Source organism: Hydra vulgaris, chromosome 02 (genome assembly GCF_038396675.1).
Source record: "Hydra vulgaris chromosome 02, alternate assembly HydraT2T_AEP".
Lineage (NCBI taxonomy): Eukaryota > Metazoa > Cnidaria > Hydrozoa > Anthoathecata > Hydridae > Hydra > Hydra vulgaris.
The window spans coordinates 36,195,001-36,260,000 of NC_088921.1; the positions used below are offsets into that span (position 1 = coordinate 36,195,001).

Below are 65,000 nucleotides of genomic sequence, written 5' to 3' on the forward strand. Positions count from 1 at the left end.
TATATATATATATTTAATATTTAATTGTATATGTATTTATATAATTAACTATCAAAAAGTATATAAATGATTTTCACAATCTACAGATAAAGAGAGCTTTGAATTTGGGTTGGAGCGTAAATCTTGCAGCAGTTGTAGCATCTCTAAGAACAATTACGCTGTAAAAAGACATGAAAATATTTTAGAGAGGCGCATGAGTGATACAGCACTTTCTTGTGCAGAAAGACAAGGTTAGAAGTTTAACTTCAATTTTAGTTAAAAAATAGTCATACATTTTTTAAATATAAAAATTGTATGCGTTTTTTAAATGTAAATTTTGTTAATGACGGACCCAATTTGACTCAAAAACCTTTTAAGGGTTGTGGGGTTTTTTTTTTTTTTTATAACCCACACAACTCTTTAACTATAATATAGAAGCCTTGAAAAACAATCTTACTGTGCAGAAAAACAAAACAACATTTTGCACTGCTGTATAGTCTTTTTTATTGCATCTCTAAACACTTATTTAACTAAATTTTTAAATAAAATATTTACAATTGTAAACATTTTTTGTTAAGTTTAACAACTTGAAGGGAAAAAATGGTAGTAAATGGACCTGGTATAGAAGTTTTTATGGATTTAGGACTTTTTGATATGTGTGTCTATTTACATGTATTTATATTTATACCTATCTGTGTTTGTGTGTGTGTGTGTGTGTATATATATATATATATATATATATATATATATATATATATATATATATATATATATATATATATATATATATATATATATATATATATATATATATATATATATAAAGCAATTTTCTGTAAGCAGTAAGCGATTTCAGTTAAGTGACTTTTTATCATTTTTTAACTTTTAAATTATTCAACTAGCGGTAAGATAAAATAAGTAATTAATTTAAAAAAAAGCCACATTAACTTTTGAATGATGTTTATGTAAAAATATTTGTTACTAAAGTTTGAATGACAATTATGTTTGATATAAGTGCTATTTATTAATGAAAAAAACTCAAATAAAGTTAAAAGTTTATTTTTGTTTTTATTTTATTGTAATGATTGATTTTTTGAGCTTGAAGCAAAGATCATAAAAACATAGTTTAGTTCTGATAAAAAATGATTGAATTTTTAAAAAATTTAAATTGTATATTTTTAATAAAATTTAAAAATATATAATTAAATTTTGATTTAAAAAATATATTGAAATTAAAGTTAATCCTTGGGTTTAACTTAACTGTCAAGTTTATTTAAAAATATTACTAAATATTATTCAATATTGAAATTTTATTTGTTCTTAAAAAAAAATTAGCTCATTTTTATTGCAATTGTTTTTTTCGGTTTTCCTTTCTTAATATTTTTTTTTTACTCAAACTAAATTTTAGATAAAACAGCTGCATCAAAAATTCGCACAAAGATAAACTCTATTTTTTTATAACACAAATTAAATTGCAGAGATTATTATTTTAATAAAAGATATATACAGCGATATGAATAGTAAAATAATAAACTATTAATAAATAGTAAATAAATTAATGTAATTTTTTTTAAATAAAAAATCATTTGTAGTTGCAAAGCTGCAATTAAAAATTTTAGAAATAATCATTTTAAACATTCAATTTAAAAACAAAACAAAGTTTTAACATATTTTAATTCATTTATGCAAATGTCGAGAAAAGAAAGAAATTTGCTAATATCAAACATTTTTTTAAATGCAACATTAAATTTAATTATTTATTATTAAAAAAAAAATAAACTTTCCTTATAGTAATAATAAAAAAATCGTTAAATAACATTAAACTTGTTTTGTGGTAATTAATATTATTGCAGTAATTTAAAAAAGTTAATGTCTTTAAAAAATGAAAAAATAAAGAGAATTTTATATGTCGTCAAATATCGTGTGAATTTTATTTGACGTCAAAGCATTTTTATTTTAAACAAGGCCTGATATATATATATATATATATATATATATATATATATATATATATATATATATATATATATATATATATATATATATATATATATATATATATATCAGGCCTTGTTTATATATATATATATATATATATGTATATATATATATATATAAATATATATATATATATATTTGTTTATATATATATATGTGTATATATTTATACATTTATTGCACCATGAAAAAATTCTTTAGTCAAAGTCAAAAACTGTGCCTGTTTATTATGCAATGACTTAAATTTTTTTGACTTTACATTTTTCATTTTAGTTACAATGATAATTAAACTTTTGAGAGAAAAAAAAAACTTTTGCAAGAACTCTAAATTGCTCCTGTAAACTGTTTAAGGCGAGTGTAGGCAAGAGCGAGAGCTAAAGCTCTCGCTTCCTGCCGATGCCTGTTTGTATATATATATACACACACAGGCATCGGCATGAAGAATAAAACGCTTTTATATTAAATAAACTCATCAGAAAAGATTTTACTGATGAGTCTTTATTGATATATCATCAATAAAGACTTATCAGAAAAATCTTTTCTGATGAATCTTTGTTGATGAAACACAGTGTAAAATGAAAAAAAAAATTTTGTCAAGTGATTTTCTACTAGTATATAATTGCTCTGTTCTTTTTAAAACATTGAGTACTCTTTTTTTTAGAATACATTTTAAAGTTGTTTAAATATATATTTATATTTATATGTATGTATGTGTATATATATATATATATATATATATATATATATATATATATATATATATATATATATATATATATATATATATATATATATATATATATATATATAAAAAGTCTTCTCAGGAGATGCATGCTTATATGACCGCACATATAATATTTTGTTATAACAATTTTGCCATGGCTCCTTATAGTTTTAATTTAGCCCATTTAATGTGCTAAATAAAAAAATGCAAACTAAAACTAAAATTAAAAATAAACAGACTATAATCTGTAAAGAGAAATAAAATGAAAAATAAAAAACTGAACTAAAAAAATAAAAATCTTTAAGAATGATAAAATGAATAAAAAATAAAACCGAAAAAATAAAAGGATAAAATTAATGTTTTTTTATTTTAAGTTAAAAGTGTTTCACTACAAAGAATTTAGAAAAAATAAAAGTTACAAAGATATTTAATCCAAGCTTAATTACATAGAAACTTAATTAAAAATTTGAAATTTTGCTCTAATAAAAAAAAATATAAAACATTAAAAATTAAAAATTATCTGTTGGTAGGATTTAAACTCTCATCCAATGTGATATAACAGTCACGCGTCAGAAATGTCTCTATTAATCAACCTAAGTGCTACATCAATGTGGTGATTTAAGAAAATTAATTAGTTTTAAAATACTGAATAAAACACTTTTATATTAAATTAAGTTTGAGCTGTTAATTGAGACACTTTTAAACTAAAAAATATATTAGTTTTATGCTTTTATTTATTCTGGTTTATCCTTTATTTATTTTATCAATTATTAAGTTTGTTTGTCTTTTCAGTTTATGGTTTGTTTATTTTTATCTTTCACATAAAATTAGTTTGGTTTTTTCAGTTTTTTCAGCATTTTTTAAAAACACACTATTTATCAATATAATGCAAAAAGTATGTGGCTAATTATTCAGCATCTCCTGAGAAGGCTTCATATATATATTTATGTATACAGGCCTCAGCAGGAGTAAATGAGTGCTCAAGCGACTTGTTTGATATTTAGAAAAAAAAGCTCATATATCAAATGATATCAATAACTTTGTTTGATTATATCTTTGATAGCCTGATTTGCAGCAAAGTGCTGCTACATTGACTGAGGGTTTGGGATGAGGCAGCAATCTGTTTTTTAATTATTCTTCATTTTTTCTTCTTTTTCTGAAAAATTAAAGCGCAGATTTTTACGTAAAGAGCACAAAAATGATATTAGGAAATTTCGATCTATCATATGAATTGGACATAGTGTATATATATGTATATATTTATGTGTGTGTGTGTGTGTATATATATATATATATATATATATATATATATATATATATATATATATATATATATATATATATATATATATATATATATATATATATATATATATATATATATATATATATATATATATATATATATATATAGTGAAAACTAAATAATTATTAATATATATTTCAATTACATTACTAAAAGTTTCACGCAATAGCGATCATCAGATATAATGCTATTGCATGAAACTTTCAGGAATGTAATTGAAATATATATTAATAATTATTTAGTTTTCACTATATTTGCTCTGCTAATTATATATCACGCTGTATTGAGCACTCTTACTGGAAATATTAACACAATTCCTATATATATATATATATATATATATATATATATATACACATGTATATATATATACATATATATACATATATATATATATATATATATATATATATATATATATATATATATATATATATATGTATATGTATATACATGTATATACATACATATATATATACATATATATATACATATACATATATCTACATATACATATATATATACATATATATATATATATATATATATATATATATATATATATATATATATATATATATATATATATATATATATATATATACAGGTAATTCTCCTAGAAGAAAATTTGTTAAAAGGATACTTTCACCAGTTGTATGTGGTCTTCAGTTTCCTGATAGATATGAGGTTTTGGACTATTCTAACTCCAGTCTTACTAGCTGTGATTCTTTATCTATTGCGTCCGAAGGAGATGTAAACAATTTGTTGTTTGAGTTTGGATCCCAAGAACTGGCAGATGAGATAACTCTAATAGATAAAGAACTTTTGATTAGAATTCCTTGGCAAGAACTTGCTAACTGCAGTTGGATGACACAAGAAAAGGTTAGTTAAAACTAAATTTTGAAATAAATATTGTATAATCTAGTTTTAGTATAACTTATTGATCGTGTGCGTTTAATAAATGTTTTGTTTTTAAATTTTTTAACAAAGATTGTTGGCTAATTACCTTAATCTTAAGTAATTTTCAAAGGTATTTTTTTTTTACAAAATTGTAAACAATTTTATTTTGGTTCATGCATCATTGCTTTCCTTTTTTTTTTATTCTGCAATTGTTAATGGTCTAACTCAATGATTCCTATATTAAATTTTTTATTAACTGTCAAAAACTAATTTTTTTTATTGAAAATACCAACTACACAAAAAAAATTCACAGTTATATGAATATATTTTTGAACTCATTTATTTTTAATTTATACTACTAAATTGGTAAAAAAATTCTCTTTATTTGAACCAAAGTATCAATCTGAAATATGCACAATATTGCGTATGCCTCAGAAGGTTTGAGTCGTATCTATGTAAAAACATTGATTAAGCAAGGTACCCTTGTTTAGATACCTTGTAATTTTTTGTCAACTCATTTTTATTTATCTAGTTAAACTGTTGACATTTAATATTGGTTTATGTTTTGGCCATTGTTGATTACTGTAATATTATGTGATTTTTGTGTATTTTACTTTCAAATTTTAGTTTTTTTTGGCTCCAAACACAATGAAGATGGTGCAGTTTTTTAATCGTATTGCAATGATGGTAGCTACAAGTATTTTGTCTGAAGAAACTGCATATAGAAGAGCCAAAGTTATACGCAAAGCTATTAAGGTATATCTATTGCAGTTGTTTTTGAATTACTTAATTATATAAATTAATAATTTCAAAAGTATTTTAATTTATAATATTTTGTTATAAATTACAATGAATTGACTCGTTTAAAACTTTGTAGAAACTTGCTTATAAACTAGCAGTTAAGTAAACAATTAAATTTTAATTGTTAAGTAGTTAGCTATATAATAGTTACGCAGTAACCCAAAAGTAAAAAAATGGTAAAGGGTTTAAGAATTATTTTTTTTTGCTTGTTTCAAATTGATACTACTACTTGTCAAGTGCAATTTAAGTACAATAGGAGACAACTGTCTTATAGTTGATATAAACTCAAATCTTACAGTTTAACAGGAGGGGAAAGGGGGATTTGAATATAATGCTACACTTATAATATACTTTCGACATTTATTCGAAAATAAAATCATTATTTGAAAAATTATATTAAAAGTATGGTTACATTTTCTTTATATCTACTTATCTTTATAGCTATCTTGTCGCTGTCGTTACATGAAAAACTACAACTCTTTAAAAGCAGTTTTAAGTGGAATGCAGTGTACTCCTATATTTAGGCTGAAAGCAACGTGGAAGCAAGTTCCATCAAAGTACAGAAGGTACACATTTCAATTGAATTGTTTTGCCTCCATTTGAATATTTTAATCTTTTTAATTTGTTTTTAGATGTAGCAAATTTCTTAAATTAAAATTTGATTTTAAAACAACTCTATATTGAACTTTATTTTAATTTTGAAGTTGTGATGGTATCATGATAACAATACTGCAAGGAGAGTAGCAGCATTAAATTGAATTTTATTGTAACCTTTTTTTTTTCTTTTTTCTAGTGTTTTTAGTAATACTTTTTGTTGGCTTTCATTGTACTCATTTTCATTTAACACTTAAATTAGAAATCATTGCATATAGGGTAAAACCCTATATCCTTGGTAATCTTTATTGCGCTTTAAATTCTGGGTTCATGATTTGAGTGAGGTTTAATTTAGTATTTGTAATTTTTTTCTGTAAACTTTTAACTTTGATGTTATTTATTTTTGTTACATCAGAAAAGTAAAATAATTCAATTGAAAGGTCCATGAAGCTCTTGAATTACAGAGGCATCAAAAATTCCTTTTAAATTGTAAAGTAATTCTTGATAATCGGCAGTTTCTAAAAGCTAAATTTTAAACTCCATTTTTTACATTTTTGTGTAAAAAAGTGACATCATTTAACGTCAAACTGTTTATTTGATGCATAAAGTTTGTATAATTTTACAAGCTGATGATGCTACTGATAAAAATCCATCAAAAATTTCTTATCATATTTAAGAATTCTTATAATTTTATGTCTTTTTATTGATTTTGCATTCACAATGTACACAATCTTAACATTCAAGCTAAATATATATAATATAAATATATATATATATATATATATATATATATATATATATATATATATATATATATATATATATATATATATATATATATATATATATATATATATATTAGGGTGCATCCAACGCCCCATACATTCAAAAATTAATCTGTCCTTATTTTTAAAACTTTCTATTGGTTCTCACAAGACATTCTGTTAAATTTTTTCAAAATTGAATGAGATTTATGGGGGCCTCCTCAAGTGTGAAACTTGCAATGAGACCCTAAACAGAAGGAAAAAAAGTTTTTCAAATCTATGTCATGTTGGGTCTCAAAAGAAGCGAAATTTTATAAACATTTCAAAAAAAAATTTTTTTCAAAAGAATTATTATTTCTTGTTTTATTGCATAAAAATTATTTTTTTAACAAAAAATTAAAAAAAAAAAACTTTTTTTCATGTTTTTTGTCAAAAAAAATTTTTATGTTTTTTTAATAAAAAATGATGATTATTTTTTAAATTTTTATAAAGTTTCATTTCTTTTGAGACCCAACATGACGTACATTTGAAAAACTTTTTTTTCTTCTGTTTAGGGTCTCATTGCAAGTTTCAGACTTGAGGTGGCCCCCTAAATCTCATTCAATTTTGAAAAAATTTAACAGAGTGTTTTGTAAGAACCAATAAAAAGTTTTAAGAATAGGGACAAATCAATTTTTTAAAGTTTGAGGCGTTGGGAGCACCCTAATATATATATATATATATATATATATATATATATATATATATATATATATATATATATATATATATATATATATATTTTTTGTTGTTGTTGTTGTTGTTGTTGTATTTCACCTCTCCAAAGCCAAGAAGGCCACTACAGATGAGGAGGCTACTTGTGGTTAAAACCCTCTCCCAACTCTATAACTCCGAAACACGAACCTTGACGAACAAGGCCGCTGCGCGAAGAAACAAGTTGAGCGCTGTACTACCAGGGACGTGGTAGTACAGCGCTCAACTTGTTTTATGAAGCAAGCGCTCTACCACTCGCTTATGAAGCAAGCGCTCTACCACTACACCACTACCGCATATATATATACCCTAATATATATATATATATATATATATACATATATTAGGGTGCTCCCAACGCCCCAAAAAAAAAATCTTAGTTAAGTACAATAATTATATATTATTAAAATATAAAATATTATATTTTATTAAAATAATATATTTAATTTTTTATTTTTTTTATGAATATTAGTAAAATTAAAACTTTAATCATTTATAAAAAAAAGGATTTTCACTCCAGTAAAATAAAAGTATTCTAAATAAGTTAAGCCAAAAAATTAACAGCTATAGCTTATGTCATATATAATACTTGCTTAACGTAAACAATAAAACAATTTAAACCGCTTTTTAAAAATTTAAAGGATTTTATAAAATTGCAGTTCATGCATTTTCCAAATAACATTCTGGTAAATCTTGTTTTTCCAAAACTCTGCATAAGAATATGCAAGGGAGTTGCTGCTATATCAGTTGAGGGTTTGGGTTGGGACAACAATAAATTTTTTGTTATTCTTAGTTTTTGCCAAATAGTTGCATGGATCGGGACGACTGAATAAGCGCAAATTTCATAAGTGTGACCTGGCATAAGCGCTAATTGCGTAAATGGTACAAGTGTCAACTGGCATAAGTGTGCTTGAAGAATTTGTTAACATTAGTATAAGTGCGACCTGGTATAAGTGCGAAATGCCAATTCTCTCTTATGTTATTATTTGCAATTTTATTCGGGGCACTTATGCCAGTTTTTGTAACTGCTTCACACATACCAGTTCGCGCTTATGCCAATTTGCACTTATTCAACCTCCCGCATGGATTTAGGTGCAAATAAAGTGGTAAATTTATATCAACATGCTCTATAGTATATATATGTGTGTGTCTTCTTGCTCCTTAAAAAACCAAAACCTCCTTAAATAACCTTTAAAAAATTGAAAGTTTTAAGGTTATTTAAAATCTCAATCTTTTTAATGTCAAAGGACGAAAAGTCCTTAAATAGCCTTAAAAAGTTTCTCAAAATCAGCTTTCAGAAAACAGCTGTTTTCTGTTTTTCATTTTAAAAAAACAGCTGTTAGAACTGTTTCTGTTTTTCATTGAAATTACAACAAAATAGTTCAATTTCTAGCATTATTTTTTATTATAGTAAAATTTAAGGAACATGAGTTAATTTAGAGATTCGTCCATAGGTGTGTTTGAATCTTTTTGCAAAAGTTTGTTAAAATTTAAAAAAAATGCGCCTAACGTCTGTTGATGTTGGTTTTATTGTAAGGAGAGCCTCATACATTTTTTTCAAATTTTCTGTTTTTTTTTTTTTTTTTGCTGTGTTCCAAAAAACCAAAAATTTCTGTTTTAGTCATTTAACTTTTAAATTGTCTCAAATAGTCAAAGCTTCGTTTTAATCAATTTGATCAATCATTTTGGGGATAGAATATCAACATGTTAAACGTCAAGGTGCAATTTTTTTTTCAGCTTCAAATGCTTAAGTTACTTTTAACTAAAATATTTGGTTTCTAACAGTCAAATTTTGTGCATTTTTCAAAACATAATGAAAATCAATTTCTAAATAAATCTGCTTGCACAACCTCCATGTCATTATTTTCGAAATTGTCAACCTGATCTTCATCATCAAATCTTAAACGAATTCGGGCATACAAAATGTCAATTACTCCCAAGTAAATGTTATGATTAATACAATACTGGTAGATAATCAATTTTTAATTTTCTTAGAAACTTTTTGTTGATTGGTGCACCATCTTGTGTTGATCCTATCAAATTTTTTTCAAATTCATATGAAAAACTCTTTTAGTGATTTGATACTTTTTCAATCATTGCTTCAGCATCGCACAAAGATGCAAACTAATCCCAATTTGTATGTTTTGTTTTCTTCACTACAATGCAGATTTATTCCAAAAAAACGACGATGAACAGTTATATACTCGTCAACACTAGCATACTAGAATACTGAATTTCTATTCTTTCTTCATATAAATATTTTTAAGACCATATTAAGTTCGAAAATCAAACTGTTGTTTTTAATTTAAATTTTTTTTTTTTTTAATTTGAAATAAAAATTAAAAATAGGAAGCAGGTAGCAAAAGAAAAAAAACAGTTTCTTGTTTTCCAATTTGGCTAAAAATACAGCTGTTTTCCAATTTTTCTCAAGAGCTGTTACAAACCTTATTAAAAAGGTTGGAAGTTTAACTGTCATTTTTAATTTCTTATTTTCTTTTATTTTTTTTACATTTTACTGATTTTTCAAATTTATATCTGGATTGATGCAAAATAGTAACTTAATATTCTTTTCTTTTTATGTTAACTTATGGTAAGTTAATATGAAAATACGGATTGTATTAAAGAGTCACTGAAAATTCAAATAAACAGATACAAATAATTATTGGTTTGTATTTTTTTTGGAGAATAATGCAGGTATTGTAATTTTAACTAGCCACGTTTAACTATTTAAATATCTCTGGAAAGACAAAAATGTAAAAGTTTGGCTTTTTTTTTCAATGATATTTAAGTAACGCGGCACATGAATAAAACGGAGTTTTAAAATAAACCGGATAATAAAACGGATAGTTTTAAAAAAAGTTAACATTGAATAAAAAAACCATAGGTTGGAACATAAATAGAAACTACAATGAAGATACAAATTATATATATACAAAATAAAATTCTTTCAAGAATAATGTAAAAATCTATGTACATTATATATAGAAGATAACAAATATTGTTTTGGACGTTTTGTTATTTATTAAATAAAACTTTTTTATTTTAATAAAAAAAAATTTTTTTAATAAAATGTATGTATAAAATGTGTGTTTGCATACATAATAACTTTTTTTTCTTATCAAGTTTGCTTAATATTTAGAATGTTTCGTGAATTATCAGAGCTTATGTCAGAAAATAATAATTTCAGTTTGTATCAACAAGAACTTTCCACTTCTCTTCAGAATCCTCCAATTATTCCTTTTCTTGGAAACTTTCTTACTACTGTTGCTCACACTCATACATACATGGCTGTACAGACAAAATACAAAAACCAAACTTCAAGTGTTGCTCAAAATGCTTCACATGGTAGTTCAACTAGTGAATCACCTGAATTTCGTTTTTCTAATGAAGCGCCTGATTTAAGACAAAAGAGAACGAATTCATCAAATAAAAATCATTCTCGAAGCGATTCAGATGATAGTGGAGTAGTGTTATGTCGTCTAAGTCATGCATTAGATGGATTTGATATTAGCCCAAGAGAAAGTTGCCTAAGTTCTCCCGATGACGATGAAAATCGCTTGATGGAAGATATTTTTACAAAGCCTAATTCTGTTAAACATTTAACCCCAACACAAAAGCGAAAAAGTGCATCACATGATCTTATTTTTAATTCTACCGACATTAAACTATTCCATAAAAGTTATAGTGTAGATAATAGTTCTAGTAATAAGAAATTTTATGCAAATTTGAATAATATAATAAACAAAAGACCTATAGAACCACCTATTCGAGATCCGTTTTATGATTGCGAACTGATGTTTTGGAAATTTCAGATATCAGCAGTGCAGTACAAACTTGTTGTTCGACCATATATTCAAAGATTTTTAGTCAATTGTCCCTTTAATACTGAAGAAGAAAATTATAAACTCTCTTTGCTAAGAGAGCCTCCGTGTACAAAGTTTTAAATCTGTTTATTTAAACATCGCTAGAATAGAAATTATCTGGCTTATGTAAAAAGTCTTTCTGCGAATATATATTTTTCAGTATCATTAATTTTATTTGATACTGAAAAATGCTTATCAGAACCGTACATTTTTAGTTTAACTTCAATCCAGAAAAAAAGAAAATTTTTCTGTTTTATTTTTATTTGATTTTAAATCTTCAAGTTTTTACTCAGATTTATCTTTTGTGTAGGAAAAAATCTTTTTTTTACTATTTAAACTTAGGTTATATAATATTTAATACTGTTTTAATAATTATGTATATAGTGAAAAATATAGAGTAAAGCATATTTAAAGAAAAAAAATGAAGGAGTTGTATAAATTATTTTTTTATATTTAAAAACTCTGTTTTAACAAATCAACAGTTTCATGATGAATTTGAAGCAGTAGGTCTGGCTAATAATTAAAACAGTAATAAGTGGGCCACTATGAGAAACTAGTGATATTTGTGGATTCCTATGGCATAGGAATACCCAAGAACCAAAAACTTTTTGGTATTTTTCCAAGTGCGACATTTCACATTCTCTAAAACCGCACACAAAGATAAATACTTCCAGATAATCAGGAAAAGTGGTTGAAAATGTTTAGTAAAGCAACAAAAAAGCTTCCATTTTACGTTAGTTTAAGTTATTAGCCAACTTTCTTTTCTAAAAGACAAAGCTGTTCACTTTCAGACTAAAAAAACGCATATTATTTTTGAAACTACTCATACCGAAGTGAAGTGTTTCTCTGTATTAAAAACCTGGAGTTCAATGAGATTCCGGGTAGTTCAAAAGCTTCCTTGAAGCATAACAAAGTTCTTTATGCACATGTGAATTTCTAAAGAACGACTTTTGATGCAAAACAGATGGAGTAGGTTCTGCGCGTTGTCGTTGAATTAAAGAGCAAAAAAAATTGTATTAGAATCTTTCACCGATGCGTGCTAGTGAAATATGCTCACGTTTTATGCATTAAAAAAAAGGTGGAAATTTATTGTTTTTAAAGTATTTTCGTAGTTGTATCCTGAGCAAATTTAAAGCATGTGCTGTTGGAATTACAAAAGTATGAGCTCCTTGGTTTTGTTTGACAATTAATGATCTGGATCAATGTACTAGGATTTGGAAAACCCGTCTATAATAATTTTGGAAGAAAAAAACTTTGCCAGCAAACGTAAAAATGCTATTTTTTAGCTTCACATTAATTGTTTTACTGACTGATCAATGACTATCAATCAAAATGACTATTTTTTAAGTCGTAGAAAAAAATTCTCAAACCAATGCTTCTTTTTGTTTAACACAATTGAAACCCATATTGAATGTCCATGTGAATTGGAGGCCAAAAAAAAGAAATCCAAGTTACATGGTAAAGTGGTGAAAAAGCAGTTTTTATAATTTTCCAGTACCCCGTATTTTATAAGGCTTCCATCAACTGTAAAAATGTCTACTGGTTACTTAGTTCCAAATTTAACAAAAGGTTCAAAAATGAAAATCTATTTCGTGTGCAAGGACAGTTGAGTGCAAATGTTTGCGTGACCTAACTATAATATAACTTGACCTTGAATAGCCTGCAGCTATGGCTTTCCGATATTGTTTCTTTGAATGATAATCACTGATGGTGGAATCAATTCATGCCTGGCGGCTTTAACAAAGTAATGATCTGAAAGACCTACTTGGTAATCTAACTGCATCAAAAAAGAGATTGTTTGGTTGGTGCATTGTATGCGCCTTCGTATAAAGTTGGTTTGTTTGATGTGTCCAAATTATTCTCACTTAAATCTATTTCGTTTTGACAAATTTGTTTTGACTTTATAAAGCTTATGAATATTACTTTCTTCATAAGCTTTATAAAGAAGGACACATTAATACAGGGGCAATTCAAAGCAGCCGTGGCGCAGTGGTAGCGCACTTGCCTCATAAACAAAGGATCTGTGGTTCAAACTCCACCTCTGGGTAAGTTTTGCGACATCGGTTTGGAAGGAGGCGTGATCTTCCAATTAAATTCTCATCCGCGGTGCTCTGTGATAAGACCGTAAGGATTTCTTGGAGCACCTAAAAAAAGTTAAAAAAAAAAATTCTCCAGGTGTGAGTGTGTGGAGGGGAGGATGGGTCTCACAGCTTCCACGCACCCCCCTCAAAAATAGTTGATTTTTAAAATTCAAGAAGTAGATGAAGATGAGGAAAGAAGAAGGCTTGAAATTTCTGGTTAAATGCTCCCTCTCGGTACGATGTAATAATCATGAAAGAGTTTAATAGCTTAAAAAAAAAGTCAATATTACAATAAATAATCATTATTAAAATAAGTAGTCAATATTTAAAAAAATAAGAGTAAAGTAAATCATATCACCGCATCACGCTCTAAAAATAACTAATAAAAACAGTTATATATAACAGATGTAAAAAAAAAAAATGCAGCAGATTTAGTATAAGAATTTTTTTTTAAATTGTATCAATAAAAAAAATAACAACTTAAAAATCATTAATAACAAAACATCAAAGAGAAAATCGAAATGATGGCAACATACAATTATCCGACCGACTAGGCAAATAGAAAACACTAATTTAAAAAAAAAAACGCTTACTGTTGCAAAAAAAAATGCATAAACTGTTCATTTTAGCAAATTGATATAATTTAATGACTCACTAAAAAAAAATCATTGTTTATCACTTCAGTTTTGGAACTAACGCACTCAGTGTTCTTAGTGCTATTTTGGTTGTAAAAAAAAATGCTCATTTATTGATTTTGAAACGTTATTTGCCCCAATCTCCAAAAAGATTCAGTTATGCGCGGTTCAATATGAAAGAAAAGAAAATCGAAATGGACGGTAAGTTGTGTTGTGAGTTAATTATGCTATTATGATATTCGAGTAAACGCTGTAAAAAAGCTTTTTTTTTTCGCCCCGAATCATAACAGTAAAAGATTTTTATTTCGTAAATATTCGTAAATTTGTAGTAAATTATAAAAATAATATAAATTTTTTAACCTTAAACTATAAATAAATAATCATTAAAAGCTGGGCAATAAACTAAAATAGACTTGATTGTTGTTATAACCGTCAATATTTTAATGATAGAATGTCTATTAAAATTTAGTATAAGTTGATTCTACATAAAAGTCATTAATATTTTTGTTATCATTGTTCGGTTTTATTGCAATTAAGTGGAAAATTTTTAAATGAAAATTTTTGTAGAACTACACACTTGGCATGAAGTTCCTGCCATCTCTTATTACTTTCATGTATTTAAAGAATCATTTGACTTAATTGATTTTGAAATCGAGGTAAGGAATCTTTTCACTAAAGTAAATTTTAGTTAAGTTAGTAAAAGTTAGACTAATTTTGAACCATGTAATATATTGTTGTGTAATATGTAATATTGTTATGTATACATGTATACATTGTTATGTATACATGTTATGTAGACATGCATACAATTGTTATGTATACATGTAACCATGTAAAATGTTATTAATTATTATAATATATTTTCTTTGAGCTTAGCCAGCATGTTGCTAATTTCAATATGTATCAATAGTCTCTATTAGATAATTATTTTATTTTTGTTATTTACAAATCACAAAATAAGTAATTGTCAATTGTTAAAAATTTGAATAAAATTTGATTTACTTTAATGCTGTTATATTGTTATGTTCTATATTTCTAAGTGATTAAAATAGTTTATGAACTATCATTTTTGTGAAACATTTTTAAATTGTTACTTTTACTACTACTACTACTACTACCACTACTACTACTACTACTACTACTACTACTACTACTACTACTACTACTACTACTACTACTACTACTACTAATACTAATACTAATACTAATACTACTACTACTACTACTACTACTACTACTACTACTACTATTACTTCTACTACTACTACTACTACTACTACTACTACTACTACTACTACTATTACTACTACTACTACTACTACTACTACTACTTACTACTTACTACTTACTACTACTACTTACTACTTACTACTTTCTACTTATAACTTATTACTTCTAGTTACTACTTACTAGTTACTATTTGCTACTTAATACTTATTACTTACTACTTATTACTTATACTTTCTTACTACTTACTTAATACTTAGATACCTATTACTACTACTACTTCTACTACTACTACTACTACTACTACTACTACTACTACTACTACTACTACTACTACTACTACTACTACTACTACTACTAATATGGGGACTATTACTACTGCTACTACTACTACTACTACTACTACTACTACTACTACTACTATTACTACTACTACTACTACTACTACTACTATTACTACTACTACTACTACTACTACTACTACTACTACTACTACTACTACTACTACTACTACTACTACTACTAATACTACTATGGCAACTACTACTGCTGGTTTTCTTTGAGAAAAAATTAAAAAGTTTTTTTTTAATTTATTGCCTCTTAATGGTTTTGAATGGGCTTAAAAGAAAATGTTTTTAATTTTTCATACCAAGTTCAAGTTATTTTTAAATAGCAACAAAGCATAGCTATAGAAAATATAAAATTTTGTTAGGCTTTTTGAAAAGATTTAATAAAAAATATATAAAATCAACCCTCATTAAGTAAAATGAGGTCAGCAAATTATTGCTGACCTCAGTCATTTATAGGTTGGCAAAAAAAGTTGATACAAAGGCCATAAAGCATAGAAATGAGGTCAGCAATTTTTTGCTGACCTCAAACACTTTAAGGTCAACATTGCGCAATGCCGACCTTGGGCTATTTTAATTGTGGTTAGAATCCTCTCAACTCTTTAACTCCAAAACACAAACCTTGATGAATAAGGTTGATGTATGGAGAAACAAATTGAGCACAATACTACCAAGGGTGTTAAGGGGATTGAACTGGGAATCTCTCGCTTATTAGGCAAGCGCTCTATCACTATACCACTACTGTATAAAATTTTGTATTTAATGCAATTTTTGAAAAGATTTAGTTTAAAAAAAATATGTAATAAAAAAATAAAACAAGAATCTGAAAATAAAAATTAAAAAAAACAACAACAGTTTAAAAAGAATTTTTTAATTAACAACAAAAAATAATAATAAATAAGAACTTTTCTTAAGTATATTAAAAGCAACCATTGATTTTACAGTGTAAAAAAACTAAGGATTAACAAGAATTTGAAAAAAAGATATAGCTTATGTCTTATGCCTTTTAAAAATATTTCTCTTTAATGTTATGACATTTCAGTATTTGTATAATACAATCTGTTTGTTTGTAAATTTATTTTTTAAAACTCAAAAAATTTTATATTTATTTTAGGAGGTTAAAACAGCAATTTTGATCATTTTCGGCAGTCGTTGACTGCCGAAAATGATCAAAATAAGCAATTGCTTTTACTCAGTAATTGATCAGCTTTACGTGAATAAAAACTAAGGAGTTTTGCTTAATTTTTTATTCACGTAAAGTTAAGCAATTTACTCAGTAATTGTTCAGCTTTACGTGAATAAAAATTTAGTAAAAAAATAATAATAAAAAGTAAATTTTAATAATACAAAAAATTATGGGCCCTTTTGATTGATCAGGCTCAGGGAAAATGTATTTTCTTCTCACTGGCCCTGGTTACAGTATGACAAAGTACAGTAAAATAGTTCCAAGTCTGCTTTATGGTTAGGTTTTAATGTCTGCTTCTAATTAATTTAAAATTGTTTAAGAATAAAAATTTTAAGCACAGTTATAAAGGAATCAGACAATACCAAACTAACTGCTGACCTAAAAGTATTTGAGGCTAGTAAAGAATCGTCGACTTCATTTCTATGTTATATGGTAATCCATTTGTGTCAAATTTTTTTGCCAACCTCCAACAGTTTAAGATCGACAAGTTGTTGCTGACCTCATTTTTCTAATTCCAAGAGCTGTATATATATCAAGGATGTAGAGTCCTAAAAGGACTCCAGCTTTTTATCTCTGTTTTTTCTTGGTCTCTGCTGTTCAGAAGATCTAAATATGTTGGTAGACATGATCTGCAATGATAAAAAAATACATGAGGTTTAATGACTTGGAACATATTATTTTTTAGCCTAGAGTCCTGGAGTCATTGCTACCATTATACTTAAGAACTCCAGGTTTAAAAATTGATTGTTTCTCTAATCTAAAAGTCTTATCTTTTGAATATTTGATTAAAAAAAAATTAAGCGCATAAAAGTGCACTTTAATAATATTTTTTAGTTAATTTATACTTGATAAATTTTTGAAGTTATTTTTTTACATGACTAATTGTCATTATTAGTTATTTGTTAAGTTTTTAAGTAAAGTTTTTTATTTAAGTTGGCACATTAAAACACAAACATAATTGCATATACCACGTTATGTAAATAAACTTTCATATGTATATATGTATGCATGTATGTAATTTTTGTTATTCAGTATACAGTTAAAACAGAATAAAATTGAAATATTTGTTTTATAGTCATTGTTTCCTTTTTGTTTTTTGTTTTCTTTTGTTTGTATAAGTGCTTTATAAAATAAACTTTTATCCATTTTGTCACACAAAATTATGAATTGCATTCAAATTCCTTTTTGACTCTCAAGTTCTAATTATTCATGAGCACATTTTACTCCTCTGGTTAGAAATGTAAATTGTGCTCATAATTAAGTTTTATCAAATAGGTACCAAAAATTATTTAAATTTTTTTCCTTCAAGAAAGTGCAGATGTTTTGAAAATAAAAATGTCTGTTTTTGAAATATAAATAAAAAAGTTTCATGAGTTGAAATTCTTGCACAAGTATTCCTACAACTTTTCATATTTTCTTGCATAATAATGAAAATAATAAACAAAGTTGAGCAATGGAAAACAATACACAAACATTTTTTTTAGTCTAAAGTTAAAATAAAAAAATTTAAATCTGAGGCAGTAAATTCCTTAAAATATAGAAAATGCACTTCTTTGCTAACAAGTCCATCGTGTATAAATAACAATAGGCCAACAAAGAGTTTTCACTAAGTGTGTAGGACCAGTTTGCTCATGTAGGCCTGTATCATGTATTATATCTAAATTCTCCTGAACAATATTTGATATTTTATTCACAATCAGAAACCAGGTAGGAAGCAGAATAAACTGTTAAAACCCTTCAATGTATCTAAAGGAATAATCTAAAGGAAGTCTTAGAGTCATTCAACAGATTGTAAAAACATTCTTTAGAAAAGAGAAACGAGGCTAACTTAGGTTGAAAAATAATAGACTTCTGAACACCTAAAATCTTGCTAATACCTCTATGAGACTTCTAAATAATTGTTATATAGTTTAACTGTATATTCTGATTTGTATTGAATTATATATATATATATATATTTACAACTTTATTTAGGTTGTAGAATTAAATTAGATTTAAAAAAAAAAAAAATGTAAAATTATTGTTAATTATTAATATAGTAGTATAAATAATTGTAATTATATTATTTATATTTTTATTTTTTTTTGTTTAGGATTTTGAAGAGTCATTGTTAGCTGATGGCTCAGAAAATATTTCAAGTTTTATTCCGGATTTGGTTGTTCGATTGTTAAGGGGATTTTATAAAACAAAAGATGGTCTGCAAATTACGTAAGTAATATGAAATTTTCTTTTATTCTATATGCGTTTCTTCTAAAGGATTGTATTACAAAATAAAAATAATTACTTCTATCAGCATTTACTTATACTAATGATAGGTAAATGAAATTAAATATAAAAAAAATGAAAATATAAATGTGAAAATGTAGAAAAATAAATGGATTATTTTAATTGCATGACAGTTGTTTATTAAGACAACATTTTGTGGTAAAAAATATTTTTATAACTGAACAATAGATATTTCATGCATTGTAAATACTATATTGAATTAACAATCAATATATATATATATATATATATATATATATATATATATATATATATATATATATATATATATATTATATATATATATACCAAATTTTATTTAATTAAATAAAAATGATCCTAGTATTGTTTTAAGACTTTTAAAACAAGCTTCTCTTGAGCTGTTGCTAATATTCTGAAAAACATGCAATCATAAATTGAAAAATAAAAGCAAAAATGATGTCTTTTTACTATCAGATTATTTTTTTTTTGTCTTGTTTAAAATAGTTTTCATGCTTTTTACAACATGATAACTATAAATTTTGAATAAAAAAAACAAAACTTCAGTAAGTATTATTGAAATTTCCATGTTTCCATGAGGAACTATAAATTTAAATATTTAAATATCATAGATGGTAGAGATCATTTTGAATCTACTAAAGTATTAATAAGAATACAGCAAATGTATGGCAAAACCAAGTGTTTGGTTCAGCTAAATTTTGGCTAATGTTCAAGTGAAAATGCTGATTTGAAAAAATCTTAGATTAGCTTTTAAATATTTAAAGAATTAATTTACACTTTGTAATGTAATAGGTGAGAATGGGAGTCTCAATTGCACATAGAGGTATACATGAATAAATTAGAAAGTGTCTCAAATGTACATAGAAGTACACAAGAATAATTAGACTAAATGAAACAAAAGATATACCTAAGCTAGTACTTTACTGTGTTTGTGTGAGTTGAATATTACTTTAAATTATTATATAAACATACAAAATAAATAAACTTCTTTAAAAAAAATGACATCTGCTTAAATCTGCTTAAAATATATATATATATATATATATATATATATATATATATATATATATATATATATATATATATATATATATATATATACTATGTCAGGGTGGCCAGCAGTCCTTGAAAACCTGGTAATGTCCTTTAAATTTGATATGTCCTGGAAAAGTCATGGAAAAACACCCCTTTTAGCAATAAATCCTGGAAGTCCTGGAACTTTTTTTTGAATCAGTTCAATATTTTGTTATCATGTTTTTATCTTTTACATAAATATTATAAATATTGCGTAAATTTCTACTGAATTTATTATGTATTTTCTGAGGTACAAAAAATTTTTTTGTTAGCTGTTACTGTCAGTATTATTAAGATCTACTAATTATTTAAAAAATATAATATATAACTAATATAATGCCTAAGACAAAGAACTGTCATTTTCAAACAGAATAACTATATAACAAAAAATATTCTTTTGGGGTAAAATCTTGTACTTCAAATTTTAAAAAAGCAAGATGCAATTGGTGCAGAATGAATATAGATATTTCTAACATGGGAGTATCTGCCTTGTATTCTCAAGCAACTGGTAAGAAGCATAAATATAATGTAAAGACACATAATGCAGCAAATTCTTTACTGGTAGTTAGTTAGATTTTATTTTAGTTTAAGTTTTTTTTTATTTTTATTTAAATATATGTTTTCTTGAATTTTGGAAAGCTTATAGGAAATTTATTGACTGTATTCTTTACAGGATAGTTTTAACTTTTTTTTTTACATTTTTTATTCTTAAATTTTACTATAGAAAAATCATCTGGTAGGGAAGCAGCTATCAGTAACTTACATTAAAGTTCTCCTAATTCAAAAAAAATAAAAAAAATAAACTATAAATCAGCACAGCCTACTATTGAGGATCTTTAATCTCCAAGGCAGAAATAATATGGACCTTGAATGTAGTAATATCACATTTTTCTTTTAGATAGTGCTAAAATTTAAATTAAATATTCAAATTCATATTCTCCGACAGTACAATAGCATCAAAGTTTGCATTAAGCAAAACAACATGTTACTTTATTAATTTTGGATTAGCACCATACTACCGAGATCCGCATTTTTCTAATGTCAGGGCATCACCAATCTTTGTTTTGTCATATGATGAGAGTATGAATGTTATCTTCAAAAATGAAAAAATGGACTTTAGAGTTAGATACTAGGATTTAAGTTCTGGTGTTTATAAGACCAGCATTGAAACAGATGCTAAGCTCTCTTTATTGAAAACCAGTAGAGAAATTAGAATTTAAGAAAGAATGTAGACAGATTACCATAATGTTATTGCAAAAATTACAAGAAAGATGACTATTGAAGTATTCTTTAGTGAGGAATACTTCATCTTTGTCTCCCAACGAAACGGTTTAAAGTAAGGGAGTATCCCCTATGAAATTCAAGGGTCTTGCTGAGAGATTAAGTGCATTAAATTGGCTTTCAACTGACGATGCAGATGATGCAAAACAACAGTATGATGAATTAGTTGGTGTAGAATGTGTTCAATTAAAAAAAATTTGAGTCTTTTAATAAATTAACTGATTCTGTTGATAAATTTCTTGGTGTCTATTTGCACAAAACTCAAAAGTGTTCAACATTGTAGAAAGTCTGCACTATAATTTTTCTTTTATCTCATGACCAATCTGCAATCTTCAAAAAGAACAAAGATTCAGTGTTAACAAATTTGGATGGCATAACATTAGTTGTCAATGTTATGCCATCCAAATTTTATTTAAAAAATGTGGGGTCCCATCGTTAAGATTTTTGTTAAAACGGCTGGTAGCAAAAGAGTTAACCTTATGAAAGTTTAATTAGCAGCATTTATTTGCTAAACTTTTCATCGGGTACAAGTATTCTCAAAATTCTTATTTAATCATGCAAGAATATATTTAATGAAATTTGTTCTGTAAAACATGTATTGCTTATTTTATTTTATTTTTAAAGTTAAACAATTATTGGTCAAGAAAAGTGTAGCATTATCGAGTCAATTTTAAAGTTGAAGTTGTTTAATGAAAAACTTTTTATTGTCAATTTTGGTAGTTTTTTGATTTGTAATTTTAAGAGACAGGCTTTAATGTAAAATACTTGCCAAATACGACATAAGGTGGGAAGTATTAAATATGTTTTTTAATGCGCGCTGCAACACATTGACAATTTTAATCGCCATCTGTCTTGAATGATTACCATAAAACAATAATTATTGCTTTAATTAACAAAAAGCTGTCTTCAAATTTGTTCAGTGTAAAATCTATAACATTTTCTAGTTAAAAATTTAAGAATTCAACAATTATCTCTAATAAATGATGTCGTTTACCAAAATTCTTTATTAATTAAAATTTTAAGAATATGTAAAATGTCATTTCGATAGGAGAACAAAAACGTCATTTTGATAAACGGCTTAAATAACTTAGAAAAAAAGTTCACATTGTTTACATAAAAAGAAAAAAGATTCAGAATATATAATAAGATAATCAGCGTCTTTTTTAAAAATTTATTATATTTATTATATTTTAACATAAAAATCTTAAATTTATTTGGTTTTCTCGCTCTATAAAAAAATATTGTTTTATTTAGCTTGTTATAAAATTTATAGGAAAGTCGTACGATTGATAATAAATGCTTTTTTTAAAACAAAAACAAATAATATTGATTCGAAAGAAAAAAGTTCTACAATGACATCATTTACTAAAACTCTTTTGAATTAAATGCACTTGAATAAATTATAAAGTCTGTAGATTGCGCCGTATATTTTAAAGACTTTGTTTGATTGGCTAAGATGGAGACAGAAAGCTTCGAGTAAAACGACAAAGTTGTTTTTCTTGATATACATTTATTATTTTGATTTACTAAAAAAAATTCTGCCCAAACGTTTTTTTTTATCATTCTCTTTAAAATGAACACAACTTGTCTCGGCACTTTGGGATCCCATTAAAGGTAGACTAAGTAAGCAAGTAATGTAAATTGGTTGATAAAGAAATCCTTGAAAAGTCCTGGAATTTTAAATTAGCTTTTGGCTGGCTACCCTGTATGTATGCATATTATATGCCAGTAGATACAAGCAAACTATATGGCCCTAGGTACAAAACTTGGTAGCTTTATAAAAAAAGTAATTTATTAACAAATCTGGATTTGTGGTCTGATGTGAGGAAACTTATTGAACATCACATTTGGTACTTAAGTAACAAACACTAATATACAAGAACAAATTGAAAAGCATTTCTTTTAGGATTGTTAAACAATATAAGATACCATCAGCAAAACTTTAGACCATTAAAATTTACTTTAGACCATTAAAAAGCCTTTTCCAATTATATAGCTTGCCATTTTGATTCTCATAGAGTATTTCCATGGCAACACTGAGAATCAAAATAGGATTAAAAAATAAAGATTTTTATAACTAATCACCTGACTGAGAAGCATAACTTTGAACTTTATAGTTTTAAATAAAGTGGGGTGACCCTAGGTACATAAAAAATCCTCTACATAAGTATATAGTATAAAATGTATTATACATTATCATGTAATATATATCCTAGACATTGAAAATAACATTTGCTAATATTACTATTTAAACAGGATCATGGTCCTGGTCACTTACTATGTATAGTTAATTTCTTGAAAGCAATCTTTATTATATTACTCTTTATTCTTTGTTTTTTTTAGACTGGAAAACTATAATCACTACCTAAAAGATCTGTTAGATTTTCATTACAAGAAAAAACAAAACATTGATAATCCTGTTGAAAAGAAGGATTTCAAGTAAATTGTTTTTTAAATTTATAAATTTTTTGTTTGTCTTTTTATAATTATTTTTATCAAAATTGAAGTGTGTATTCTCTTTCTTTAGGAAGGTATTTTTGTAAAGTTGTTAATCAAACCTTATTATAAGATATTTTTAGCTTGCAACATAGACATTTATGATAATTGCTATAAATACATCATTAAAATGTGTTTAACTAAGTACCTTGATATTGGAGTCAGAAAATGAGTTTGCTGACCAGGTGGTTATTTGTATAAAAAAAGTGCATTAAATAACTTACCAGGAAACAATGAAACCAGTGAACAAACTATCAAAAACATTAATACTTGTTTGTTTTCTAACAAAGAGTGGTATCGTTCTCTGACAAAGATTCTTTTTTTAAAAAACATGTATATATTTAAAAACTCATGTTATATAAGCTTTCAAAAAAAAAAATCAGGTTTAATTTTTTTTTTTAAAGTTTTGTATAAGTGAGGATTTTTTTTCTATGTTCCGAGGCTGATATATATATTTTTTCTTATTCCAAGGGCTAATATATATATATATGTTTATTAAATCTGTTTTTCATTCTAGTTAATATAATTCACTACTATTCTCTTTTTTAAGTTATTATTTAGTTCTAGAATCTTTTTTTAAACAGATATCTGAATGCAAAAATCAAAGTTGAAGTTTTATTATCTATGTGTAATTGGCGATTAGAATTAGAGGATGTCATGGAGTTGACTAAGGTATTCCCTTTAAAATATCTACATTAAAGTTTGTTATAATATGGTAATGAAAAATAAAAGGTTTTATCCTGTATGGCATAAGGATTACCTTTTATTTTTAAATAAATATCAGCAAAAATCTTTAGTGATATTACTAATAAACTTTAATCTCAGTTTAATGTTACACTTATTTTATCCATTATATTATAGAACATTGATTCTGATCATATGAGAATCGATCCAGTTGGTACAGATGTTGATGGAAATGTATATTGGTATTTTTATGGAACTCGGTTATATAAAGAAAGTAATTTTTCCAAAATGGAATCAGAAAATGTTAAAACTAATCATACTATACCGACCAAAACAAAAAGTGGAAGACCAGTTCGAAAAAAAGCAAAAGTTGATGCAACTAAAAATTGTAAAAAGTAAAATTCTTCTTTAACTTTTGCTTAATAATTTTTTATTTATTAATTTCACCTTATAGCTCCAGCGGGGGCCACTACAGTGGAGGAGGCTACTCAATTTTCTTTTAACTTTGTTTGGAGCTCTATTGAACATAATTTATGAAACATGAACCTTGTTATATGAGGCTGTTGCACAGAGAAACATTTTGAGAAGGTACTTCAAGAAGATTTGAATTTGAACTCCAAACTTCTTGGTTGTGAGAAGTGTTGAGTGTTCTACAACTAGTCTACTTATTGTAGTTTAACAGAACTTTTAATACTATCTCATAAGTTCGGTCACTATATACATTCTAATCAACTCATTGCATTTTTACAAATTTAACTTACCAATAACATAATATCACAAATTTAACATCCAAATAACACATCACAGTAGCATACCACAATATCACAAATTTAACATCCAAATAACACATCACAATAGCATACCACAATATCACAAATTTAGCATCAAAAATTATGAAAACTAGTTTTTAAATGTTATTTTGAAAAACAACTTTAATAAAAAAAAAAATTATTAAAAAGCAAAAATCAAAAATTATTTTTAACAAACAAATTTATATAAATAACTCTTAAATACAATAACAATAAATAACTCTTAAATATGCTAATGTTAAATTTTATCATTATGTTTAGAGTTTGTTTATTTGAAGTGGCAATATTCATCATTTTGAAATTTTTATATGCAAACAAATTTAAAAGTGGTAACAAATATTATTAGAGAAAAAAAAGTTTATAAAAATTGAAATACGCATGTATTTTTCAATTTATTAAAAAAGCCATGTTTTTTTTAAACCCTTGTATATAATAAACATTAGTGATGAGTATATAAAGCACTAGAATGTGATTTTTATTGAGGAAATAAATTGCATGATGAAAATTTAAAAAGAATTGTTACTAACAAAATTAGAAGCAGTGTATTAATCAATAATATGCAGTTTGGTTTAGGCCAAAAATGAAACAACAGATTCAATATTTGACAGTTATCATGGCTATGTACGAAAGTGTCACAACAACAAAATAAAAGATAGGGAGAGAGTGATAAAGTAAAAGAAGTTCAAGTAAAGGCTGTTGTGCATCATGTTTCAGTGTTGAGTTCTTTTTATTATTGTTTCAAAGCTTTCTTTAAAGAGTTCAGTGCTGGCTTGCCTTTTTTCTAATGAAATGATTTATGCTTGATTGCAGAGGCTGAAGAAATTTTATTATTAAAGCTTCAGTGTTGGAAAGATGCAATGGAAGCAAATGGGCTTAGGATAAACTTAAGACAAAAATAAAGCATTGTAAAGTCAAGAATGAACAAGTAGAAAATACTGAAAAATGGCTACATGGATTGTGTAGGAATAAAGAAAACTATTGCTCATACAATTTCTATGCTATGTTCACAAAAGATGCTGTACAATACTTGCAAAAGGTGCTCTTAATATTGCTAGTTTTAAAGAAAATGTATTTTTTGGTGGAAAGGTCATGTATTGGTAAGGGTTCGTCCATAAATTACATCACGCAATTATCAACTGTTTTAGACCTTCACTCCCCCCCCCCCCCTCCTTGTCACAAAATCGTAACACTTAAGTAGCAAATTTTGTATGAATCGTCGCGACCCCCCCTCCCCTTCTTATAGCGTGGCATGATTTATGGATGACTCCTAAGTATTGTCATCTCAAAGATATAAGTGAATCAGCTAATGGAACAAAAGAGGTTCTAAGGGCAAGAATAAGGTAGGCCTGAGTCAATTTTAAAAAAGTTATCTCTAACTCTAACAGCAAGAGGTGCACATGTAATGCACTGCTTGCTGATGATGATGAGGAGGAGGAGGAAGGTGGTTGTGGATGAAAGTAAAACATATATTGACATACAAATCAAATTGGCTCTAGAAAGCGTTAAAATTAATCTTTTGTGTGTTGTCATTATTAAAATATGACAAAGATAGTTTTCACCATTTTCTCCTTTAAAATTGTTTATTGAATGTTTTGTTTACAATTTTATTTATATCTATTGCAATAGTTATTACATATGAAATTATAATTAAAGTTCATTATATTTAGCAAGCAATCTGATTTAAACAATGGTGTTGATACTGCAAGTTCAACAAACAAAACATGGTCTCTCCATTGTTCTACTCTACAGGATTGGGATGACTTCTTGAAAGAACTTCAAAGTAAAAAGAATAAGAAAGAGAAAGAATTGTTAGATGCGATCGTTGTCCTTGATGTCACCATAAAAAGACTATTTAAAGAAAAGGTTAGTTTTATGATCATTTGGTATTTGTTATTGAGTATTTTTTTAGTTTTAAAAGTATACAAATTATTTTTTGAGATGCATTTTTTTAAAGGAAGCTTTATATAATCGTAAGATGTTATTGATGGCTCCACGGAGATGTTCTGATAGAATTACAATGAAAATGAAGATTAGAGAGGAAGAAGAAAAAATGCAAGAAGAAGAAAGACTACTTAAAAATTTACAAAAAGCTAAAGAACTAGATGAAAAACACAAACAAGAAAAAGAAGAGAGACTGAAAGAACGCAACAGGCGAATATTAGAAAGAGAAAAGCTTCTTGAGGGTAGGTTTGCATTTATAAAGCTATTGAGAGTAGGTTTACATTCATAAAGCCTTTTGAGATTAGATTTACTATTCATAAAGCTTCTTATAAGGTTATGTTTACATTTTCCAATTTTATTTTAAATATCTTATTAAAATAAAATCAATACCACTACAATATAATTACTGCAAATATTAGATTAAAATATTGAAGGAAAATGTAAAATGCCTAATTATTTAGTTTTATAATTTATTAATTGTAGTATAAAATGTATTTTATGGATTTGTTGATATTTTGAAAGTATGAAATACCCATTGCAAAGCTTGTTTGCTCCTTATCATCAAAAAAAAAATTATCTTATTTTGTATCAATTACTTTTCATAGATGAGTTTTTTTCGGGAATTCCAAAAATTCGCTTAAAACTCTTTTAGGTTTTTGGAAATTTCAGGACGTTTTTTGCTATTGATTTGTGAAAAAATATATAAAATTTTAAATACAACAACATTTGCATTTAAGCAAATATGTTTTCTATAACTGAAATTTTCACGAGATTAATTTTCTCAATAATTTTTATTTGCTTTTTTTTTCTTTTTAGTATATTCAAATTAACTTTTTTGAATATTAGAAATTTCTTTTCATAAGAAGTTAATTGATCTAAATTCTAAAAGTTTAAAAGTTTACAAAAGTTTTTGTTGTCAATTATTACTATCAAAAAAAAAATTATAAAATGCAAGTTGAGAGTTTATCTGATATTTCTGTGATGAAAATATTAAAAACAAGTTTCACTGAATTGGCTTAAAGAGAAAAATAATAACGAAGAGTATTATTCAGTCTATATAAGAAAGTTAGATAAAGCTGGAGTGGTAAGTTTATTCCCTAACTGAACATAAAAATATATAATTTTGTCATAGATATTATTTGGTTTGATGTTTTAGATATGATGTACAAATTTGAAAATGTTCTGAACAACTGCTTTGTATAAGCTGCAAGAACGATAAGATGGAGCTTTTCATGCTGATCTTGTTTTTGATATGAAAATAAAAATGCTTTCGCTTAACATAGATGAGTGCTTCTTGGAAAAATATAAGATGGTTCTTAGTATACTCGGAGCATGTTTTTGCAACAAAACTAATAAAGTTGAATTAAAACACTATGCATCATTATCGCTTGTTATGGTAAATGCCAAAAGTCTTTTTAATGCTGTTATTCATTTATTTAACCAAAGTTCAATTCCATTAAGTAATCTAATTTCCAATTTATCAAATTCTACCGATCATATGAGGGGAAAAATTAGTGGGTTTGAAACAAGATTAAGAAAAGTGGTTTCTCACTTACTGGATATTGATGGTCATATTTGTCATCATGCGCACAATTTTATCAAAAAATTTATTTTTTTCTGCAAGGTAGTGGAAAATTTACTGGATGATATCTACATTGATCTTAAGTTTAGCCCCAGATCTTCATACATTTCTGAAAATACTTTGTCAACACACAGGTGTCACATGCAACACTCCAAAGCAAAGGGTTTTTTAACGGTGGTTTTCTGTTTTAGATTGTACTCTTCCTATGCTTGAGATGATGCCTGCTTTACCTTTATTTTGTTCTTCCTGGTTATCAAAACAGGACATCTCCCTGTATAAAGATGAAAGTGACAATGAGGCTATCAAATGAAAGTAAAAAACTAATAGAAAAAATAAAATATAAAATGCAGCAAAAAAAGCTAATAAAATAAGGTGGTGAAAGAAAAGCTACAATTGTTAAAAGTTTATTTTTTTAACATAATGAATCATTACTTTATATTAATTTGAACATTGAAATTCTTCCTATTTTTAAAACATTTTACCTTTTGAACAAAAAGAACTATTAGTTCATTGAATTTATGACGAGCAAATTGAATTTAATAAAATTGGCTTAATAAAACAATTTTAACTTAAGCCAAATTTTTATTAAGCCAAAGATGATAAAAAATATAACAGGAACAAACTTGAAATTCTTTAACCTAAAAGATAAAAAAATGTATCGTTGTTCGAATAACATATATCTTGAAAGTAATGCTGAAAAATATTTGTCAAGAATATTTATTCAAAATCCTGACTTCAAATCATCATTTTTTAAGACCTTGCTAAAAGCTTACCTTGAATCACCAGTTTACTTACTTAATAAATTTCCTTTTAACAACCCTTAATTAAAATGCCTCTCTGCATTGATCCAATGTCTCAAGGTTACTAAATTACAGAAAGAATGCTAAAAAAACTCCCAACTTTCTTCTTACTGTAGATTAAATAAAGTAGTTTTTCATCGAGAAGTTATGCAGCTTCAGATTGATATAGCCCTTCAGCTCATATTTGCTGATGGAAAGCCTGTATGTCTTGACTATTGGTGGGCAGAAATTTTTAAGTGTAAAAAATATTTAGAGCTTAGTAATATTATTAAGGCATGCCTAAGTATATTTAGTAATCCTCACATTGAGCAATCATACAGCACGATGAACACCATAGTTAACAAAAAGACAAATCATATTGATACTTTAATGTACTCTTTAGTTAAGTATCAATTATTAGCAAGCAAGACCATAGTGCTTGGGTACTTTAAAAGACAAGATATATTGCATGACCAAGTTAACAAAAACATCTGTGGTCATTTGCAAACTGCATGCAAATGCTATATTAAAAAAATGGAATTTTATCAGTAAAACGGAAAAGTTAAAGAACTTTTTTTATTATAAATTCTACGCAAAAAAAAGAATTGGCTCACATGAACGGTGCAAAATAGATAAAGAATCTATTATTGAAAAAAAGTGCATAAAAAAAAAGCTGATGAATATTTTGCAACAGAAAATTATAAGAATAAAAAGTATTGATTTCTGAACCATTGTCTGACATTTTATATTAAAAAAGGAGATAAATTATTACGCTTTGCAGGTTGTTTATGTAAAACTGAGATATATTTAATATTAGAGAATTTTAGAGAAACGTATTTATTCAGTAGTTTTTAGTTACTTTATTTATCCCTTTTCCAACAATCCAGAATTTACGCACATACCTTCCTCAATTTGTTGACTGTAAATTTTTCCGGGGTTTTCCTGAATTTTTATAAAATTAATTTTCTGGGATTTCAAAAATTCATCTATGCTTTTAGGAGACTGGAATTAGTTGTGTTTACACAGTTGTATTGACAGCAGTTGTTATATAAGCAGATAATCAAAAACAATAATTGTCAGCTCTATTACAGGTCAAGTTAGCACAGAAAAACAATAATAATTGTCAGCTCTATTACAGGTCAAGTTAGCACAGAAAAAAGAAAAATGTTAAAATAATACTTTACCTGGTTTGTAATTGTCCTCAAATGATATACTTTTATACAGTTCATGAAAAAATGCATGAAAATGCGCTAAGCTATTGTAGCTTTAAATACCCCTCTGTTGCAAGGTAAATTCATCAGTCATAAATTTTACACTAGTAAATTCAAGTTTTAAAAGTTTATTAAAACATCAAGAACTTTTCATTTAGTATAAGCTTCATTATAACAATATGAATATAATGTTGGAACAATTGAATAAATTTTTTTTTATGTTAACAATGAACAAGAGTTTATTAAATATTATGTGCATGTATATAATTATAAAATATAATAATACTATAAAAATATTATGTGCATATATATAATTATAAAATATAATAAAACTATTAAAATAAAATAACATAAAATTCTCATCATATTAAGAACAATCTTTTTAAACTTTAACAGTGTCTAATAAACAAAATTAAAAAAATATATATTATATTAACCTTTGAAGTATAATTGTTTTCTCCTGAAATACATAATTAAAAAGATAGTTAGATAGAGTTTTTATACAGTAAATTATGTATCGTTAGTTTCATTCTAGCTAGAGAAGCTATATCAAAGCATCTCTATATCCTACTGTTTGTTTATATATTTAGAGCGAGCATTGCGTGTTATATATTTATATATTTAGAGCGAGCATTACGTGTTATATATTTATATATTTAGAGCGAGCATTGCGTGTTAAACAACGGGAAGAACAAAAGTTGAATTTGGATCCTGATCTTTTACATTCTACCCGAATAACAGACAGTGTGTCAAGCAGTAATAAAAAAGTTGTGTATAGCGATGACTCTGACTCAGAGCAATATGAAATGCTTTATTCAATGGAGAGAGGTATGTTTTGTATTTTATTTATAAAATATCGGTTTTGTGTTACAAATTATTTTCTACTTGTTTTTTTACTTTTTTTTTTTTGACTATTTGAACTAGTTGTTCATGCAATGCTGGATCACAATGACTCTTGGCCATTTAAAGATCCTGTTGATGAGGAAGATGCTCCAAAATATTACACATATATTAAGGTAAATTTTACTATCAATATGTTTTAAGTTATGTTTTTTTAATAAATTTTTATAAAAAGTTTAAAAAAGTCTTACTATCAATATGTTTTATTAATAAATTTTACTATCAATATGTTTTAAGTTATTTTTTAAATAAGTTTTTATAAAAAGGGTGTTTAAAAAGATTGTGAGTATGCTCTTTTTAAAGCTTGGAATGTGCTAACAATTTTTTAAAACATACTTTTTTTGCCTGGTTTGGTAAAGTCTTGTGTTTATAAAGAGACTATTTCTGTATAATATAATAGAATATATTTAGACTATTTCTGGTTTCATTTAAGTTCTTTATTTCTTAGTTTCATTTAATGAGCAGTGGGGTGTCAAGAATTTTTTAGTGTTCAAGATAAGTCATTTATGGTCATAGGCGAATTCCAATATGTTTATACTGGTTTTAAATAACTTTCAAAAGGTCAAAGTGATTGGAGCTTTATTCTATCCAAACTCAAACTGCCCCTGACTTATGTTTGAAAATTTTTTATCAAAGATTTTATCGAAAAGTTTCTAATTTGTATTTTACAGTTTAAGCAAAATTAAGTTATTTTCTAATTTAGACCACTAAGAAAACATTTTTTTATAAAAACTTTATTTGCATGTGTCAGCATTTTGAAGAATAGTTATTTTTAAAAAGGTTAAAATTTTCCAATATCTTTATTTACAATGACTTAAGTATATTTTATTTTATTTATAAATGATTCATTAACAACAGTCTAGGTCAGGATTAAATTTACCTGTATGCGGCCATCACACATCTAATATATACAAAGATGTGCAGAAACTTTATGCGCATTGATATCTGATGGCATGCATTGCACACATATTCTTTTCTAGTAGTGCAGTGTGATTTTAGTCATTTTTAGATTTAGAATAACTTTTTTCAGGTATTTTGCACTGTGTTTTTCTTTATTTAAAGTTGGTTAAAACTGCAGTTAATTTCTTTAGCCAATTGATTTCTTTTGAAAATGTAAATTTTAAAATAAACAAGTTGCTTGGCGCAAGTCTTTATATATCTATTTTATTCCTTAAAAAAAAGTTCATTAATGTTTGTGGTATAATGTAAATCATCAGTAAAATATAATTTTATAATTCACAAATGAAAGATTATAAAAAAGAGAGTAGTCTTTTTCATAATCATTTGTTAATTAACAATCTAATTATACTTTTTCTTGCACTAGAGATTGCTTTTAAAGCCTTTTAAATGAAAAAATTTAGTTTTAAAATTTAAATTCTTTTTCATTATTAAAAAAAATGTTGAAAATAATAAAATTGTGTTAAAAAAAACTCTGTTTAATAATGATAGTTTTTACATGCAAATGATTATTTACTAGCATCCAATGGACCTAAATACAATAGCAGAAAAAATCAGAAAGAAGGTGTACCAACAAAAAAGCGAGGTATATTTTTTTATATTTAGGATTAAAAAAATCAACTTTTCATTAATCTTACTATTTGCTTATTTCAATTCTGGTTTGCTTTATGGTGACCTTTTAAATAAAAATCAGAATTAGCTGGTCAATTAGTTTTGTTTTTTTGTTTTCTCTTTCTTATACTCTTGTATCAATATCGCCTGTTTATTTTAATAACTGATAATTGCTACTTGCGCTTAATAATTCTATTTAAATATGTTGGGATTGGTTCTAGTTTGTATCTGATTTTTATGCTTTGTGCAGTTAAGTTTTATTTTTTTATTGAGATCTATTACATGATAAGATCTTACTATCATTGTTTACTTTTAAAACTGGTAGTTTCTAATCAAAGCAGATACTTTAATAAATTAAAGTTACTGTTAATTTATTAAAATAAGAAGTTGTATTTTTTAAAAGAAGACTTAAAAAAGACCAATATTGTAAACACAATGTTATAAACATAATGTTAGTTTACTATTATTACATAATAAGATGTTTTTTTTGTTCTTGTTGTTGCTAATAAAATTATATTTTTAACAACTTTTTCAATTTATATTAATTAGTTTTTGTTTTTAACATTGAATCATTCTAATATCCATATTATTTTAAAATAATTTATATTTATATTTTTATTTTGGGGCTCATTAACATCAGTTTCTAATGCTTTTGAAACAAGCAAAATTGTTAGAAGAAAAAGTTGAAAGCTTTATAAAATTCTAAACATTATTCTAAACTTTAAAAACGGGGCACCCAGATATAACAGATTAGGTTTCTAAAAAATGTGTACAACATCTAGTACCCAACTTTTTAAATTACAATTAAAAAAGTTGGGTACTTTTTTGGTTAACTTTTTAAATAACTCGAATGAAATTTAAAACATGCTTTATGCCTATTTTTATATATTTAATGTGAATTTTTGAATTTAAGTAATTATTTTAAATTTAGTTTGAAAACGATGTTCATCTTATCTTTGACAACTGTGAAATATATAATGGAACCACAAATTGTAAGTTATTAATACCAGTTTAGAAACAAGTTAATTTTTACCTCGAAATAATGATTAATTGCCTTGTTATGATTTTAAAACCTGTTCGAAAAATCTTTAATTATTTAAGCTTTCACTAAGATCTTTAATCAATTATTTCAGCATTCACTAAAATGGCAATGAAGCTAAAAAACGTTTTTCTTAAACATATGAAAAAGGAATTTCCTCCAGAATTAGATGATGATGACGAAAACTTTTTTATTAGTGATGAACGGACACCCAGGTCTAAAAGAACTAAAAACAGAAAAAGCATTAATAGCATGACTCAAGAGCAAAAAAAAGTAGTTACACCTGTTACTGCTATTAACTTATTGAATGCAGTAAGTACAGGTTTGTCATCTAAATCAGTTCAATCTGATTTAAAAACACCAACAATGTGTCAAGGTATGTTAACTGATGCTTTAGAGAAAAAAAATTTATTTGAATTATTACAATGCATGAAAATTTTTATAATTAAAAATTATGGAAAAATAATTATTTTTAATTTTTTATTTGTTTTATATTTAGTTTAAAATATTTTATGTTACATAGATAGTAAACCTTTCGCTAATGGTCAAAACAGTTCTACAAATGCAATGCATCAAGAAACTGGGGGAGTTACTCGCCACACTGTTTACTTAAATCAAAGTAATGATTCGTTATTAATGAACCCACTACACCAGTTGGCAGATACAGCTTTGGCTCCATTACAGGCAAATTCAAAAGTAGTGTCGATAAACACCCTTTTAAAAAGTAATTCACATCCCTATAATCTTGTTCCTGTGAAACAACAAATAAGTGACTTGACGCCACGTATTAGCACTGAATCAGCGACTGTTCGCGGCCGACCGCGAAAAGCTCTTGTTGTCACGACAACGACCACGCCAAAAAATAATTCTGTGTCCTTGCAATCTCCGCAGTCAGATTCAAACAACTTATCTAAATCGCACCCAACTACAATTACTTGGAATGATCTTAAAAGACAGCTTATGTTGCAAATGAAAAGTGCAGGAGTAAATATCGCAGCCGATTCTCCCAGATGGGAACAAGTGAAAGAGCAAATTATGACGCAAATGAATGGGCTCGGTGGTAACATCCCAAAAGTAATATTTACTCAACCTTCACAGCAACTTATAAAACCTAGTCCGATAATTAACAATATAACCACAAGTAAGCAATTATTTTTATTGTATTATTGTTTTATAATTTATTTTAAAATACTGCTGTTAACTTTAAAGTATATTTCATTTCAGCACCAAGTGGTCAAATGCTTTTGTTTTCCAACGTTGTAAAATCAAGAGAGGTAATTACGTCTGCGACAACACCGATCGATCGATCCACTTTTCCCATCCTAACGCAGATTGATCATGTTGCTCAGCCTAGTCATTCTAAAGTAGAAAGCTGGTTAAATTCTACTCGCGAGTTCATTGGAAAAGATTCGGAAAGTGCAACTAGCTCACCTCAATCATTTCACACTTCGTTGCCTATAATGAGCTCTATGTCAAATCCAGTTCGCTTACTTCCAGATTCGTCGATTTTTTTAAGAAATCCCTATGTTAATCCTGTAGATAATCTGCGACCCAATAATAACGGCCATTCTTTGCCTGCATCAATTAAGTCTATTAATGATCTTCAAAAGGCAGCGCAGCAGGTTGTTGCAATAAATCAGATTAGTTCCAAGCTTCAAGAACACCTTGGTAAACCTGTTGATTTGAAGTTTGCAACGTCGGGTGTCACATCGCGAGAACTTAGAATTTCTTCGCCTAGTTTTAACCAGACTTCCAATGAGTTGGCTTTAAAAAAGCAGTTGAAAAATATTGCAATCACAAAATCTGAAATAAATGTTTGGAATCCACAGGATATTTCTGTTGTAAATCAGCTTATCGAAAAAAAAGTAACAAAATCTTTACCCATCGTTTTCCATCCGCTTGGTCATCACTTAAGTACAACATCTTCGACTTTAGTTGGATCCTCGGCGTTAAGTAATGCATCTTTTATAGCGTCAACCACCAGACAGTTTGTTGTTTCTAAATCTCTATCAGTTTTTTCGTCGCATTTTAATACAAACGCTTTGGAAACTGCTAATGTTATGCCAGTTTCTCGAAACATTAGTTTATCTCAAGTGCAAGAAGCAAACAATTCGCATCATATTTTCACAAACAGTTCCCAACATTTCACTCCAAAGATAAATAAAGCACCTGTTTTAATCGCTCCTTTGTCGACTGGTCAACTACGTCTAAATATAAATGCCACAAATTTTATCAAGTCACCAAACAATGACCAGGTAGCTCTTCCTAGTACCAACAGTCATTCGTTTATGCCACGAGTTTCCTCTAATAACATAAACGGAACAAATAACAATCCTTTAAAAAAGTCTGAAGGGATACCACAAACAAATATTTTACTTACTACAAACTCTTCTGTTGGGGTGTTTCCCAGGTCGCAAACTGTATCAATAATTTCAAATACAAGCACTCTAAACGACTCACATCATCTTTTGAATGGTGTTTCTAAGTATGATAATTCAACCGCAAAAAATTTTATAAAGTTAGCACCAACATAATATATTGCAAATATTATTCGTTTTTGTTACGCTGTTGTTCGCATAAATAACCTTTTCTGTAGATGTATATTGACATTTTTATTGTATGTTAATGTTCGATAGATGTTTTTAAATTTTTTTGTTTGTTTGTTTTGTTTTACTTGTACAAAGTTTAAATATTTAATAAAATGATGTCATTTTTTAAAAAGTTATTTTCCAGGTAATGAAAATTCGCAATAGATCAGTAACGCACAATGCCTCAAATTTTATGAAAGTGGCCCAAAAATAATTTTAATAAAATAATAATAACTATTTAACTACTAATAATAACTATTCACTACTCAAGCGTTATATTAAACAAAAGAATAGGATAAAATGTATAGGATTTATTTATACTATTTACTCTCGAGTTCTTAATTAAAGAGGGAGGACGTTTATTAATTTTTGGAGAATTTTCCCACCCACTCCAAGTTTAAGACCTCTCCCCCCCCCCCCTCCCCCATATACATTTACAAATTTTTACTTGTTATCAACAACAATAACAAAAAAAAATCAGTGAAAATAGGCCTTAAAAATTAAGTAATAATTATTTCAGTCACTGACAAAATAAAAACTTTCAGTGTAAACAGGCTTTAAAAATCGCCGACCAAGTATATTTGTCAAATGCGCAAATCGCATTTAAATAATTGAAGACCTGAGATCAAGATCGTTTGAGGTCCAAAATAATCGAAAATTGAGATAATGTGCAATAATGTCGATAGACATGTTACGCATATTGTCTTATAATGACTTTTCATAAAATTAATGTTGGAAGCAGTGAAATTAGCACTTTAAGAACAATAACGTCCTGAGATCAAGAACTTCCTCAGTCCAAAATAATCGAAAATGGAGATAATGTGCAATAATGTTGATAGACAAGTTACGCATATTGCCTTATAATAGTTTATCATAAATAATAATTATTTAATTAGCACTAATGTTATTATTTTCCTGCCTAATAATTAATATTTATTATTAATGTTGGAAGCAGTGAAATTAGCACATTAAAAACAATAACGTGCACGAAACACTAACATAAACAAAACATCTACAAAACGCATTCATAGCTCAGATTAAAATATAACAAAGCGTTACACAAAACAATATAAAAGATGTATTAAAAGCTGGCAGAATATGAACACTTCTGTTGTTATATAAAGTAATGTGTATTTATTAATTAAATTTATTGAATTTTAAGTAAATAAGTATTATAGTGCCTACAAAGCTACAGCACAATAGCTATCGTTTACACAAATCATTCAAAGCAAATATTATTAACCAATCAGGTTTTAGTAATAATTACTAAAACCTGATTGGTTAATAATATTTGCGTTACAAACAACAGCTCAAAATTCATTATTATTTTTCTCATAGACTTTATAAACAACAGCTTTTTAATACCGTTATTTTTTGCAGCGTCGTTGTTTTTGGTTAATGAAAATGGATATTAAAAGCAGTGATTCTGATAGTAGTGTGTCTGCTGTTACTGGAAAACGGACAAGGAATGAACCGTTGTGGAAACGCAATGTAATCAAACGTGCTAAAGCAGAAGATAAGGAATTTATTTCTTGGAATAAAAGTTTGGTACCTATGAGGACTACAGGGGTTGACTGCCGTTGCCAACATATGTGCTTTTCTAAATTCAGCAATACGGAGAAGAAAGCTATTTTAACATCTTTTAATGCCATAGGTGAAAAAAATGGACAGGATAATTATCTAATTGCGCCTATAAAACCTGCTGAAATAAAGCGAAGACGACCTAGAACAGGCAATACGAGTGTCAAGCGGGCTACAAGTTACAAGTATACTGTTAAATGCGGAAATAAGGAAGCAGATGTTTGTCGCTCTGCTTTTATTGCCTTGCATGGAGTAACAGAACGTCGCGTTATAAGAATTTCTAATTTGCTAGTCACCTATTAGTTTCTAAAGATGGCAGGGGACGGCATGGAAATCAGCGAAAATTGCCACCAAATTCTATGGCAAATTTTCATTCCCACATATCTTCGTTTCCATATAAAGTAGTTCATTACAGTAACAAAAGTAAAAGACGTTAATTATTTTGCGAGCTAAACATAAGAAAGATGTACACCTTGTACCTCGAATCTTTTGAACCAGATGCTTATGTGTTAGTTAAAGATGGTATTAATGTTAAAAAAGGTAAATGCGCGCATAAAATATCATTTTTACTGGGACTATTTTAAAAAACATTTTAATTACGGTTTTGGTAGACCACAGACGGATGTATGCAGTCGGTGTTCTGAGCTAAAAGTCATCATTGCTAATGAAAAGAATGTGGCACTTTGTAACAATGCAAAACTCAGTCTTCTTGTTCACAAGCGGAAAGCCGGTTTTATTCTCGCATGAGAGAATGTAAAGATTCTTCATCATTAAGCGACAACATTGTTGTTATAACTTTTGACTTTGCACAAAATATTTAAGTTCCGCACTTACCTGTCAACGATATATTTTATTCCCGTCAACTTTGGACTTATACCTTTGCTGTTACTTTGTTAACCAGCATATCTCAAAAATCCACCATGTATATGTGGCCAGAAAATGTTGCTAAGAGAGGCGTTAATGAAGTTCTTAGCTGCTTGAATGATTATTTTTCGAAGCTTCCTGATTATGTTAATACGGTTTTCTTGTTTAGCGACGCTTGCCCTGGACAAAATCGCAATGTAACCATGGTTCAGTTTTTGTATACTTTGGTAAAGTTAGGGCGCTTTCAACGAATTGTGCATTATTTTCCAATTCGTGGGCACAGTTTTCTGCCCTGCGATAGACATTTTGCTATCATTGAAGGTATGAAACGGAGATTAGAAACAGTTGAACTCCCTTCGCAATGGATGGATGGACGTGGTCTCCCAAAAATTTCCTGTTGTCAGAATTTCTGGCGCTGTTATTAAGGATTATCAAAGTCATTTCCAACCTTTCTTTAAGAAGACGATTATGGCTAATAAAGAAAAATACAAATAAATTGGAATGTTCAATTTATTATTTTTCGTTCCCCCTTAACATATGAGATCAAGAACGTCCTAAGTACCACATTGTTTATTAGTCTTCACTGAACAAGTTTCAATGGTTTATCCTCTAAAAATACTTATCGTTTATCTCTCTAGACTCACTTAATTTAAATTAGTAATTTCCATTTGTATATTTTTTTGAATAACTTAAAAAAATAAATTATTTTTTGTTTTTTTAATCTCCTGAAAAATGTTTATTTTTTGACTTGGGACGTTCTTGATCTCAGGTTTTCAATTATATTATATAAATGCTATTTGCGCATTTGACCGTAAGCTACACTAAATTAAATAGTTTTATGTGTGTTTTGTAAAAAATATTTGTTTGGATTTATAAACTGAAGTTTTTTTATAAGAAATAATTATATTGTAACATAAAAATTTCCCACCCCTCTTCTATTAATCCCACCCCACCCCATCGTTTATTAGACTTGGACTAAAATTCCCACCCACCTTTTATTTCCTCTCCCCCCCCCCCTCTTTCCCTGCGCATTTATTAAGGACTCAATAGTAATAGAACATTATATATATATATATATATATATATATATATATATATATATATATATATATATATATATATATATATATATATATATATATAAATTTACAAACAAGGAAAGCACAACTTTTAATGGTACTAATAGTTTCATGTCTAAAAACAATCATCAGCCATTTGTTACTTTTGATTCAAAAATTGAAACCAAGTTTTTGAATCAAAAGAAACTATTTGAATCGTTTGATTTATTTTGAATTGTTTTACATTGATTTGTTTTGAATGGTTTTTATATTTATATTATACTTGATAACGAGGGTATCTATACTCCCTTGAAATATCGTAAAAATGTAGTAAAAATCGATTTAAAAATAAAGAGTTACTTCTATTGTAAAAGATTTTATTAATCATCAGCTATGTTATACAAAAAAACCCGTGTAAAACAAAGTTTCGGTGAAGTGTGCTCTGTCGTCAAATCAAAATACAAAAGATGAGAAAAAAATCTGAAAACGGCTGCCTAATTACCCTTAATTTATACTAAAAATTAGATTACAGGAAGTCTTAAATTGGCGTCCAATGCTAGAACCGAATTTGTGAAAATGTTCTTGAACCGAATTGTCTAAAAACTGCTTAGAATTCGAAAAGATTTAATTAATTTCTAGAATCGAATTTAATGAACATAGAATGAGATGATCGATTATCATTAAAAGTTTAACGAAACTAAAAACTTAATTACTTTTCTCAGCCGATTAATTTAGCATCGAATTTTTTTACAATCGAATTTGTAATTTTTAAACTTAATTACTTTTCATAGCCAATTAATTTTGTGTCGAATTTTTTTACATTTGTAATTTTAATGCATGTGCGATGTTGTTGCAATTGAAAAACGGCATGGTTTTTCCAAACTGGTTTTTGTTAAAGGTTAACGTGTACATGATCTTTCAAAAAAGATTTTTATTATTTTGGAAAATAATATATTTTATTTGTTGCAAAATTTTATGTAAACAAAAAATCCAACAAATGCATGTGAAAATATATCAAGTTTTGTTTAAAATAGAAAAATGGAATACAGAAAAATTGAAGGTGACAAACGAAAAACATTTGTGTATGTTGCACGGGACTTTGGCTTCATCAAAAATAAGGAAAACAATGGCTTTGTGTATCTCAAGTGTAAGCACCATCAACTTTGTGACGAAAGTGCAAAAATAGTTTTGTCAACTAACTTACTTGAGACAATACATGGTCACACTTGTGGAACTAGGCCCCAAAATTTTGATAATTTTCCAGCTCTTGAGTTAATGCGAGACATGGCTTCAACTGCAAAACTACCTTTGCTTAAAACCTACAATAATATCATCCAGCCCTCAATTGAAGGTGTCAAGGCTGCACTTACTTTCAGAAAGTGTGAACAAATTCTACAGAGTGCACGAAGTAGTCGCTACAGCACAAACCCTAAATCTCCAAATGAGGCAGTTCTAAACATGTTGCAACCCAATCCATTTTCTAACATCTATAAAGGTCTTGTAGAGTTTGAGGATCAACTAGCTTTGTTCTTTTATTCTTCAACACTGCTGACATATTTGTCAGGTAAATCATTTTTAATCTTTAATTCATTTCAATATCAAAATGGGGAAACCTAACCTAAAATAATTTTTATTAGTTTAGATCCCAGCTATTTTTAAATGTTAATAACTCGTCTTTTTCAAAAACCACTATCCTGTTTGTTGAAGCTACATTTCGTGTGGTTCCTGCCATTTTCCATGGTGGTCAGCTGTTCAATATTCCACTGGAGTTCGGAACAATGATCCTGCTTGTTCTGCATGACTTGATAACTCAGCAAAAAGAAGGTCTCTACCTACTTGTTTTTAAAAAGCTTCACGAACTTTATCCAACTTTAGTGCCGCAGATTGTGATGGCTGACTACGAAACTGAAATCGGAAACTCTATCAAAGCTGTTTTTCCAAACATAAGGGTAACCGGTTGCAGATTTCATTATGTCCACGCAATTCTCAAAAAAATTAAGGCCATTGGTCTGCAGGTGGATTACACCAGGAATAATAATCCAATTATCAGAAAATGGTGTTGTAAGTTTATTTCCATGTGCTTGCTACCACCCAATTTAGTAAAGCCTGTAGTCGACAAACTAAAAGCTGAAGCTAACCATCACAGTGTCATTGCTGTTAAAAAAAAAATGAACAAGTTCGTTCAGTATTACTAAAAGCATTGGATGCTCCAATAATCTTCTGAGATGTTTTCTGTTCATAGCCTGCGTTATCGTACTAACAATGTGTCTGAATCCTTACACTCCAAGATGAATCGTTTAATGACAGCACACCCTGAGTTTTGGTATTTCTTGGACGAGCTTCAACAAAATGTCAGTCTTTATATATTAGCACTTTAGTGTTCTGATCCAATAAATGCAGCAGTTGAGATCCTATTCTGTACGATTTTAAAATGGGAACTTTATATTTTGCATGCTCATGCACCTGTTAATGTTAGCATTAGTAAATTATATTTGTATCATGGAACAAAATAAAAATTTTGTTCCATGCTACTATGTGATTATTTAACCAACCAATAAAATAGTACAGATAAAATGCAATCAATCAAAAAAAATTATCTTTAAAATATCAATTTTAAATAGGTCGTCTATCCAACTGAAGTTGAGATGCTCCAGATTTAAAATGGTTCCTAAACTAGAAGATAACTCCGTCAAAATTGTCAAAGGCAACATGAGCGTCTTTGCGGGTATGAAGAAAAGCTTGCAAGTAGTGAATGGATTGCAACCAAATTTCTTGAAGCTGCATCATTCCTCTGCAACGATATGAAAATACCAAGTGATCAGGAAGTTCAAGAATTCATTGAACAGGTTAGATAATTAATTATAATTTTTAAAAATAAACAAAAAAGTATTTACTGCATTGTATTCATGTTAGAGGCTTGTTGTTGTTGTTGTTGACAGGTGGCGACCTCCCTTTGTTGGGACAGTGACCAGAAATTCTACTAGCTAGATGTTTTATATTTATGTTTTTTTTAGGAACAAACTGTTGATGAAGAATCTCAATCAAATGGACAAGCTGCTGTGGTGAACAGACCAATCAAAAATGTCTGCAAAGTTTGCCTCGTCAACAATCTTCAAGTTGTTGTTTTCCCATTTTCCTTTCCGCCATCTTTGTCTATGCCAGCGATGTGCTGAAGCCATTCAAAGTAGTGCTACTAATCACTGTCCAGTATGCAGAGGACCAACAGCAGATTTTATAAATGTGTTTATTTAATGTACTATTTAATATACTATTGCATAAATTAAAATTTTAATTTATTTAACTGATTCGATTCTAGAAGATTCTGCTCTAATTAGTGGTTCTATATTATTCGATTGAAACAAGTTTTAATGACTTAATTCGATCGATCCTAAAAAATTCGACTGTAAATGGTTACAGAGATAGTTCAAACCCGATTCTAGTTAGCTTTGATCAGTAAAAAATTCGATTGTCTCATTCTATTCTATTTAAATTCGGTTACAGTATGTGACGCGTCTAAAATGTCTTAGAAACTGTAAATTTTCACACATTTGAGAAATATGCTAACATTATTATAAAAAAATTCTTTAGAATCGCTTACTTTTGCTTTTTTTTTTTAAATATATTTTTAAAATTTAAAAATATATTTTTATGTATTGATTCAAACATAATCTCTCTCCAGAAAACTTTAATAACAAGTTTGAAATAAATAGAAATGAAAACTATTATCCAAGAGCAAATATAAGTAACAGATGTAAACTGCCTCAAAATGTTAACAAATATACTGAATATAGCATTGCATATCGAGGTCCAAATATATGGAATATCGATCAAAAAGGATTTAAATGTATGGCGAAGTCATTAAGTTCATTTAAGTTTCAAATCAAAAAAGAAATTTTTAATGTTTTAGATTTATTTGTGCTCGAGTAACTCTGAAGTTATTTGATTTTATTTTTTCAGTTTTTTATCTTTATTTGATTTACTGATCAGTACAGCAGCTTTAAGCCCGCTAGGGTTATTAATATAATATCTATATTCTATTTAAAGTATATATAGGGGCTCTATGAAAAGATTGCGAGACGTATTGTCACTTTTATCTTCTTTGAGCCCTTGTCTGTTTAATTCTTTATTTTATAAAGATCATTGTAAATACAAAAGTTTATATTGTATATACAAAAACGGTGTTTGTTGACAAGATTTTACTGTCGTTCTACGGATATATTTTTTCTTTTTTGTATAAATGTATGTAGATTATTTTTGTTAAACAGCAAAATAAATGTAATACAAAAAAAAAAAAAGTTGGGAGTTGGGGGAGGGGGATTTAATATAATTGTTTTTTGAGCTCACAATTTTTATGGTTTTTAGGAGAAACTCATTTTCATACCTGCATTTAGAAATCAATTCCGATTTTTTGTTTAATAAACATTCTTGGTTTTCGTGCGTATGTATTACAAATTTTTCTCGTAGGCATAATATGTATTTTTCGGAAATATTATTATTTGCAGGTGGTGTCTTATATGGAAAGAATTATAAACAATTTATTATTGCTCTGTTCTTTTAAGAGCATTGAGCACTCAACTTTGTAAATCTTTGTAAATTTTTAAAATCAGAAACTTTACCATCCAGAATCGAGGAAAATGGATTTGAGTATACAAATAAAGAAACTCCGAAAAATTTAATAATTTTTTTGTAAATATTGGCCCAAACCTGGCATCACAAATAATCAATTGGAATAAACTATTTAATAAATATGTTACTGATTCTAGCTTACTTCCTGAAAATGATCTAAAGTTCGAGGAATTCGAAGAAGCAAAAAAATCATTATAAAAAGCAAAGCTCCAGACATTGATGATATTTCCAGCAATGTAGTAAAAGATATCTTACCCTTTATAAAAGATTCTCTTTTTAATACTTTTTCAATTTTTTCAACATTTTCAATTTTTTCAATTCGAACAGGAGTTGTACCAGAAAAATTGAAAATAGCGAAAATTTTACCAATATTTAAAACTAGAGACCCGGCATCACCAACCAATAATCTCAATTCTTCCAGTATTTTCCGAGTTTCTGGAACAAATAATCTCAATAGACTCTATAAATATCTAACAGAAAATAAAATTTTAAGTGAATATCAGTACGGTTTACTAACGAATCATTCAACGGAACATGCAATCATAAACCTCATGAACAACATCAGCTCATCTTTTGATAAAGGGCAGTTTGTATTGGGAATCTTTGTTGATTTTACAAAAGCTTTCAATACGGTCAACCATAAAATTCTGATTAAAAAAATGAAAAAGTATGGTATAAAAAACAAAACTATTAAATGGTTCACCAGTTATTTAAATAATAGGCAACAATGTGTCATAATCGACAATATTTCTAATTTAAAGCTATTAATAATAAAATGGGTGTTCCTTATATAAATTAATGAGCTTCCTAAAGCCTCTTCAAATCTTGATTGCATAATGTTTGCAGATGATAAAAATCTGTTTTATTTATCTTCTTCTATCAATGACTTTTTTGATAGAGTCATTGATAGAATTTTGAGTTGTTGAAGCTTCAACAACTCAAAATATGGTTCAGTGCTAATAAGTTATCAATAAACGTGCAAAAAACTAAATATATTTTATTTCACTCAAAGCAACAAACAAAGGCACTTCTTTCCACCAATTCTTCCCTCTCTAATTATCGATTACAACAATATTGAAAGAACCCAAACAGTTAAATTTCTTGGAGTAGTTATAGACTAAAATACTTCATGGACACCCCACATAAATCATGGACACCCCACATAAATATCTAAATCAACATCAACACTTAAATATATAAAAGTTCTTGGTTTACTTTTCAAAGCTAGACCATTTTTATCAACAAAAAAATTGAAAATACTTTACTTTTTGTTTATACAAAGTCATCTTACATACGCTAACATTGCTTAAGGAAGCACACACAAGACAAAATTAATGTCTTTTTATTGACGGCAGAAACATGCTTCTAGAATAATAAATCATAAAAACAAACTTACACATTCTAAACCTTTATTTAAAAAAATGAAAGCGCTAAACATTTAACAAATTATATATCTACGCTAATATAATTAAAATCAAAACTTAAAAATCTTGTTCTTAATATAGATAATTACATTCTAGTTGACATGATAAAACTAAAACAACCTACAACGTGGAAAAAGTCGGATTTTTATATATATATATATCTAAAAAAGTATTTAAAAAAAAAGAAATACACAAATCATAATACAACTAGAAAAGACAAAACAAAACTTTATCACAATAACATTTAAAATATTTGTGCATAAGAATCACAATGTTTATGTGCATAAACATTGTGATTTTGCGTATTACCCCAAGGTTCTCGATGATAAGACTTCGATGATAAGATTCAGTCTTCTACCTGAATATAACAACATAACCAAGTTCAATCTTATCAAGTCCTTCATAATATATTCAACTAATGCTTTCTAAATTAAAATTTTTTTTTTCTTCTATCTTTAACTGAGTGTTATTTTTTATTTTCGTTTTTTGTAACATGTATTTGGAGAGTATTTGGTTTAATATGATCTTTTGAAACGAAAGTATATTTTGCTTATATTATGATGCGTAAAAAATTGTAATTAATGTGTAGTTGTGAATATATACATACATATACATATATATATATATATATATATATATATATATATATATATATATATATCAATGATACTATAAAACTATCTACATCAGCCCAAAACTGTTCAAACAAGCCATCAAATACTTTTTAAAGCCAAGAAGTCAATTCAAACATCCTCACGCAAATTAAATCAAAAAAAAATTGCCGATCAAATCACGAAAAAAACAAGATAACAGAGTTATTTAAAATGCTGGTACACAAACGCTACGTTGTTGAATAATAATTATAATGAGTTGTCAAAATTGTAAGTCAATCTTACGCTAAAAAATATATTTATCATAAAGGGAACTACAGTAAAATGAACAATTACTTTGATAAAATCAACTGGGATAACCGCAATCAAATATGAATAAAATCAAAAGAGCACATTGGCTTAATAAAACATTAGCAGCATTGATAAAGTTGAAAATAAAACTGTGGATCAAGTGCAGGAATTCCAATTTTAGAGACCAAAATTTGTTAACAGAATTCAAAAATATCAATAAAGTCTCAAAAAAACCTATAAAATCAACAATCAGAGAGTATGAGTATGAAATTGTTCAAAATTAATCCTAAACTGATATACCAATATATAAACAGTAAAACTAAAATCTATCAGAAAATAAGTGCTCTGGAAATGGAAGATGGAGCAATATCGATAATTGAATCAGATATTACTAAAGTACTGAATAATTTTTTTCATTCAGTTTTTCAAAAGAAAAACGACAATGTACCAATGGTTAATAAAGCATTAACTAAACCAATTGCAAGTCCGGATATAAATATTGACACCGTTATTAAAAAACTAAGTAAATAAAATGTTAATAAATTTACTGGAGAGAACAAAATGGACCCAAAAGTTTTAAAGGAATGTTCTAATAGTATTTCAACTCCATTGTCAACTATTTTTAATTGATCCTACCCAAGTGGCATGATTTCGAGATTATGGCAGAAAAGGAGACAAATTGAAAGCAACGAACTACCGGTCTGTTTCATTAACGTCTGTCGTATGCAAAGTACTGGAGAGTATAATAAGAGACGCTTTGATGGAACATCTTATTGAAAATAAATTAATAACTGATTCGCGACACGGCTTTGTCCGTAGTAAAAACTATTGCACAAATTTACTAATTTTTAGGTGTTTATCTTGATGAAAACATTACTTAAAATCATCGTATTGATTATATAAGCATAAAAATTTCTAAAAATATGGGGATCTTATATAAATCACGAATCTACCCCAATAAGAAAGTCCTAATCCAATTTTATTATACATTTATACCTAGTTATTTAAATTATGCTAATTAAATATTAAATTATGTACATAGTTATTTAAATTATGCTAATTAGATATTAAATTATGCTACTTAGGGAAGTACAGAAAAAAATAAGTTGCAACGTCTGTATCTCTGTCAGAAACGCGCAATCCGTATAATCAATTTTGCAAATCGCTTCTCTCATTCGAAGCATCATTTTATTGAAATGAGAAATCTAAATATATACGAGTTAAATGTATTTAATATTTTATGTTATATATATATATGTATTCTTAGCCGTTTTCAAAGATCTTTTTACTTTTAAATCAATCAGTAACTATATTTTGAAAAATAATACCTTTTTAAATGAACCTTTATGTCAGACAAACTTTAATCAATTTTGTATAACCTATCGAGCGCCACACCTTTGGAATAAAATTGTTTTGCCGAATATTAATTTTCAAGTACCTATTACTGTTTGCCTTTTTAAAAATAAACAAAAAAACCTCATTCTTTCATAAGACATATTGAGTTTTTATTTGTAGTAAAAGTTAAAAATATATTTTGGTTTAATCTATTATTGTTTACATACATGTCTATGTTTATAGTATTTATTTTATTTATTGTTCTTATACTTTTTACTTTTTAATTCATATGTTGGTTTACTCTTGCATAAAATTCTGATGAATTTTCTAAAGATCCTCTTGATCTTCCTTCAGATACATAGATTATTTACCTTGCAATTTTGTAAAAGTTTATTATTTTTTTGTTTATCTTATTCATGTTAAATGCTTATTTAAGGTTCTTACGACAAGACCCTCACGATCTTATTTCAGATACCTAGTTTATATTTGTTATATTTTCTATCATTGTAAGTTTATATTGTTATTTCTATTATTTGTTCTATAAAGTCGTACAACGACCAACAAATATAAACCAAAAAAAAAGAAAACGAGATAAATCAAAATTAGGTAGAACAATTTTGTTTCATAGATCAGATGCTTAATAGTTAATGCAAAGTAGACAATTTTTATGTTTTTCTATGTGAAAAGATTTTATTAAGATACTTAAAAAAAAAAAAAGTGTTGTTAAACACTTAAAAGCCATTATATTTAAGAATCAAACAGTTGCAAATACTAAAGGCCGCTAATGGAGTTCTTTTTCACATATTTGCTTTGTATTAAAGATGCAATGATAAACACAAAGTATTATGGTTTAAATATTTGTCGTTCGGCTGTGGCGGTACTTTGAAAATCGGACAAATTTTAGTCAGTTTGCATATTTGTGCAATGTTATACTCTAAGAATCTATAACTAGAGTATTATTTATTTTGATAAGTTTTGTCAACTTATTTATAACAACCGTCCACAAGTTTTACTAAAAAAACAAAGGATAACAAAGTTGCTTGTTGTCTAGAAATCATAGCAAGGCGATTTTTTTTGCCTTAAAAGTTCCCAAAGCTTTTTTTGAAGAAATACGAAACTTGGTCCAAAACGTCCGCAATTTTTTAATTTTTTATGAAAAGTTGCAAAAATTTACCATCTTTAGCATTGAATTAGGGCTATAGTTTATGTATATATTTTTTTAATTTTTATTAAAGTGTAAATACATATCATGCGTTTTTTTATAAAATCTGCTATTTATAGTTATATAGATATTGAAATTCAATTTACTACAAAAACTAGAAATAATCAGCTAGATAGACTAAATGACGGTTTACTTAACTATCAATGTTATTACTTATAAAGATAAAAATATCATTTGGATCTCGAATTCCAGTTTACTACTATGTCTAAATTGCAGTTAAATAATAGTTTTAAGCAAAATGGACATAAAAATCACTGTTTTTTAATGAAATACATATATATTCAGAGGCTGCCTTAGAACTTTGGAGGCCCTGGGCAAGATCAAAATGTGAGGCCCCCCTAAAATGAAAAAAAAAATTTTTTAATTGTTTTTATTAAATTATTATTATAGTCATGACTTCATTGAAACTTGACTTTATGAGTTTTAATATTAGCAAATGTTTCAACTAATGCACTAATATCTATGTTTTTTAACTCGTCAATTTCAATTGATATCTCAGCTAAGCCTGTAAGTCTGCACTGTGACATATTTGACCTGAAGTAGGTTTTAATTAATTTAAGTTTTGAGAAACTTCTTTCTGCGGAAGCAACAGTGAGTGACAATGTCAATATAATTGCTATAACTAAATTTTGAAAAGATTGTTCGTAGTGATTTTTAAAAATAAACTTGATCAGTGCCTAAGGGAGCGATTTTCCTGGAACCAAACTGTAAATTGCTTTGATTTCATCAAATAATTGATTTGAAATCACATCTGAATGTCTATCTTCAGTTAAGGCAACCTCTAAATCCTTGCTATGTTTCTTAAGTGCTTCAGTATTTTGGTTGATTTCTGGAATTTTATATAAGAAAAAAAGCTCAAAAAGTTCTTTCAGTTGATTAAATCGACTTGTTGAAGATGATAGCACTTGATCTACCAGTACATTAAAAACTTCCACCACATACTGTGTTTCTGGATTTAAAATTGGTTCATCTGCAGATTCATAGGAAAAAAGAGTTTTTTTCTTTTGGGGACAAACTGTGTTTTCAGCTTCAAACTGAGGACTTACTTCTAATTCTTCTAAAATTTCCATAGCAAAAAGTTTGGCATCATTAATTCGTTTATCACGAAAGTCATTAAAATACTTGAGTAGTTGGTCAATTTTGGTTTGTGCTGTTGATAGATCATAGTTTGGAGACTGCATTTTCTTGCTGACCAAATTTACTTGAAATAATATGTCATACCATACAATCAAGCTCACCATGAATGCAAATTTGGACATTTGCTTGACTAGATTATTTGCCTGAAATTCGGTAAATGTATCATACTCTGAACTGTTAGCAATTTCAACTAGAGCATCATAAACTTTGGAATATTCATATTTTAATGTCTTTAAACTTTCCACTCGAGACTCCCATCGAGTATCAGACAGTGGCTTCAAAGTCAAAGTTTGCACTGATTTCATTAAAATGGCTCATCTGATATTAGAACCTGAGAAAAAGTTATAAACTTCTTGTACCAAACCAAAAAGTGACACTGCTTTTGAAGAAGATTTTGCAGTATCACATACCACCAAATTCAAACTGTGGGCACTACATTGCACAAAAAAAGCTCTAGGGTTAATGTTTCTTATTCTTTTTTGCACTCCAGAACGAATCTCTTTCATGTTTACTTCATTATCATATGATTGACCTCGACAATTTAATATATCTAGACCTGCTTCTGTCAAATGTTTCAGGAAAGTTTTTTTTAAAACTTCACCGGTTGTCCTATTTGCATCAATAAATCCAATAAAATGCTCTTCAACTGCAAATAACTTGCAGTTGTAAAATCTAAGAACTAGGGTTAATTGTTCTTGGTGAGTTATGTCTGTAGTGCAATCCATAATTATGGAATAATATTTTGCATTCTGAAAATTTGAAAATTATAGATTTCTTTATCTCTGAACCCAAAAGTTAAATAATTTGGTTTTGAATGTTTTTTCCAAGATAGTGATCATTTACTTCGTGTGGTTTAATTTCTCTTAGATGCTCTTGAAGTATCAAATTCTGAAATCATTTCAATCAAGAACAAAAAATTTCCATTGCCTTTAGAAAATAATTTATCAGTGTGTCGTTGAAAATTTTATAACTGAAATTATTCTCTTCAAAATGTCTTGCCAATACTCCACTTCTAATTTGATTTTTTTAAGTTGCATTCATTGCCAGTCTCATTTTTCTTCATTCTTGCAGCCAAATCCATACACTATTTAAAGCATAACTTGTGGTTTACGGACTTCTCATGGTCCTTGAGATCTGATGTTATATGTTTCCAATCAGAATATCCATTTTCAGTTAATTTTGTGCTCTTTTTTCCGATAGAAAATATTTTGCAAGGAAAACAAAATATGCTTCGAATAAACTAACCATTTTCTTTCATAGGTTTCCCCATTTGGAAAATGCCCTTTATAATACATCACAGAGAATTTTTGTCAATGGTCAATCAATCTTTTGGAAAATCTTCCTGCTTCAGTTATATTGGACCTTGTGGAACCAGAATTTCTCTAAATGGATTCATTAAGATTTTGGGCCAAAGAGCAGGATCCTCAATTCTGAAATGCAACAATTAAGGAAATTAGAATAGGATCTTTCATAAGAGAAGAAAGATTTATACAGTAGAGTTTCGATTATCCGACTAATACGAGACCAAGGGGTGTCGGATAAGAGAAAAAATTTTCGGATAACAAGGATATGGAGAATGAAAAAAAACAAAAATTTATATGCATTAGTAGGTTACAGTTCTTAATGTGATTGTGTGTATTTATGTTATTTAAATAACGCAAAACAAGGCAAAAATATGCAAAGTATCAATAGAAACTATGAAAAGGAAAGGTAAATTAACAAATAAAAAATAAAAAAAATGGAAAAAAAAAATTCTTTTCGGATAACCGAGTGGCGGATAACAGGGACTGTACTGTTTTCAAACAAAAATAATTTCCTACTTACTGTGATATTGATGGAAACGTAATACTTTCTTCAACAAGATTATTTTCTGGAACATAGAGGGGCTGTTGATCATCTTCGGGTTGAGGGCCATAAATCCGATTATCATCTTCTTTAAGCTGTATTGGACTTGAATCGTCTTCTCCATGATGATGAGGTAGGGTATCTGGATCATCTTCAAGTGCAGGAAGATTGTCAAGATCATCTTGAGGTTGTGGATCTTCAAGATGAAGGATATCATCAGGATGAGGACGATGTGCAACTTTAGAAGTGGCGATCTCTTGAGTATTTGCATCACTCAGTGGCTTAAGGCGAAGCAAAATTGAATTCTTCTGAGTGGCAAGATATTTTTCTTCCTCGAGTTTTCTTTTTCCCTTATTATGACCAGATTCAAACTTTCTCCCAGTCATTGCTACATCAAAACTCATCAGACATACTGTCTGATGAGTTTTGATGTAGCAAGCAATTTCCTTGTGCGCCAACAAGGATGGAGAAACAAAACAGAACTGAATGAATGAAAGTAAAAAATCCAAAGTACTTTGGAAAAACGAGTATATCCATAGTTATAGTATATTTATTCCGGTTGGTATGCTTTTCTCATTCAAATTGTTCAAATGTTCAAAGTTCGCAAATCCAAAGAAAAAGATTTGACAGACATGTAAAAATATTAATATTTTTATTAAAAAATATATATTTAAATTTTAAAATTATGAGGCCCTAAAAATCCTCAGGCCCCGGCAAAATCCGGAATGTCAACCCCCCCCCCCCCAAAGGCAGCCTCTGTATATATTTACGACATTAGTCCTCAGAAGGTATATGTTGTAATTTGGAATCTTAGATATACACATTATAAACCCTTGTGTGAACTTTTAGATCATAAGATGCATCATGGATCGAGTCTATCCACGAGTTTGATAGTAGGTTACTTTATCTGTAAAAGATGGTTCAGAAACCATTTTGAATTTTTATTTAGAGAAAATTTATTTACGTGGCGCGTAAAAATAAAATAAACTGTTTTTGTTTCGAAAATCTCGTAAACCATAGCAAGTGGGAGAAAATCAATCAAAAAAAAATCGTCGTGTAGCCTAAAAGAACAAAAAGTGCGAAAAAGTACGAACTTTATGAAGCCGTAACTATTGAAGCTAACAGAGCCACGTAGATTTTTTTACACCAGATAATAGCTGTGGGTCTAATCTTCAATTAAAAAAATAAGGTTTTGCGTGATTACATTGGCATCTCAAAAAATCCGTAAAAAACACGTTTTGCAAAAAACTGTTCTAACTTTAGACCTCTATAAAAACTGAAGCCAAAAAGTTTGAAAAAATATTAACTGGAAATATGTTCAAAAAAGTATATACTGTCATATAGAAAAAATTTACGTGCAATCTTAACTTACTTTCTAGAAAAATCAATTCGAAAAATAAATAAGATATTAAAGATCGAAAAATTTCGAAAAGATACATGTTAAGGACATCATATTTTTATTTGTTTTTGATTGCTTTTAAAGAAGTATATTTCCTATGTACTCTAATAATATATGCTATTGAAAAAAGTTATTTTATAAATTAATTACCCTTAATTCAACATCCTTGGCATTATCGTATAGATTGAACCCCAAATTTACATGGTAATTGCTTTAATAAAAATTGATGAAAAGTTTATTTTTAATGCTTTCCAAATAATACATATCCTCGGTGTATTGTTGTTGAGGATATTATTCAAAAAATAAATTGCTAATTACAGTACTATGGACCTTCGTTGAGTAGTGAGAAACTGTATAAATGCTCAAGTTCATCAAAACACAATGTATTAGCTAGAAGAGTAACGAAGAAAAGAACCACATCGCTAAAATTTTGTCTGTTGCTTTTTTTTTTGTCTGTTGCATTTTTTTTTCCGGATAATTATTGTTAAGAAGGAATTTAGAATTGACATAAACTTTTTTTTAATATTTTTTTTATAATGGTTAGTTTCTAGAAGTAACGGATGTTTCATTTAAGATTGTTGTATTTATTTTAGAACTAATATAATAAGTTATGAAGAATGCACTTTAAATCAACAAGGTAGTTGCAATCGATACTAATGTCTGAGGAGTATTAAATTTTAATTCAACAAATTGTTAGAAACCTTTTTCCCATCCAGAATAAGCATTTGTTGAATTTCCGCCTAATTCTTGTACCATGATAAATCATCCATTTGACTAAATGATTGGTAACTATTTCATAACTGTTTTTCTTCTTCAGTTGATTTTTTTGTAGTAAAATGAAGAATTTTTTTGTAGTAAAATCTGTCACCTGGTTCTATGCATGTAAAGACTATATATCAATTTTTATTTTAACCCTATTTTTTTTCTCTAATTTCGAAAATTTTAGAGCGCATAATCCACAATATACTCTATAACTTTCTAGTTAATCATCACCTCTTAAATAATAATCAATCTGGATTTCAAAAACGACACTCAAGTAGTAGTCAAACTGCTGTAGTAGTAGTCAACGCTGTAGGCAAACTAATAAGTATTATTTGTGGGGTCCCGTAACGATCAGTTTTAGGGCCATTTCTATTCCTTGTTTATATTAATGATATCTTCTTATCTTCAATAAACTCATTTTTTTTTTGCTGACAATAGTCAAGCATTTTTTAGCCAAAAAAACATTACCCTATTTAAAACGGTTAATCAAGAACTAGAAAATCTAAACAAGTGGTTTAAAGCCAACAAATTCTAGCTAAAAGTAGAAAAAAGCAAATACAGTCTTTTTACAAAACACTTTCCCTTAAACACTTCCTGAAGTGCTTATTGACTAAAACTAAACTTAAAAGAGAATACTCGATCAACTTTTTGGGTATAATTCTTAATGAAACTGTTAGCGTAATCAAAAAAGTGGAAAAGAAAATATCTATAATAATAATATAAAATTATTGGAATTATGCATAAATCAAAGCATCTTCCTAAACCAACTTGTTTAAAAAGTATTTATTTCTCTTTTTTTCACAGCTGCATCAATTATTGTAACATAGTTTGGGCGAGTGCTTATCCTACAAAGTCAAATGCAATTTACAAAAAACAGAAACATGAATGTTGCTTAATATTAAACGCAAACTGATGCGCATGTGTCAAACCTCTACTAAGAGAGCTTAAAGTGCTTAATGTCTTCAAAATAAATATTCTTAGCAAACAACCTTTATGTTCAAGTTAAAGAATTTTATACTACCAAACACTTTCCAATGTTAATTTATATATGTTTATATATATATATATATATATATATATATATATATATATATATATATATATATATATATATATATATATATATATATATATATATATATATATATATATATATATATATATATATATATATATATATATATATATATATATATATATATATGTATATATATATATATATATATATATATATATATATATATATATATATATATATATATATATATATATATATATATACAGCATTGGGCAAAACATTTGCAACCAACATTGAACAATGCTAAAAAGTGTTCCTAGTTTTACATGTCTTAAAAACGAAACGAACTATACTACCACAGCAAACAGTTCAGGAGTCTGGAGTCATAGCATGCCATGACATGAGCAATCAGCTGACAGGTAACAGCACACAGGCAGAATTTCGTTGACAAGTGCCATTTTGCAAAATCGGACAAAACAAGTGCAACTTTTTTGGTTTGTTTCATTTTCTTAAGTTTGGTCGTGTCAACGTCACGGATTTTTTTTAATAATTAAAGGAAGTATCCAGAAGTTTCCAGAAACATTCAGAAGCATCCAGACGCATCCAGAAGCTTCCAGAAGCATCAAAAAGAAGCATCTAAAATCTTCCAGAACAGGTTCACACAGGTTCATTTTACTATATAAGAGACATGTAAATCGACATGTAATTCAGTCAGTATATGGAAGTCAATCAGTCAGTATTATCAAGACAGTTTATTGAAGTGAGTTTTATCAAAGTGTTTTATCGAAGAATATCAATACAAGAAGTGAAATACAACAAGTGTTTCATTACATCAATACAATCCACATCCAACCAAGACGTTGTGTTCCACAGAGCATCATTGTATCATCACAAGGTAAATGTAACACGGTAAGCCTTGAGAAGCGTGATTATTTATTTTTATTATTTTTATGACTTCAAGTGCAAAAATGGCTCCCGACAGTCTTGGATTGGAACTAAGAAAGAAAATTATTGGCGATTACGTAAGTGGAATGTCACAAAAAAGTATTTGTGATAAATATCGCGTAAAAAAATGGACCGTATCAAGACTATGTTCCAAATATCGTTCTACGGGGAAGTTGGCAGCAGGTAACAAAGGTGGAAGACCGCGTTCCACCACTTCTAGAGAGGATTATATGATCGTCAGATCCGTTAAGAAGGATTCCTGGATATCATCAGTCGAGATACAAAAGCAATTAGAGCTGCCTGTATTGGACCGAACAATCAGACGACGTGCTGTTGAAGCCGGATTGTTTTCTCGACGCCCTGCAAGAAACCGCTGATTTCACTAAAAAAACAGAAGAAAAGACTCCTGTTTGCTACATCTCATATTGACTAGAATGTGCAGAAATGGCAAATTGTCCTGTTCAGTGATGAATCGAAGTTCAACATCATTGGGAGCGATGGAATTTGCCGTGTACGTCGACCGGCCGGAAAACGCCTCGATTTACGTTACTGCCATAAGACCGTGAAGCATGGTGGAGGCAATGTAATGGTCTGGGGTGTTTTTCTGCTAACGGTCTCGGTTCAATACATCGAAACGATGGAATAATGGACCGTTTCATGTATAAAAATATCCTGAAAGATCTTATGTTACCTCATGCTGAATGGAATATGCCAATAAAATGGGTTTTTCAGCAAGACGACGATCCGAAACACACTGCAAAAGTAGTCAAGCAGTGGTTTCAAGACAACCACCTATTGGTGATGGATTGGCCGCCTCAATCTCCAAATCTCAACCCTATCGAGAACCTGTGGGAGATCGTCAACCGCAGAATTAGTTGTGAAGGTGTTCGTAATAAGGATCAACTGTTTGAACAAATCCAAAAGGCCTGGGCAGCGATTCCACAAAGTTTCATTGATCACCTGATCGAATCTATGCCTCGAAGATGCAAGGCTGTGGTCGACAACAAAAGATTCGCCACGAAATATTGATAGCGAAATACAGCTTGGTCAACATTTTGTCGAGTTGCACTTGTTTTGTCCAGAAGGAAATCAACTTTTTTTAATACTTTTGATTAATTTATTAATTTTCGTGTACAAATAATGAACTTTGTGATGAATAAAACTTGAAGAACTTTGTCTCTAAACAGTTACATAGTTATTTCTCTAAATTGAAAAAATGCAGCACTTTTATATAAAGAAACTAAATTAGCATTATTTGGTTGTACTCGTTTTGTTCGATTGTATATATATATATATATATATATATATATATATATATATATATATATATATATTATATATATATATATATATATATATATAAACCACAAATACCAAACTAATTACTCAGTTAACAACTTTGTCATACCTAAAAAATTTTTAAAATAAGCTAACTTCTTAATATGTTGCCGAGAGCCACGACTGTGAAGGTTTTAACGATTGTGGAGATTTTAACGGTTATGGAGATTATAGCGATTGTAGATTATATATATTAGGGTGCATTGAAAAACAGAATTTTTTTAAAATTGCCTTGTAATAGCTCTAAAAATATGCTATATAATAAAATATCACTGAATTAACAAAAAATTTCGAAATTAAAATATTTTTAGAGTTGCCCCTAGTCCCTTGAACATTTTAGGGCCCCTAATATGAACATTTTAGGGCCCTTGAACATTTTAGGGCCCCTAAGGAAAAACAAATTCTTCAAAAGTAGATAAACCTGGTACTCAAAAGAAGCAAAATTTTTTTAAATGTTTGAAAATAATATTTGTTTTATGTAAAAATTATTATTTTAAATTTCATTGCATAATAACTATGGTTTTTCAACTAAAAATAAAAAAAGTGCCTTTTTTACAGATTTTTCGATAATATTTTTTTTTAAGTTTTTTTATAAAACAATAATTATTTTCGAACTTTTTATTAACATTCACTGTCTAAAATATGATAAAAACTTCAAAAAACTGTATATACTTTTTTTATATGGTTATTTTTATAAGGTTTTAATTAAATATAAAATTTTCATAAAGTTTAATTATTTTAAGTATATTTTGTATTTAGTTTATATTAAATTTATCAGAAGTTTTACAAATTATTTTATTTTTTAGTTATTTTTCCGTTCAAAACTAAGTGTTCCCGCAGCAAAAAATTTCTTATTTTTGAAGATTTGAATTACCCATAAAATTCTTTACTTAAAATGAACTTGTAAAATTTGATAAAAACATCAAATTTTAAAACTTTATGTAAACATTACCCTCCCTTTTGTCAATAGGTAGCCAGAATAATTCTAGTAACTAACTGAATGGACTATTTAATGCTCAAAATTGATTTTTTTTAAAAAGATGTAAACAAAGGTGAGCAGGAATATTTAAAAAAAATATATCTACATCTAAAAACTTTTATATGTAAATACATTTTTAAAAGTATCTCATCTTTGAAAGTGTACAAAAACATAAAATGGAAAACATGGTAGCAAAGATATAGTTTTTCTTACCTAAAAACGGGCCTGCCTAGCGCGTATTCGTACGACATCTTTCTTTGTGTCAACGTAAAAGACAAGTGACAAGAAACAATAAAATGTTAAGTCTTTTGTTTAATCGTCAACCGTTTTAGGTCACCAAGTTTTTTCGGAACAAGGAAATAGACTATTGTAAATAAAAACAGACGCCACGTTTAATCGTATCACGATTCATAAAACTTTTTAAAATTAATTTAGTAATTACGAATAAAAATATTTATTTTACAAAATATAAATAAAGTATGAATAAAGTTCAAATATTCAGGGGAATATGATCAGAAGAAACAACTTTTTTGCATTAAAAAATTTAAGTATAAAAAAGTTTAAACATAAGAAAAACCAAAATGAAAGTATTTCGTTACTAGAAAACAGTTTAACGATGAGTTAAAAACAAAACGCTAATTTTTTTACCATTTTTTTTTAAGTTTTATCTAGTTTAGACGAACTTTTAACAGTCGATAAAAAAGGATGAACCAATGCTTCTTTGGCTGTTATTCGTTTCTGAGGATCTAACTCCAGTAAACGTTCTAACAAATTAAAAGCACTATCAGGAATACACAGACATTCATTACTTTCTGCATCACTTTCTTGACTTTGATTTTCAACTTCTCGATTTATTTCTGTTATCTTGCAAACTTTTGGAACATAAGAAGTTTTTATTAAATTATCTGAACCGTCATTATTAATTTGATTGTCATTTTCGCTATCTATAAGATCGATTAGTGTTTGATCTCTAAAATCAACTTTCGTTGGTGTTTGGTCATTTTTAAAACTAATATTTGCAATTGCTTGGGTATCTTTGAAACTGGCATTCATGTGTTTTGCGTTTTGGGGGGAATTATCGTTTTTAAGTGCTTGATTATTTTTCAAGCTAACATTTGTTCGTGTTTGATCACATGTCTTTTCAAAAATGTCATGTTTTTTATAACTAACATCAGCGTCCGATTCGCAATCTTCTTCACGTTTTCGTTTGCCTTTTTTTTCTGGATGTTCTTGAAGCAAACTCAAATCAAGATGTGTATGCTTCGGACATACTCGCTGTGCTAGCTTATTACACAAAACTTTGTAAGGATCCACTGCTTCTAGGACGGGCCCAAACACAAAGTCTTTACCTTTTAAAATTATACATAAAAAAATGACAAAATCGAGAAGATGAAAAAGGTCGTGAAATAATTAAAGAAAAAAAAAAAAAAAAGAAGCGAAGAAGAAAAGTAAAACTACGAATTAACTTTATGTACCTATGGTTTCAGCAAATGATGTCATCTTTTGTGTGCCAACCAAAGCAGTTATTTGAGACAACGCTTCCATATCATCACAAGCTTTAAAGAAAGGGTAGCGTCTACTTAACATGCATAAAAAAATCACACCAGCAGACCACATATCTACAGCTAAACAAAAAAAAATGGTTATATAAAATAAAAAAACTTTTCAAGAATTTCAAATTAATTCTAGGTCGCCATCTTAAAAACAAGACGATTTTTATATGTTTTTTGATTTTAAATTTAAACTTCTTAAAAAATAAAATAATTTTTTATTATGTTACTTAATATATATATATCAAAAAGTATAATCGAGAACATTTGCTCAAATTTTTAGAAAAATTGATTATTATTTAAAGGTGGTCATAATAAATAGTATGCCATATTTTTGCCTATAAATTTCTTAGTATTATTATTAATTTCAATGCTTAAAAAGAATTTTAAGCATTGTATGAAGAAGATAGTTCTGATGAAGAAGATAGTGCTGATGAAGAAGATAGTGCTGATGAAGATCATAGCCATTTGAAATTTACTCCTTTGCTTTCAAAGAAAAAAATGGCCGGTACTTCAAAAAATTTGTCTTCAACAAATTTTTTGAAGTACCAGAAAATCAGATCTCTGAAGATACAGCACCTGAGGCAAAAATGTTGCTTATTAACTCACCAACATTTTAGTCCACTAACTTTAGCCAACATTTCCATTTTAGTCCACTATCATTTGCAGAAGCGTAAGTCAACACAATGATATGTATCAACATCACCAAAGAATAATGATATGTATTAACATGATCAAAGAAGTTTAATTGAATTTTATCAATTAAAGCTTACTGAGTGTTAAGTTTAATTGAGTTTTATCAATTAAAACTTACCATTGTGCTGAGATTCTAAACATTTAGCCAAAGCTAATAATGAAAAATGTGTAGCAGTTCTTATAAGCGGATCTCATGACAGGTACTTTATATATTCATTTTTTATATTAAGTACATTTGTTATTGTTGTTATCAAAGAAATGAATTTAAACTTTAACTTAAATTTATTTTCCAGCTAAACTCATTCTGGTTTTTGCCTCATTATGGGGAAATAGCAAGAGTCCAGAAGAGCCTCTTTTTAAACCATTTTAAACCAACTAAATTTTAAAGAATTGATATTGATTACTCAAACTTTAATTTTTCTAAGTGGCCTTATGACATCAAATCCAAAATATTTAATCAAGCAAATTTATTTTTTAAATACCTCACCATTTTCCTCAACAAGAAAACATTTCCACAAGAAGATTACCTTGACTTGATAGAATTAAATCTTATTTACCTTTAGGGACAACTACCAGAAGAAGAAAGAATATTCAAAATTCATAAGCCAGGTGTAATGCATAATGCAAAACTTATGTCCCATTCTATTTAAAATATATAAAACTAAAAATGGAACTTATTTGATAAATAATGATCATGCAGTGGATCATAATTTGCTTGTCATCGTGTCGGATGATGAGCAAATTATAATCTACTGCATGACTAAGTTTATTAGTCTCTTTTTTTCAATGCAATTTCTCCGCTCAAGGATTTAGGTATTTACTCCAGTCAATTACTTCAAAATGAATGTTGCAATGAACTGGTATCAAGAAATTTAGATATTATAATCGCTGTGATTTCATTAATTAACTGACATCTTTTTTATTATTATTATTATTTTTATTACAAATACAGTTATCATTATATTAATATTAATATAATTAGTCTCATAATATTACTACATAGTATTATTATTTAGCAACAAAAAAATGACTTTTCAGTCATTTTGTTGTTGATGATGTTGTTTGGTACTTAATGGAAGAGCTTGTTATTTTGTTTTAATTTAATAAAAATTGTCACACTTCAAAAGAACATTTATGCAAAAGCATTTTTTTAAATTATAATAACCAAAATTGTAATTAAAACACAATCAAGTTATTATTATGGCAAAAAAACAACGTTTTTTGACCCCTAGACCAAAAAAATTTTAAATAGGAAAATCAATATTTCCGACATTGAACTTGTCAACCTTTATTTCTTTTTTAATTGGGTTATGGTCTTGGCTTCATTTTGATTTATTAAGACGTATAAACAATCAAGAATGACTCCCACTGAATCTATAAGACTGAACATTCTTCCAAGATTATAAAACTGCAAAAGATTTTGTTATACAAACGGAGGTAACAAGCGATTGGGCTAGAGGAATCAAGCTTTTTTAGAATTTCCATGAGTGTGCGCAAAATAAAGAGCAACGTCCTCCAAATTTCTCTTGCACATTGTTGAACAACACAGAAAAAAAGTGTATTTTGAAATCAAAACTAGTTAATAATTGATAGCAAAAAAATATAAGAATAAGTAAAATTAATAACCTGATTAAGTTTCAATTACAATTTTGGTGTAATTACTGATTTTTTTTATTACAATAAAAAAAAAATGCTTTTGCATTTTAATACAGCGACCTCTAATACAGCGACCTCTAATACAGCGACCTCTAATACAGCGACCTCTAATACACCTTTAATACAGCTTTAATACTTCTAAAAAAGTTGGGAATGAAACACCATAGACTGTATGCAACTTTGGTAATGAAATATCTTAAACTGCATGCAACCATTAATTGGGAGATAAAAACAAAGAAAAAATTTAAAGAGCGAGAGAAGATTTGAAAAAAAAGACATAACATTGACATTAATGGTGAAATTATTTCTTGGCAACACATCCAGTCTCTGTACACTTTAGATAAAATAAACTCTGTGCGCCTAGCGCCAAAAGAGACAGATAAACACTTAAACCCTGGTCCTCTTTTATCTATAAAGGTCAAACTTACCAATCAAGTTTTTAGTTATCAAGTTGCTTATACATTATATTGCTGCTCTAATACAAATTTACTTCCTTTGAGTGTATTACCAACAGCAAGATTTGTTAAACGCATGGATACTTTATTCAATATATTGAGTTCATATAAATTATATGCAGATAAACCAGCTCGTTGTGCTCTAACTTTAAAAGGAGCAAGTATTTCTCAGTTGGAAAAGTTAAAGCATTGGATTGAGAAATGGAAATTTTGTAATGTTAGAAGTCAAGCAAGTATATCATGTCATTGGGGTTTAATTGTCACAATTAATAGTGTTCTAACCTTAAGTAGAGAGATCTTTTGAAGGTTTTCAGTTTGCTTGTACTTCTTATTTTAATAAGGACTGCATTTTTTTCCCATTATTTGAAGCAAAGGTGGTTGGAATGACCGCCCAAATGACAATTTCAAGAGCTGCCTATAGAAATGCTTTATTACTTTTACCTGCAGAAAAAATCCAATAGCATCGGTATTAGGGACTCAAATTTTGAAACAGCTTTCGATCTAAATAATTTTATGAAGTGTTTTAATCAAACAACCACTAATTGTGGAATTTATGAAACAGAAAATAACATACCTAAAGGAATATCTTATTTTCATCCAGGATCATTTTATAGGTTTACAGGAAAAATTTTAATGCAACCAAAGGATCAAGCCCTTTTACATATGGCTGGATGGCTTATTCAAAAGGTTAAGTTATGTCATAGGTGTGCAGATGTACTCTTTCTTAGTTCAGTTGACGATGCATCATCTTATGTCACTAATTTGTGAAATGGAAACAACTTTTATGAAATTTATTAATAAATATTTTGAAAGAAATGGACTGGCATGATTC

At 27.7% G+C, this 65,000-nt stretch overlaps 4 protein-coding genes and 1 long non-coding RNA gene across 5 annotated transcripts in view; 3 read left to right on the plus strand and 2 right to left on the minus strand.

The window, feature by feature from the left end:
• LOC100203503 (uncharacterized) overlaps nt 1-12,121 on the plus strand; it is a 19,716-nt gene extending 7,595 nt beyond the window's left edge. The window contains exons 2-6 of the mRNA XM_065790744.1: nt 87-230; nt 4,615-4,889; nt 5,535-5,663; nt 6,150-6,274; nt 10,959-12,121. Coding sequence (XP_065646816.1) covers nt 87-230; nt 4,615-4,889; nt 5,535-5,663; nt 6,150-6,274; nt 10,959-11,763 — 1,478 coding nt within the window. The 3' untranslated portion in view covers nt 11,764-12,121. The remainder of the gene's footprint in view (nt 1-86; nt 231-4,614; nt 4,890-5,534; nt 5,664-6,149; nt 6,275-10,958) is intronic.
• Nucleotides 12,122-14,354: 2,233 nt separating this feature from the next.
• Nucleotides 14,355-37,509, plus strand: LOC100209514 (ras guanine nucleotide exchange factor R). The gene is made up of 15 exons (XM_065790746.1): nt 14,355-14,599; nt 14,966-15,054; nt 19,251-19,366; nt 24,122-24,217; nt 24,859-24,946; nt 25,136-25,353; nt 27,435-27,630; nt 27,722-27,950; nt 31,941-32,108; nt 32,205-32,296; nt 33,658-33,723; nt 34,681-34,741; nt 34,883-35,164; nt 35,312-35,929; nt 36,013-37,509. The coding sequence occupies exons 1-15, from the start codon at nt 14,572-14,574 to the stop codon at nt 37,320-37,322; spliced, it is 3,657 nt and encodes a 1,218-aa protein (XP_065646818.1). The 5' UTR covers nt 14,355-14,571; the 3' UTR covers nt 37,323-37,509.
• A 5,005-nt stretch (nt 37,510-42,514) lies between these two features.
• Nucleotides 42,515-44,175, plus strand: LOC136076499 (uncharacterized). Its single transcript, XR_010636318.1, has 2 exons — nt 42,515-43,725; nt 43,894-44,175. It is a non-coding gene; the product is annotated as an uncharacterized LOC136076499 (long non-coding RNA).
• Nucleotides 44,176-51,065: 6,890 nt separating this feature from the next.
• On the minus strand, nt 51,066-51,830 carry LOC136076034 (uncharacterized). The gene has a single exon (XM_065789496.1). The coding sequence runs from the start codon at nt 51,828-51,830 to the stop codon at nt 51,066-51,068; it is 765 nt and encodes a 254-aa protein (XP_065645568.1).
• An 8,372-nt stretch (nt 51,831-60,202) lies between these two features.
• The window catches only part of LOC100200027 (cell division cycle 7-related protein kinase), a 37,513-nt gene continuing 32,715 nt past the window's right edge, over nt 60,203-65,000 (minus strand). The window contains exons 9-10 of the mRNA XM_065790747.1: nt 61,287-61,436; nt 60,203-61,160 (exon numbers count right to left, since the gene is read on the minus strand). Coding sequence (XP_065646819.1) covers nt 60,469-61,160; nt 61,287-61,436 — 842 coding nt within the window. The 3' untranslated portion in view covers nt 60,203-60,468. The remainder of the gene's footprint in view (nt 61,161-61,286; nt 61,437-65,000) is intronic.

Coding starts and splice junctions, on each gene's coding strand:
- LOC100209514 (XM_065790746.1), top strand. CDS start 14,572: ATGAAAGAAAAGAAAATCGAAATGGACG. Junction 19,367..24,121: donor AAAGATGGTCTGCAAATTAC/GTAAGTAATATG, acceptor TGTTTTTTTTAG/ACTGGAAAACTATAATCACT. Junction 27,951..31,940: donor AAGAGAAAAGCTTCTTGAGG/GTAGGTTTGCAT, acceptor TTATATATTTAG/AGCGAGCATTGCGTGTTAAA.
- LOC136076034 (XM_065789496.1), bottom strand. CDS start 51,830: ATGAAATCAGTGCAAACTTTGACTTTGAAGCCACTGTCTGATACTCGA.